This window comes from Schistocerca cancellata, chromosome 1 (assembly GCF_023864275.1).
Source record: "Schistocerca cancellata isolate TAMUIC-IGC-003103 chromosome 1, iqSchCanc2.1, whole genome shotgun sequence".
Classification (NCBI taxonomy): domain Eukaryota; kingdom Metazoa; phylum Arthropoda; class Insecta; order Orthoptera; family Acrididae; genus Schistocerca; species Schistocerca cancellata.
Window position 1 is genome coordinate 642,145,607 of NC_064626.1, and position 72,089 is coordinate 642,217,695.

Below are 72,089 nucleotides of genomic sequence, written 5' to 3' on the forward strand. Positions count from 1 at the left end.
GAGAAAGCGTATGTCGTGCTTGAAATGCACTCACATCAATCAGTCATAACAGTGCAACGACACTTCAGGACGAAGTTCAACAAAGATCCACGAACTGCTAACTCCATTCGGCGATGGTATGCACAGTTTAAAGCTTCTGGATGCCTCTGTAAGGGGAAATCAACGGGTCGGCCTGCAGCGAGCGAAGAAACGGTTGAACGCGTGCGGGCAAGTTTCACGCGTAGCCCGCGGTAAATTGGCTCATGCCACAACTGGAGACCGACAGCGCCGACTTCATCTTTCAACAGGATGGTGCTCCACCGCACTTCCATCATGATGTTCGGCATTTCTTAAACAGGAGATTGGAAAACCAATGGATCGGTCGTGGTGGAGATCATGATCAGCAATTCATGTCATGGCCTCCACGCTCTCCCGACTTAACCCCATGCGATTTCTTTCTGTGGGGTTATGTGAAAGATTCAGTGTTTAAACCTCCTCTACCAAGAAACGTGCCAGAACTGCGAGCTCGCATCAACGATGCTTTCGAACTCATTGATGGGGACATGCTGCTCCGAGTGTGGGAGGAACTTGATTATCGGCTTGATGTGTGCCGAATCACTAAAGGGGCACATATCGAACATTTGTGAATGCCTAAAAAAACTTTTTGAGTTTTTGTATGTGTGTGCAAAGCATTGTGAAAATATCTCAAATAATAAAGTTATTGTAGAGCTGTGAAATCGCTTCAATCATTTGTAATAACCCTGTATATTCATTACTGTCATCTACTAACTTACTTTTTAAAAGACGAGCTACTGTATATTTCCTGAAAACCTTACCTCACGTTACAATACCTGGTTATTATCTATTGGTTCTTGTTTAACACATCTTGCAACTCCCTTTTTCTTCTTTGCGTGAAACCTTATTTCCGTCACCATTTGGTCTGATTATTGCTGCATTTATGAATATCTGATGCTGCATATTACGTGCCATTTCTTCTTCGTAAGTCAAGTCTCTTATTAATCTCTTATCCGCTACTTTTCCTCCATAACGGACCTCAGTCTTCTACTATTAACAGAAAAAACAAAATATTGAGTCAATACGGGTATTACGTGTCTAGTCTCCTGATTGGCATGAGTCCAAACTACAAGGACTCCCCCCGCTCATCTATGAGCCTGGTCGTTGTCACTCCTCTCCTACCGTCATCTCACCGCTCCAGCAATAGATTACAAGTAACGCTAACCGAAAAGAAAGGCACCTCCCTTGGAGCATGCCAAATCGACTCATCTAAAAACTAAACTGCAAAAGGGCTTAAACCATGGTGGGATCGCTGGCGCCGCCTTTCCGAATTCCTGGCGTCACAAGCTCGATCTGTCGTGTGATGTCCCTCAGGTTTGAGGCCACTAAGATCTTCGCTCGAGGTTGTTGATCGGGATGGGGAGTGTTGTGGGGTGGCGAGTTGGGGACTGGTAACGGAGCGAGAAGACAGTGTGAGAGGTCCGCCCGACGAATAAGGCGAGCCCTTTTGCAAGCGTCTTGGCAACGGAGTCTGGCAAGTGGCTGACTTCGAGTGCCGTCTTGGCTTGTAGCCTGGCCAGCCAGCTCTGGGACGTGGCACACTGATGAGAGAGTGGAAGCCATTTTCACTGTGCTGAATTCTGCGCTCCCTTCGGAACTGGCACGCTTCGGCTTCGATTGGATTTTGAGGTCTTAACAGTTATTTTCTTATTGATACCTATAGGTATGTTGCGATCAATGCGATTTCTTAGGTGATCTAGTTCACCACCGTTGGTTCCTTGAATTGTGGCTGTTATTTGCTTTTCCTGATGTGATACAGGCTTTGGTTGTTTGTTAACAGGATATCTTAAACTGTGTGTGCCCATGGTGATTCCTGAGCTGGAGTGATAACGTGTTTCTTCTATGCTGTGGCTTGACCCGACCTCTTCCGCACCCCGCAGCCCCCCCCCCCCCTCCCACCCCACTACCCCACCGTCCCCTGTCATCACGCAATACCTAGATGGTTGGGTTTTAGCCGACTTTCCTCCCATACGTCCTGAAACACCAAATAAGTACCTTTCTCTTGCCTTATGGCCGAGTGCTGGTTTCAACATACCTTAGGGCACTGCAGACGTCATTGCTCTGTTAATTATATTGGCTTAAGAGGTGCCTGGATCTCAAAATTTGTTATTGCTGATGCTATGTAATTGGTTTGGTAGCCTAGTTTTATTCTGGGCGTTTGTCGCCGTTGTAGAGGCGGTGTCTTGCAGTGACGTGGGTATACCGTTTGTCTAGTTACTGTTGCTTTTACGTAATTAACCTTGTTCTGTTAATATTTCTTTTGCCGGTCTGTACCTAACGGAAAGGGACTTGGAAGACGGATCCTCGCGTTGTAATCTTTCTTGGCCTTCCTATTTGATGTATTCTTGGGCTCCTTGCGAATAAGCCTTCTGGTGCATCCCTTGTGAGGAGTCAGTTCAAACTCTTGGTTACTTAAGTGAAGCAGTTATTCATGAAGGCCTACCTGTTTTCTATTTGGCAGTTTTACTTAGCTGAACTGTTATTAAAGAAGGCCTGCTTGTTTTGTATTTGGTAATTTCAGTTAACTGAAGCTGTTATCATTCATGCCTCTTTTATATTTGGTAATTTTAATTAACTGAAGATGTTGTTACTGAAGACCGGCCTGTTTCAATTCGGTAATTTTACTTAACTGAAGTTTTTACTAAAGAACGCCTGTCTGTTTTCTATTTGCTAATTTTACTGTTGTCATTGAAGGCCTGCCTGTTCCCTTTTAATTAAATTAAGAGCTATTTCATAATTTGAGTCAGACAATTACCTGTTTTTATTTTCCTATTATTGAGATCTGATATCTTACTCAATCCATGTTGTAATTAACTGAAATGGTGATTGCCAAAGGCCTACTGTTTCAGAGTTATTTATGTCAGTAAGGTAGTAACAGGGAATGACACATAACAGTACTTAGCCCAACCTTTCGCCTTACATCCCTTTATCCATAATTAGACGTTGGAACTGAGTGGAAGCGTACTGGGACCATAACCCAGGTCCATGGATCGTAACCACGCTCTGCTACCAGTTGAAACCTACAATTATGGACAAAGGGATGTAAGGCGAAATATTAGGGCCCATGTACCATCATGTGACATTTCCATTTTATTGACATAAATACCTCTGAAACAGATAGGCTTTTGGCAATCAAAATTTCAATTAATTACAACACAGACTGACTAAGATATCAGATCTCAATAATAGGTCAATAAAAACTGTTAGGCCTTGACAAATAAGAGTTTCAGCTAACCCAAATTATGAAATATCTCTTAATTTAATTGAAAGAGAACAGGTAGACCTTCAAGGACAACAGCTACAGTTAAGTAAAATTGCCAAATAAAAAACAGGCATGCCTTCAACTTCACTGATGTAAAATTACCAAATAGAAAACAAGCAGGCCTACGTTAATAACAGCTTCAGTTAAGTAAAATTATCAAATAGAAAACAGGCTGGCCTTCAATAACAACAGCTTCAGTTAAGTAAAATTACCAAACAGAAAACAGGCATGTCTTCAGTGATAACAGCTTCAGTTAGCTGAAATTACCAAATAGAAAACAAGAGGGAACGACGGCGAAACGCTCAGAAGAAAATTAGGCTCCCAAACCCAATTACATAGCGTTAACAATTGCAAATTTTGAGATCCAGGCACCTCCTAAGCCAATAAAATTAACACAGCGATGACGTCTGCAGTGCCCTAAGGTATCTTGAAACCAGCACTCGGCCATATTGCAAGCGAAAGGTACTTATTTGGTGTTTGAGGACGTTTGGGAGGGAGATCGGCTAAAACCCAACCACCTAGGAAGAGGGCGGGTCCAGCCACAGCATAGAAGAAACACGTTATCGCTCCGACTCAGAAAATGTGAGGCCCGACAAGACGCCTCCTGAGACGCGGCAAGGTAGGAGAGGCAAAATGCAACAGGGAATAACAATATTAATGTGCTAATAGTAAACTGCAGGAGCGTCTATAGAAAGGTCCCAGAACTGCTCTCATTAATCAACGGTCACAACGCCCATATAGTACTAGGGACAGAAAGTTGGCTGAAACCAGACGTAAACAGTAATGAAATCCTAAACTCAGATTGGAATGTATACCGCAGAGACAGGCTGAACAGTGAAGGGGGAGGCGTGTTTATAGCGATAAGAAGTGCAATAGTATCGAAGGAAATTGACGGAGATCCGAAATGTGAAACGATTTGGGTGAAGGTCACGGTTAAAGCAGGCTCAGACATGGTAACTGGATGTCTCTATAGGCCCCCTGGCTCAGCAGCTGTTGTGGCTGAGCACCTGAAGGATAATTTGGAAAATATTTCGAGTAGATTTCCCCACCAAGTTATAGTTCTGGGTGGAGATTTTAATTTGCCGGATATAGACTGGGAGACTCAAACGTTCATAACGGGTGGCAGGGACAAAGAATCCAGTTAAATTTTTTTAAGTGCTTTATCTGAAAACTACCTTAAGCAGTTAAACAGAGAACCGACTCGTGGCGATAACATATTAGACCTTCTGGTGACAAACAGACCCGAACTATTTGAAAAAGTTAACGCAGAACAGGGAATCAGCGATCATAAAGCGGTTACGGCATCGATGATTTCAGCCGTAAATAGGAATATTAAAAAGGGTAGGAAGATTTTTCTGTTTAGAAAAAGTGACAAAAAGCAGATTTCAGAGGACCTGTTGGCTCAACACAAAAGTTTTGTCTCAAGTAAAGATAGTGTTGAGGATCAGTGGACAAAGTTCAAAACCGTCGTACATTATGCGTTAGATGAGTATGTGCCAAGCAAGATCGTAAGAGATGGAAAAGAGCCACCGAGGTACAACAACCGAGTTAGAAAACTGCTGCGGAAGCAAAGGGAACTTCACAGCAAACATAAACATAGCCAAAGCCTTGCAGACAAACAAAAATTACGCGAAGCGAAATGTAGTGTGAGGAGGGCTATGCGAGAGGCGTTCAATGAATTCGAAAGTAAAGTTCTATGTACTGACTTGGCAGAAAATCCCTAGAAATTTTGGTCTTATGTCAAAACAAAATGTCCAGACACTCTGTGACCAAAATGGTACTGAAACAGAGGATGACAGACTAAAGGCCGAAATACTAAATGTCTTTTTCCAAAGTTGTTTCACAGAGGAAGATTGCACTGTAGTTCCTTCTCTAGATTGTCGCACAGATGACAAAATGGTAAATATAGAAATAGACGACAGAGGGATAGAGAAACAATTAAAATCGCTCAAAAGAGGAAAGGCCTCTGGACCTGATGGGATACCAGTTCAATTTTACACAGAGTACGCGAAGGAACTTGCCCCCCTTCTTGAAGCGGTGTACCGTAGGTCTCTAGAAGAGCGTAGCGTTCCAAAGGATTGGAAAAGGGCACAGGTCACCCCCGTTTTCAAGAAGGGACGTCGATCAGATGTGCAGAACTATAGACCTATATCTCTAACGTCTATCAGTTGTAGAATTTTGGAACACGTATTGTGTTCGAGTATAATGACTTTTCTGGAGACTAGAAATCTACTCTGTAGGAATCAGCATGGGTTTCGAAAAAGACGGTCATGTGAAACCCAGCTCGCGCTATTCGTCCACGAGACTCAGAGGGCCATTGACACGGGTTCACAGGTAGATGCCGTGTTTCTTGACTTCCGCAAGGCGTTCGATACAGTTCCCCACAGTCGTTTAATGAACAAAGTAAGAGCATATGGACTATCAGACCAATTGTGTGATTGGATTGAGGAGTTCCTAGATAACAGGACGCAGCATGTTATTCTCAATGGAGAGAAGTCTTCCGAAGTAAGAGTGATTTCAGGTGTGCCACAGGGGAGTGTCATAGGACCGTTGCTATTCACAATATACATAAATGACCTTGTGGATGACATCGGAAGTTCACTGAGGCTTTTTGCAGATGATGCTGTGGTGTATCGAGAGGTTGTAACAATGGAAAGTTGTACTGAAATGCAGGAGGATCTGCAGCGAATTGACGCATGGTGCAGGGAATGGCAATTGAATCTCAATGTAGACAAGTGTAATGTGCTGCGAATACACAGAAAGATAGATCCTTTATCATTTAGCTACAAAATAGCAGGTCAGCAACTGGAAGCAGTTAATACCATAAATTATCTTGGAGTACGCATTAGGACTGATTTAAAATGGAATGATCATATAATGTTGATCGTCGGTAAAGCAGATGCCAGACTGAGATTCATTGGAAGAATCCTAAGGAAATGCAATCCGAAAACAAAGGAAGTAGGTTACAGTACGCTTGTTCGCCCACTGCTTGAATACTGCTCAGCAGTGTGGGATCCGTACCAGATAGGGTTGTTACAAGACATAGAGAAGATCCAACGGAGAGCAGCGCGCTTCGTTACAGGATCATTTAGTAATCGCGAAAGCGTTACGGAGATGATAGATAAACTCCAGTGGAAGACTCTGCAGGAGAGACGCTCAGTAGCTCGGTACGGGCTTTTGTCAAAGTTTCGAGAACATACCTTCACCGAAGAGTCAAGCAGTATATTGCTCCCTCCTACGTATATCTCGCGAAGAGACCATGAGGATAAAATCAGAGAGATTAGAGCCCACACAGAGGCATACCGACAATCCTTCTTTCCACGAACAATACGAGACTGGAATAGAAGGGAGAACCGATAGAGGTACTGAAGGTACCCTCCGCCACACACCGTCAGGTGGCTTGCGGAGTATGGATGTAGATGTAGATGTAGAAAACACCATGGGCTTACACAGTTTAAGATATCCTGTTAACAAACAACCAAAGCCAGCATCGACTCAGGAGAAGCAAACAACAGCAACAAGTCAAGGAACCAACTGGTGGTGAAATAGATCAGCTAAGAAATCGCAATTATCGCAGCAGACCTATAGGTAACAAAAAGAAAATAACTGTTAAGACCTCAAAATCCAATCGAAGCTGAAGCTTGCCAGTTCAAAAGGGAGGTCAGAATTCAGCACAGTGAAAATGGCTTCAACTCTCTCATCAGTGTGCCACGTCCCAGACCTGGCTAGCCGGGCTACACTCGAAGACGGCACTCAAAGTCAGCCAGGGATTTAAATCGGCCCACAAATGTGCCCAACAACCACTCGCCGGACTCCATCCCCAAGAGGCTTGCGTAAGTGCTCGCCTTACTCGCCAAGGGACCTCTCACACCGTCCTCCTCGCTCCGTTGCCACTCCCCAACTCGCCACGCCACAACACTCCCCATCCGCATCAACAACCTCGAGTAAAGATCTTAGTGCCCTCATACCAGAGGTACATCACACGACAGATCAAGTGTCGCCAGGAATTCGAAAGGCTGAGAGATTGCAGGACACTCTCACTTCTGATTTGGTGTCATACCACATAATGTTCTTAGGGAATATGATCTTTATTACGATCTGATTTCATACATAATGATGAAATGGTGGGACAGTAGTTAACGCTCTTGCTTGTGTGCTCTATCGAAGGAATAGCGGTAAGCTTTACCTGCGTTCAAAGGCATAGAGTGCCGATTTAAACGACTGCAGTAAAAACGTACGACGACTGAGGGCCGAGAGAAGTGTTCTTTCTGCAGAACCTGGGTGAAACCATTTCCGGACTGCCGAGTTCTGCGGTCTCGTTGTGCAGACGCGTTGGGTGGCGCCGGTCGGTCGGGGGCCGCATCCAGGTAAGTTGATCAGAGCTGAGGAGATGCCGCTGCAATGGACAGAGGGTTGAAGACCGGCAATAAAGCAGAGGATGAGCCCTTGTTAGCCGGCAGGAAGCTGACGAGACAACTGCGAGCCTTCTGCGAATTTCCGTGGCACAGGTCACTGGCGCCCAGACGTCTAGACTCTGTTACAAAACATATTTGTGAAAAAAAATGGTTCAAATGGCTCTGAGCACTATGGGACTCAACTGCTGAGGTCATTAGTCCCCTAGAACTTAGAACTAGTTAAACCTACCTAACCTAAGGACATCACAAACATCCATGCCCGAGGCAGGATTCGAACCTGCGACCGTAGCGGTCTTGCGGTTCCAGACTGCAGCGCCTTTAACCGCACGGCCACTTCGGCCGGCCCATATTTGTGAAGGCGCGAGGCTTTTAGCGAGTTTATGGCCGTTCTTTGGAAACTTCGAAATGGACGCAACAGGCGAAATAACAATCTTTTTATGGAGAGCTGTGGTTGTATCCTTGTCCTGTTGTTAGCAAATGACACAGCGTAAACGCATGAGAAAGAGGCAGCCAAGCTGAATCTTTTTTTTCTTTTCTCGCAATTACTTTAAAGTCTCTGTTTGGTCAAATCTGTGTATGCAGAGTAAGGGGAAGTCTCCCATCTTCGAATACCGCGCTCCAGCTCGTGATTGCCTTCTGCTAAAGTGGGAGTAGTCTAAGATGTAAAAGTGCTTTGCTACCGAGCTGGCGAGGAAAGAGGAGAGCAAGAGAAGTGGACACTCTTGTACTGGCGCTTCGCTAGTAGAGAACTGCAGGTCTCTACCTAAACGGTGAGACTTGTGTCCTTTGCTAGTGTGCCACTTAGAGCCCGTGCCAGTCACCTTCTGAGCCGTCAGAGGTACTGCTTCTAGCATGAGGCACACAATGAGTGATCTGTGGGTGTACTTATTTGTCCTGAGTCGGCTGTCTAAACATTTGACATATTCTGTCACGCATAGCCATGGGACAGAGTCAAATTGGTTTGGCAGACCGGCAAACGGGTCCACCTGCACACTGGAATCCACCGGGGTTTCAGAGGCTCGTAGGGAACTACCTGCGTTCCGAATTAGCCGAACGCGAAGACCGCGTAATTGCGTTTTTCGGGCGCCCACCATTAATAACAGACTGATGCCGTCCATGACTTCAGTCACCGAACGCATGGTGGTGTGCCGCCCTGACCAGCAGAAGGGTAAAGTATTCGCTGCTACAGCGTAGAGCTCCAATATATGTTTCTCAGAACCCTGTTCTATCGAACCATATTTTTCTTTTTGGAACAGTAGAGTACAGATACTTGATGGTGGCATAGTTTTTGTGCCATACCCCAGATTCACGTGTATGAAGTCAGATAAACAAATTAGTGTTCTGGTTAGTGTCGTGTATCGATCCCCAGCTGATCACTTTGTCCACCATAGATACCATATTAGTGAAAGCGTTTGTCAAATAAAAATGTTTGTGTGACGTTTCTTTAACCATTTTTTTTTGTCTTGTGATGTTGAGAATGAATAAATCTATTGTTGTTTAGATCAAAACTCCTCCTTATTAACATTACCTTTGCCATTTTTACTAAAGTCCTGATTACAAAAGCAAGTAGGAAGCTTGCAAGGCGACGCCAGCAACCTCGCCACAGCTCAGGGCTGCAACTCACTTGAAATGCACCAATGCAACATCACCTCATGGATCACCTCTATTGCTCTCTTGCAGGGGAGCAACAACTCATTCTTCCAGTTACTAAACTAAAACAGTAGCAACTTCCAGACAATATAAGGAAGATTTCTTCAGACACCAGCTACCACGCTCGCTGTACATCCTGCTTACGTTGCATCAAATATACTTCTGGACTATCACATGCAAAACTACTTCACCACTTCCGCCAAACAATATTTCGACCGCACCTAGTGCTTTATGAACAGTATCTCATTTTCATCATATATGTACAACTGCATTTACAATAAAAGTAAAAAACTAAATCATTACCGTAGAGTGAATATCAATAACTTTGCCCTACACAACTTCAGCAATCAGCAGACTCAAACAAAATTCCCCATCTTCGTAGCACAGCTTCACTTCTGCATCCTACAAAATTCACTGCTCATAACACCTATGAAGTTCATAAGCCAAGTGTTACAAACGTACATAAAATAATCCCTTGCTGCTCCGCAGAATTAATTTTAAAAACGCTCATCACTTAAACCTATAGCATTTTCAAGTGTTTCACGTTGCGTAAATGGTGTGCACTGCGGTATTTACGTGATTTGATGGATTCAGCTTCAGTAACATTGTTGTGAACAATACCTTCCAATTTCAGCGTAAGTAATGGGAAAGACAGGGGTTCTCGAGAATAAAGAGAACGAATAAGGAAAGGACTAAACTACATAATGGACGTCATGTACATACTAAGTTACACACTACACACTAGGACAAACACAGGTTTACTATCTGTTAACTTACAACTACAATATCATACTCCTACATCAATAATACTCTGGACGAATCTTTTCTCACCACATTTTTCTCGTCATCTCCACAAACACAATTTCAATGCAGCTCCCCTCCATTGTGTCGACTCTGTTGGGGCGCGAGAATTCGGGCCGCGCGTAGCTGCTACACGTTCCAGTCTTTTTCTTATTACTATGGGTCGAATTCGTGTCACCATCATCACATACTTGCCCTCTGCTAGTTTTGCCCTTTGCCGTAGGTGTAATAACGCAGCCTAGTTGCCTTGACGCCGTTTCTAGTACCGTCTACACCCTTCTATTGAAGGATGCATATACTTTCGTTCAATGTTTCTACCTTCCCTGTGACCCTAGATGACTCACACCTCGTTCGTTATTTCCCGAAAGGTTTCCAATTCGCCTTCACATTGCCCGACCAAGACTTATTGATATACTCTAGGTAATTTTGCTTAACAAACCTGGAGGAGATCGGAGGTACCCAAAGGAGCATCAAGGAATAATTGATTGCCCCTCAGAATCTCATCCCGACTCACTAAACATGGGTCTCGTAATGATTTTATGTTTCACTCGCTCCTGTATTTCCCGTGACCAGTACCAGGCCACGAACGATCTTTCGAATTCCGAGGAAAACGCACCGATTAGTTTCGCCCCAAGGGTGTTCGATGCCGGATCAGCATCAATACAATCACAGACAAGATCCAAATAACGCCTCACAGGCCAAGTAGGGAGAAGTGCATAATGGAACTGGCAAATCCAGGCGACTGGATGTAATCCCCTGCCATTGTTCCGAAATGTTTGGACCTTGTGGTAAGGTTGTTTTTATGCTGTTACTTTATACAACGAAAAAATAGATTTGAAACGTAAAAAATGCCTCGAAAATTTTACTGACATTATAAAAGAAAATCGTGATAAACACCATAGCTTCTTTCGCGCACCTCCTGAATTACTTCTGTTGTCATTTCACGCTTCCTTTTTTCCAGTAGTTCTACCGCCTCGGATATTCGCCTTTCTGTATTCCAGGATCATTGGTCCATACTCGCTTCTAATGTTTGAAGACTAGTGGCTAAGACTTCAGCTTGTGCCTTTCACGTGGCTTGTGACTTTTCAGCCTTGTCAATCTGTTGTTGCAATAAGGGAACTTGCCACAAGACTAGGACCGCGACTGCTGATTGTTCCTCCATGTCTACCGAAGTTTTCTGCGTCTCACTACGCAGATCTTTAACCATTGCCCAGTTTTTTGTCTTCCATGATCCATTTTCCTCGCCGAAGTGTCTACTCTTTCCACCATACTCTCTGTCATTTTCTTTTTGCGTCCCTTGACGCTCTCTTCATCATGTTTTGAAGCTGGCTCCTCATATTCGTTAGCCGTTCATTCGCTACTTGTGCCACTCTCATGTCCTCCTACATTACATTTAGCTACCACATTCTCAGAGAGGACGAACGTCGCACTGGTTACGTCCAATGCGCCTCTGGCAGGTTCCAGTTTCAAATAATCTATCTCACACCTCTCGCAACGAACATAGCCTCCGCCTCCACATTCGCTTTCTCGCACATTCGCTATCTTCGCTATCTCGTTCTCGTGTTCACCCACCAAAACCACTTCGAACTCCGTTGCGCCTACTGACATTATGGAATTTACTGATAGCGCTACAGTAACGCTCTCAGTAACTGATTCTATTAATAACGTCCTATCATTGGCACACAGCACATTCAGAGAGCACCCGAGGCTCGACTAATTCATTCTGTTCGACCATGTATTTTTTTGTGTCTGTGTCTTCGTTGGCCCATTTCGAATCATCGAAATCTCTGAATCTAATTCGCATCATAACGTGGATCGACGGACACCTGTCTTAACGTACTCATGTCACCGCGTTACCTATACCGCATAACTCCCTTAACGTATGTCCACATTATGCCTCTTTCGTCGTGAGCAATCGCAGTCGCACGGGAATAGAAGGGCATACACAAAAATTTTTGGAAAGAACGCATTAAAGCATGGGTGTTCTCGTGTCCACACGTTGCCTCATTGCGTAAGCAGTTTGCTATGGATCCCCTACTTTGCTTGGGAGATTGTTCTATGTTGATTGTGATGAAAAGGATACAGAAAAAGAAAGCTACAAAAGCGACTGTAGTTAAAAAAGTATAGAACGAACAGAGTTACGAAAAATACAAAATGATGACAACGTTTTGTATGCAAATTTCAGGAGGTCACAATGAGGTTTGAGCTTACTACTTGGTAAACTGCAGCGATAAGGTTGGCAATAAAAGTTTGTTAGCTATTAACTGGCGACTTATATATTCGTTTGAAATATTTATTCCTCATTTCAAAACAAATCATTTCTGTTCTATCAAATTTGTAGCTTGTAATGTGGAACAATTATCATTTATTATTTGATTGTTTTATCCCTCCGTTCAGTGTATAGCAAAATGCCTAAGCTTGTAATTACTAGCATATTTTGCTCCTACACGCGTATTACAATTTGAATCTATTAGCTCCTACAAGTACTGTTTTCAAGTATAATTATGACTCGTTCCATATCCACGCAATTCTATTATATACTGGATCAACGGAACACGAATAAATAATATAAATAAAAGTAATTATTGGAGGGACTGAGAAATACTTAGGGGAGTTTCTAAGCCGTTATGTTAAGGTTAATTAACTTTCAATACATCATTTGCACTTAATCGTGATATACGATATACAGATTAACATCCTCGGTCTCGACAAATTTGAGCTTTTCATAGACGTCAGAAACCACTAGAACAGAGATTGCATTTTCCAATTTCGTTTTCCTTTTTTTTTTCATCATCACTGTGCTTCATTTCTATATTTAGCGATTTGTTGAGGAGCTACGTATACCTCATCACTTCTTTTGTTAAGGTGTCAGGCTCCTCAATTGCACTTTTATGTCGCCATACACTTTTATAAATTTTTGGCTTATTTTTCCATGTTTTCCTCTTTCGAAACTTGCGGTATTTTATTCTTAACAGAAATATGATCGGAGACCTGTTACCTAATACGTTATGCTCAGGGAAATACGTATCGAATATTTATTCAAATAATCTTCAGAAGTGGTGTTACATACGACTTTTTTCTTTATCTGTAATCGTCTATAAATCTGAGAGCGATTCCGTTGGAGTCAGCAGACATTATTGTAGATAAATCACTTCACAGCATAACCTCAACACTACTACACGATCAAACTAATATCGGCCCCAACTGTCTGGCGTCTGCTAAAAAGCGCAAAGATTCCCGCCTAAAGTGGGTGGCAGTGCGCATTATGCACAGCGTCCATTTCGAGGAAATTACGCATGCACAAATGCGCATGCGTAGTTGCGCCGTTGGAAATTTATGCGCATATACAAAGTTGAACACAAAAAAGGCATCGTGTGGACTCCCCTTAAGATTGCCAGGGAGCACCTTCCATCCATTGAGCACTTAGCCAAGGATTAGCATAAGATAACCCTTAGTAGTCACACCCAGAAAGTTGTTGCAAGAATGATAAAATGAGTCGCCAAAACTATCTGAAAATGCGTTAACTATACCTAAATTAATTTTTACGAAATTAATTAGAAACCTAAAACTGCTTACTAAATGAGCTGTCCTGTGAAATTCTGTATTGTTATGAAATAGAGAATGGCGAAAGAAAAGGAAGGGGTGGGTGGAAATTCGTAACTTCCAGTCGCACTGTGCATTACGGTAGTACAATGGCGAAAGTTGAAAATTGGTGCTGGACTCGAATCCTGATTTACCGTTTCTCGTGATAGGTTGGCTTAACTCATTTTTTAAATCTTTTTTGTTCCGTATTTTTTCGTTCCGTATTACTTCACTCACTTTTTTCAGGGACCAGCCGAACACACTGAGCTCCCGTGCCGGCTGCCGATTCGGCTACCCGGACACGATCCCTGACAGATTCCAATCTCCAACAACTTAACGCATGCTGCAATGCAGCATCCCTCGTCCATTAATCCGTTACTCGGGAATTACTGATTCCCGTAAGGGAATACATTCCAGAAATGTATGTATTTGAGTTGTCCGACAGAACAGACACCGCATATGAACATAAAACTTTACGACCATCCCTCGTATACGCCTTGAAAATGGAGACAGGGGGAGAGACTTTTCCTGCAGACCAGGGAACAGCATATGGGATTTTGCCAGAAAACTGCCAAGGCGGAGACAGAGCGACGTGTTCATTTTCTCCGGAGCAGGCGGCGATGTGCTCCGGAGACAAACTTCCGCCGCCGTACTTCGGCTGATACGGACTGGGTCGCATTACTTATTGCCGGCAGCTCGGTCCGCGGAGCCCGCCGCGCCCCACTTCGTCCCTGTTTTAAACTGCAGGGAGGCCGCGCTAAGTACGCGGGCATTCCGCCCGGGAAATCAGCGGGATTTATGCGTGCGCTGGGACGGGCACGCAGCGCGGATGGATGCCCCGCGCGCCGCATTGTTTATTAGGCAGCGCGGTTCGCGCTTTGATTAAATTTCCGCGGGCCGCCGTCTTGCGGCGCGGCGCCAGGTCCCGCGGCGCGGCGGCAGTCGGGGGCGGGCGGGGGCAGCGCCCCCTGCCCCTCGCAGAAAAGCGTTTGGCCTCGCACGAACCATATGTGAGCAGCGTCCCACTGTCCAAGCACACAGCTACGACTATAAACTCTAGCAGTAATCCAAGAACTATCGGCCGTTTGTTGGTTGGTTGTCTGTGGGAGGGGACCAAACAGCGAAGTCATCGATCCCATGGCCGTTTGCCTTCAGTAAATTCAAGAAAAAACGTTTTACTAGCAGAAGCAAGACAAGCAAGACTTAAAAAAAAACGAAGACATTTTTGTAAGACATTCCGACTTACAAGAAGCCTACGACTATGCAAAACGGTACAATGTTGTGGTGTACTGAGATACCACACAAGAAGAGTTTCCGCCAGTACCAGAAGTACTGTGGACGTCCGTCCACAGCAGCAACATGGCCTCGCGCGAACCAATCACGCTGCCTGCGAGAATCACGTCCCTAGAGCGGCAGCGCCACCAGGAGAGACGCGCGCTTAAGTAACCGTGCACGGGCACAAGTTGCCACTTGCAAGTTTTAAGTCAGTCCGAATCTTGTTAGTGAGTTCCGCAGAACGTTCGTCGTGTCTTCAAGTCGTCGAGTGAGATAAAAACAGTCGTTAGTCTACAGTAGAAACAGAAGAGTGAATAGAATCATCGTTTGTGGACAGAGACCGTCTGCCTGGAGATTTAACTGAGTACTGTTAGTTTAAAACTGTTCTTCGTAGCCGGCCGGTGTGGCCCAGCGGTTCTAGGCGCTTCAGTCTGGAACCGCGCGACTGCTGCAGTCGCAGGTTCGAATCCTGCCTCGGGCATGGATGTGGGTGATGTCCTTAGGTTAGTTAGGTTTAAGTAGTTCTAAGTTATAGGGGACTCATGACCCCAGATGTTAAGTCCCAGATTGTTCTTCGAATATTACATCAAGACAGAAGATTACTTTTCTTCCGATTGCAGTACAGAGAACATTATTTAGTCTGTGTTTATGGAACTTTAGTTAACGCGGGACAGATAGGCTAAACCTGCTTTCTGCAACTGCTTTAATCAGTGTCAGCAAAGTTGAGTAATATATTTTGTTATTCACTACTCTGTGTTACTTTCATAGTGTATGTACTACCCTAGAATCCAAGCATGTGTACCACAAGGACACTTGTATCAGTTTTTTTCAGCGCAGCGAGATTTTCAGCAAAGTGAACGCCCCCAGTCCAGAACACAGGTGTTTGAATTCATTACAAAAATGCAGGGTATTCGGGATAGAGATATACAAAAACTTTTGTTTACACTTCAATACCTATTAAGATATTTACTTCAATAGCTATTAAACTATTTGTTCAACACTGTACACAGGAGATGAAACGTTTTCATGCATATGAAGATAGTATCTGTTCCCGAAAGTACAGCTACCGTTGATGACCATGCAGCTTTCGTTAGAATGAAATGATAATTAAATGGACACCCAAGCTGCAAAAACTGTAGTGAATAACGTCAGAAGCTCTATGAGACCCACTGCATAGGATGCTATTGTCTGCAGGAAATTTGAAATGCCAGAAGATGTAGCGAAATGCAGAATGACTTGCAGAGGAAGAATGACCGGTGCAGTGCCTTGCAATTGATCCTGAAAATAAATAAATGTAACGTACTGAGAGTAAACAGTGAATATATACATTACTGTTCGATTACACTAATCACAGGAAACATAAACAGCCGTAACATACATAGGAGTAAACGTCTAGAGCGAACTAAAGTGTAATGACCACTCCAAACATATAGCAGCAGAAGCAGATTCACTGAGGTAATCTTAAAGAAATGTAATTCACTCACGAAAGTGGCTTACAAAACATTTGTTAGATCCACCTTTGAGTATTCTCCATCAGTCTAAGACCCTTGCCAGTTAACATTAGCTCAAGAGATAGAGAAGATCCAAGAAGAGCAGCGTTTCGTAACGGGGCCGCATTGTAAGCATGAGGACGCTACGAAGACGTTCAACAAACTCCAGTGGCAATCGACACAAGAGAGGCGTTGTGTTTCACGGAGAAGGCTGCTGCTAAAATTTGGAGAGTGCACTTCGAAGTGGGCAACAGATTAATTACTTCCTCCCACATATATCTCACGAAACGATCACGGCGAAAAGATCAGTGAAACTGCAGCTCATATTTAAGTTCATGAACACTCATTCTCCCCATGCACCACTCGCGAATGGAACGGAGAAGGGAGGATTGACTGGTTGTCTGATTTGCGGAGGAGACCACACAGCTAGGTCATCGGTCCCACGGATTAGGGGAGGATGGGGGAGGAAGTCGGGTGTCTCCTTTCAAAGGAATCATCCTGGTATTTGCCTGAAGAGATTTAGAGAAATCACGGAAAACCTAAAACACAATGGCTGGACGCGGGTTTGAACCGTCATCCCAAATGTAAGTGTGCGGACCACTGCCCCACCTCGCTCGGTGAAAAATGGCTCTGAGCACTATGGGACTTAACATCTGAGGTCATCAGTCCCCTAGAACTTACAACTACTTAAACCTTACTAACCTAAGGACATCACACACATCCATGCCCGAGGCAGAATTCGAACCTGCGACCGCAGCGGTCGCGCGGTTCCAGACTGTAGCGCCTAGAACCGCTCGGCCACACCGGCCGGCCGCTCGGTGAAGAAGGGAGGAAATGACAATGGTGCCACCGGTACTCTCCGCCACACACACCGTAAGGTGCCTTGCGGGATGTCGACGTAGATATAGATATATGACTATATGCTTTCTTTAGGTGACCCTGTTCCCCTCTCTCGGCATGGTGGGGGAGGGGGGGGGGGGAATCCAGTTTGCTAACATGCTTGTTTTCATCGTCCAAGGGTTACGGTCTGGGGAGGCATGATGATGCATGGGCGTATTGACCTCCAGAACTCTGGACACGGTACACTCACTGCTCAACGTTACTGTGACTCTGAACTCCTTCTTTTCAGTGTTGCATTCGGCTCTGACTGCATTTTTATGGATGACAGTGCGCGATAGAGTCGAACACAGAAGGTGGAAGAGCTCGAAACGGGAGCATATTCAGCGAATGGACAAGCCTGCCCGTTTCCACGACTTAAATCCTATCCATCACGCGTGGCACGCGCTGGGGAGACATACCGCAGCACTTCCACACGCATTGATGACCATGCAACAGTTATCAACAGCGCTAGTGGAGCAAATGGAACGCCCTACCACAAGATTTCATCACTAGCCTTGTGGTCAGCATGGGAACACGTTGCAGAACATACACTACTGACAATTAAAATTGCTACACCAAGAAGAAATGCAGATGATAAACGGGTATTCATTGGACAGATATATTATACTAGAACTGACATGTGATTACATTTTCACGCAATTTGGGTACATAGATCCTGAGAAATCAGTACCCAGAACAACCACATCTGGCCGTAATAACGGCATTGATACGCCTGGGGATTGAGTCAAACAGAGCTTGCGTGGCGTGTACACGTACAGCTGCCCGTGCAACTTCAACACGACACCACAATTCATCAAGAGTAGTGTCTGGCGTATTGTGACGAGCCAGTTGCTCGGCCACCATTGACCAGACGTTTTCAATTTGTGAGAGATCTGGCGAATGTGCTGGCCAGGGCAGCAGTTGAACATTTTCTGTATCCAGAAAGGCCCGTACAGGACCTACAACATGCGGTCGTGGATTATCCTGCTGAAATGTAGGGTTTCGCAGGGATCGAATGAAGGGTAGAGCCACGGGTCGTAACACATCTGAAATGTAACGTCCACTGTTCAAAGTGCCGTCAATGCGAACAAGAGGTGACCGACACGTGTAACCAATGGCACCCCGTACCATCACCCGGGTCATACGCCAGTATGGCGATGACGAAAACACGCTTCACGCACGGCGTTCCGTATTACCCTCCTGAACCCTCCGATTCCATATTCTGCAAACAGTCATTTGATCTCGACCAACGCGAACAGCAATGTCGCGATATGATAAACCGCAATTGCGATAGGCTAGAATCCGAACTTTGAGTTGGAAACGTGATGGTACGCATTTCTCCTCCTTACACGAGGCATCATAACAACGTTTCACCAGACAACGCCGGTCAACTGCTGTTTGTGTATGAGAAATCGGTTGGAAACTTTCCTCATGTCAGCACATTGTAGGTGTCGCTACAGGCGCCAACCTCGTGTGAATGCTCTGAAAAGCTAATCATTTTCATATCACAGCATCTTCTTCCTGTCGGCTAAACTTCGCGTCTGTAGCACTTCATCTTCGTGGTGTAGCAATTTTAATGGCGTCCGCGGAGATCAGACGCCATATTAACAACCATGTCCAGCCTACTACAATACTCAGGGGATCATTATACATCGCGGCTACTTCAGTGTAGTTATTGTCTTTGAACAAAAGGGTCATTTCTGTTCATGTTTATTGCATGTTTCTTTCAGTTGCCTTCTGTACTATACTGCACTGTACTGTAGCAGTTCTTTTTAAGTATGGTCCAAGTTTCATCGAGCTATGTTACTTGGCAATGACACATCATGTGACAGTTACTTTCGTCCTTAAGTCTTCCACATCGGTGTGGTTTACATCAGCAACAGTATGTAAATATGTCAGTGCTACCAGTACTTCACATATAAAATGAATCAGTATTATTAAACAGTAAAAGCAGAAGTTCGTCAACTGCAGATAAAACCCAGTATGTAATCTAGAGGCCAAATGACTCACATACAAAAAGAATTCAGTTGCCACCGTCGTCAGGGGTAGAAAGTAACTACCAATAAGCTTCACCAATGTTGCTGAGTGGAACGATAATAGCCGGACTGTAGTACATAACCGCCCCCTTGACAATGGCGCAGCCAACAGAGGCTAGAACGTTGGTCAGATTTGATAATATGTGGCTCTTCTCCACGAGCAGACTTCAGCTGCTAAATTTTCTGTTTATGTTTTAAGAAGAATATAAGGTCTTAATCCTCATCCACCATTACATAAATTTCATAACTTGAAATAATTTAGGTCCCGGCGGAGGTTCGCGTCCTCCCTCGGGCATGGGTGTGTGTGTTTTTCCTTAGGATAATTTAGGTTAAGTAGTAAGCTTAGGGACCGATGACCTTAGCAGTTAAGTCCCATAAGATTCCACACACATATTTTAAATAATTTTAATATACTAAATGATAACACTACTTCCAAAAAATGAAAAGCAAGCAATCCAAAATTAAATACACTTATTACAAGAATCCTGAACTCGTGAAATTTATAGTTCGACATGCTTTTTGAATTTATGCTTAAGTTCGATGTTTTGTTATTAGAAATCATGAAAATAAAAAAATACGGTTGTGCAACAGATACCGTACGTAACGACGGTGCAAAAAACCATAGAGTGTCACCTGGTGTCATCTACTACTAAATAAAGAATCGTAACGAACCAGTCAAATTTCGTTGTTTCGCTAAAATAGAAATGCAAATTTGGAAATCTCGGGGGTATTACGAGCGGTAGCGCGGGCGTTCAGAATTTAATAATGTCTGCTAAGTAAAGCTTTCTACACGAGACAAACTATGAGGGCGAGGGGATTATGGAAGCGACTCATCGCTTGCCTCAGCGCGCTCCGGAATGGCGGCTTGACACACGCGCGAGTCTCATCAGCGCGTCGCATGTCGCGAACTAATGTTGTAACAGCCTCATTATAAAAGACTGCCTTTGTTTCTGTATCGGAGTCGCCCCTACGCCCCTTCCTACCCTTTTTCTCCCGTTCGCCCCGGTCCTTTTACTCTGGTTTTTTTTTTTTCTGCCTTGGTCCGGGCGGAGTACAATTAATCACAGAGCTTGCTTCGGCAAAGTGTCGGCTGCAGCGGCGGCCATTAGTCTGGAAGAGAATGAGCGGGCGATGGTGGTGTCGGAGCGAAAGCGCGCGCCGCCACCGGGCGAGCGACGCGGGACGGCGCTGTCGCCATCCTCTATACCCGTGATGCAAAGCCCGGGGAATCACCTCACCCCCCCCCCCCCCCCAGCAGTTCTCCGGCGTTGCGCGAAAACTGAAGCGACCGCTCCGCTTTCCCACTGCCCTGTGACTCTCCGTAGCAGATTACCCAACCCCTACTGGCGTAAAGTGTCAAAGTGATACATTCTCTTTTTCATAATTAGTCTTCAAAATAGTTCGTTGCCCTCCTTCCCTTCAGCTTGTACAAAATGTCTTACTCTGCCTGTCTGCTATATCCGCGCTTATCAATAAGAATGTTCCAATTACAATCGCCTCCTGTTCTTGTCCTAGATTAACTAGGCAAGGCGGTGTTTTCACGTCACTTCCTCTAGTAAATGTTTGTGGACCCTTCCTCCCACTTATTCTGTTTAGTATTTCTTTCATCTGTCGATTTAATTTTTAATATCACATTGTAAATACCCTCCAATACAAAAAAAAGTTACGCACCGAGAAGGAGTTATTCGAATAGAATAGAAATCGGTAGATGTGATGGGCTTGTACAGACAAACAAATGATTCACAAAAATTGGATGATTTATTCAAGAAAGAGAGTTTCATAAATTAAGCAATTGAATAATGCGTTGGTTCACCTCTGGCTCCTACGCAAGCCGTTATTCGGCTTGTCACTGTTTGATAGAGTTGTTGGATGTCCTACTGCCAAATTCCGTCCAATGGGCGCGTCAGATTGTCAAAATTCCGAGCTGGTTGGAGGGCCCTGCCCACAATGCTCCAAACGTCCTCAACTGGAGAGAGACCCGGCGACCTTGCTGTCCAAAGTAGGGTTTAGCAACCATGACGACAAGCAGTAGAAACTCTAGCCGTGTGCGAAGGGCATTATCTTGCTGAAATGTAAGCCCATGACGGCTTGCCATGAATAGCAACAAAATATGGCGTAGAATGTCGTCGATGCAGCGGTGTGCTGTAGAGGTGCCGCGGATGACAACCAAAAGGGTCCTGCTATGAAATGAAACGGCACCCCACGCCATCACTCCGCCGGCCGGAGTAGCCGAGCCGTTCTAGGCGCTGCAGTGCGGAAATGCGCGACCGCTACGGTCGCAGGTTCGAGTCCTGCCTCGGGCATGGATGTGTGTGATGTCCTTAGGTTAGTTAGGTTTAAATAGTTCTAAGTTCTAGAGGACTGATGACCTCAGAAGTTGAGTCCCTTAGTGCTCAGAGCCATTTGAGCCATTTTGAGCCATCACTCCTGGTTGTCAGACCGTACGGCGGGCGGCAGTCAAGTTAAAAAGCCACCGTGCCCAGCACTAATCAGCATCTCCAGAATCATTTGCACCCTGGCCTACAGCCCACCATCCCTGGAACCGCATCCACCTCAATTTTGCAGGCCTGTTTTTGGCATCAATGTCATTGCTCATCATGGACGGCTTCTCCAAGTACCCATATGGGGTATACCTGGCATCCAACATGACCAGTGACACTCTCACTGCCTTGGTCCAGGTAATGGTCGTTGAAGATTTACCTCCCACTTTGGTCTCTGACAATTGGTCTCAGTTCATGACGTCTGCGATTGAAGAGTTCTGTGTGGCCAGTGGCATAAAACATAGTCTCTGCCCTCCAACCTATCCTTCCTCCCATGGTGAAGTGAAACGTCTCATTCAGACATTTAAGCAGCAGACGAAGAAAGTTGTCGAATCCTCTGCCACTACATTGGCCATCACCATGTTTTTGAGCACCTATCACACTGTGCCAAAAGCCAGTCATAGCCCCACTGAGCTGCTCCACAGGAGACAACTATGGACCCTGCTTCATTTTCTGATACCACCCTCTTCGGCAACCTGTTCCCAGCCATCCCAGCATTATGCTCCTGTGAGGGTACTGTGCCTTATGCAGGCAATGGTAGTAGAGACCCATGGGCAATGAGATGCATCTGTCTAGAACCAGAACGGGCTCAAGCACCGTCACAACAGCTAGCTCCAGCCTCAAGCACAGGCGTCACACATTCCACTGCCTTCCGCCACTCCAATTTCTGTAACCGTGAGACCCCAGGGCCGACAAAATTAGTGATGGCTGATAGATCCCCCACATGCAGACTTGCACTACCTTGAGTACAGACACGTCTTCGCCGGTCATATGTGCTTAATTCGAAGCGGGACGCATCACTGAAGACAGTTCTGCTCCAATCAATGAGATTCCAGGCCGAGAGACCCCGGACAGCGTTGGGATATCAACTTGTCGCCCACTATACTACCTGACAACCAAGAGTGATAGTGTGGGCTGCCATTTCTTTTCATAGCTGGACCACTTTGGTTGTCATCCGCTGCGCCCTTACATCACAGCGGTAGGTCAACGATATTCTACGCCCTATTTTGTTGCCCCTCGTGTCAAGCCATCCCTGGCTTACATTTCAGCAAGATAGAGTCGTCCACAGCGGCGAGAGTTTCTACTGCTTGTCTTCGTGCTTGACAAACCCTGCCTTGGCCAGCAAGGTCGTCAGACGTCTCTCCAGTTGAGAAAGTTGGAGCATGGACCTCCATCCAACTCGGGATTCTGACAATCTAAAGCGCTAATTGGGCAGAATTTGGTACGGTATGCCTTAGGAGGACTTCCAACAACTCTATCAATGTATGCCAAGCCGAATAACTGCTTGCATAGGGACCAGTGGTGGATCAATACATTATTACCTTTCTTCTCTTGAATAAATAATCGAATCTTTTCTGAAATTGTAATAATTTGTTTGAAACTTCCTGGCAGATTAAAACTGGGTGCCGGGCCGAGACTCGAACTCGGGACCTTTGCCTTTCGCGAGCAAGTGCTCTGCAGGAGAGCTTCTGTGAAGTTTGGAAGGTAGGAGACGGGCTAATGGCGGAATTAAAGCTGTGAGGACGGATTCTGAGTGGTACCTGGGTAGCTCACTTGGTAGAGCACGTGACCGCGAAAGGTAAAGATCCCGAGTTCGGGTCTCGTTTCGGCACACAGTTTTGATCTGGCAGGATGTTGCATATCAGTGCACACTCCGCTGCAGAGTGAAAATTTTACTGTGGAATAATTTGTTTGTTTGTACCTGTACATCACATCTACCGATTTCCGTCAAATGCGAATAATTCATTTCTGGTGTGCTTTAAAAAAAATGCTTCTAGACTGTTCTTCTCCGGCTCCTCTTTTGTCCATATGCCGATTCTGGTAGGTGTCCCAAAACTTAATGTTACAATTATACAGACAGCAGAGGACGGTAAACTGAGTATAAATATAAGGAACTAATTATCTGTAATGAATATGTACTCGTAGTTTTGATGGCATTAAGACACTTAACGGCAAAAACTTAACTTCGTCGTAAACGCTCAGATTGAAGCCATCCAGACTCAATACGTGCACTGTGCAAGATTATCTGTTGCCAGATCCGACCCTTGTCCGTCTCCTGAGCTCAGTGGTCAGCAACTGTTACGCAGAGGACCCATGTTCGGTTCCTCGTTCTACCAGATGTTTTTTCCTTGGGGGCGGAACTTGAATGGGACGCTCTCAGAGTTGTGATTCCAATTAAGGAGTACTTGATTGATAAATAACGGCGCCCACGGTAGGGAGTGCCGTGCTGACGCATGCTCCCGCCCCATGCTGCATCGAATGACGTCATTCCCAGAGCGACATGGCGGTCGTCGGTACTGAATGACACGACCGTGCATAAACGGAGCTTTAAACATTAGGGTGCGACTTCTAGGTTCAAAATTATTTGATAGCATTTTTTGCACAAATTGTATCTGATAGGGGCGTAACGGCTGCTCCCCAGCAGTCTCTCCACACATTACGGTTCGAAGAGTGCATTTCACGGACAATTTGATGGGTGCTTATTGATGAACTTTCTCCAACACGAACCAGCTCCATCTTCCCAGATTCTACTATGCGAAATGTTATTTCTCAAGCAACTTAGTCAGATTTTTGTGGCGTGAATGGCACTGCTAAGTACTGCTAAGTTTCCAAAGACGTAGATAAATTTCTTCCGATATGGATAAAGCCTGCGGGATAAACTTTTTCTCTCTGCATTCATTCGGCGTTCTGGGCACTCATTCCTGCTCCATCACGCAGTAAATGCATATCTCAAAGTCCCTGTAACTATTAGTAATCTATCTTCTACAAACAGCCTCCTCCATAGGCGGATCGCTGAAACACAAGTAGTCTGCCAGAAACCTGATGGTGCAAGGAATTTTCATTGCCAAGATTTGGACAGAAAGGAAAAGAGAGGTGGTGTAATAAAGTTCCTGATCACCAGCCTTTGTTCCAGTGTCCTGGATTTAATTCTAAATTTTCTGCAGTGTCTCGTAAGGTGAGAGCATGTGACATTATACACACACCTGGCTCTAATTATCAGCTAAACTTAAGAGACACTTGCATTGTTATATTTCCAGTCTTGGACCATAATGTTCATTTTTAATCGGGTGATTAATTTCGGTTGAGAATGACCATCTTCAGACCTAAAAAATATAAGCACATACAGGTAGTGTAATTTACAGGTGCGCTCCTTTAACGAACGTAAAGCAGAAAACACTATCAACAGCTAGCTGTACAATCTAACAACAGATACATTTGAGACAAAACCATCACATATTAGTATGAAAAGAGGCCATTATTTGTGGAGGAGAAAAAGCTTTCCGACTAGACGACCAAACAACCCCTCTCTATCTGCCGGCAAACAACGCTACATTAGTTTTTCTTCCTTTTGACAACCATTCGTGATTTGTTAACAGTGTTAACATCACAGACAACAGCAGAAAGCCGACGTTTTTTTTACGACATATAAATAAGCCACAAACAAGTGTGTCACGCTCATTGCTAATTCAAGGTTTCGTACAGCCTGAAATATTTGTTTCCGATTGTTAGTTTCTTAACTAACAGCATTCAGTTACGATGCTCTAGCGCCTGTGTAGTTTTGGCGCCAAGGAATTGGGACACAGTTTATAGTAGGCATTTCAGACGTGCATTTCTGAACGAGACGAGGCGGAGCTCGTACTTGGGAGGGGTGGGGTTCAAATCGCATTCGGCAATTCTGACCTAAGTTTGAGGTTTAGACGAGAACTGGAGGATTCCTCGTGTAGATCACAGGTGATTTCGTCGATTTCCTTTTCTACATTTCCCCAGTCTGGGTTAGTGCTTCCGTTTTAATGAATTCACTGTCGAGGGGAATTTCTGACTATCCTTCGTTTCTCACCTTTGGCTAAAAACATATTGTTGACTTCTTTACCTTTGTTTACTTGATGAGACTACATGTATATTTCTATAATATCAGCACATAGTCTCTGTAGACACTCTTGAGGAAGCATCTGATTTTGAAGGTAGTGTCCATTCTAAAGATCAGTTGTTCATGATACCACCATTCACCTTCTTGCATTTCCAGCGTGTTTAAGAAAAGAAGCGGATAATTCCCTTCCTTTGTTTTGTTATATGGAACACTCTTCGTCACCTTAAATTCTTGTAACTAGCTTTTTCAATGTATACACAATATACTCTGTTCCAGTTGCCTATCCCCAAATACTCCGAGGATCGCTTGCAGAGAACAACGGAGGGTATTTCATAAATAACTTGTTCACATTCTACACAATCCAAGAAAAATGTAACTGTAGTGATGTAACAGTACACCTTGAGCGGTAGCTACCAGACAATATAAGATAAACAGTGTAATTTTACAACTGGAAATCGTCGTCCTAGATCCGGCTTTGCTTGCACCATAAGACTGGCACATCAAAGAGACGCTTTGTACGGCAGATGGACGATCCGACAACGCCAGAAATTAGCACGCAAAGTTGTTGGTCTCTTCACCAGTGTGTGGGGTCACTTCTTTGGAGGAAACTGCAGTTAACATCAGGAGAAGCAAAAGCAGTACTTGCACTCACAGAGCATTTGCAACACTCTCTACTAACCTTACAGCCATTGTCACCAATTGACCACGGCTGTCAGAAAGAGATAACATTTCAGTTCATTTAGTTGAAGATTGGATACTATCGCTTTTTTGACCAGACGAAACTATCGTCGTCTCACCATAACTGTGGACTCTTTGATTGCACAGGGAGAAGGCTCATCAACAGAAGGCTACAACACATGAAATATTAGTACACTACATTATATAAATGAAAAGGGATTTAGTGAACTTTACGCAGTTCTTTGTCACAGGAGTGCTTGATAATTTACAACTGTTATTGATCAGCAAAGCATTACTTGATGCATTTATTAACTAACTGTTCTGTTGCAGTACAAAATGTAACATTTAAGAAAGTACATTTCATCAAAAATGTCAACTGTCACTGTCCTAAACGATGATGTAGACTGCTGTAGCTGGGGCCACGACCTAGGTGAGCTCATGCATACTCGACCCTATAATGATCCAGCGTGAGGGAGCTTCTACGCTAAGAGGCAGGGTGATCTTCTGGAGGGCCTCCCATTGTTGTTAAGGATTGCAGCGAGCCCTCGCTAATGTCTATGGTATCGATTCGTGTTACCAACTTTGGTGTAGCACCGCGACTCTGAACAACTCTCGCTCCCCCCCCCCCCCCCCCGCCCCCCCACATAGCCAGACTGAAGAGGAGGTGAATGCGGATGGCGATGAGGAGGTTGGGGAGGGGGGTAACTGTGGCTGATGGCGTCTCTCTCCCTGCACCCCAGTATCCACCGCGCGGGAAACACCAGCCAGAAAACCAGACGCACGATGCACGCCCGCGTCCAGAGACGCAGATGCTGTAATCGGCTGGACGCCGAGGGAATCTTCCGAAGCGGTGTGATGACCTTCCAGGGGGTGGGGGTGGGGAGGAGGTGGGGTGTCCACAGACCTGGCTTCGGCCAGGTGGGCGGGAGCTGGCGGCGGCGAAGTAAGGGCAGCGAGATGCCCACCGCCATGTGGAAACCCCAGTGGACGATGCCGGATGCTACTGGCGGAGAGACGGCTGCGACTGCAGGTGTGGACTCCAGCGACTTACTGGCACTATGGACAAACGTTCACTGACATACTCGTACGGGCGGAGCAGTAATGACTTCGCGCTCCCAGCGCTGTTGCTTGTCAAAGACATTGTAAAAGACTTCATCCTGCGGCTGGAACTTTGACCGACCTTGCGGAAAGAATTATTTCCGTGGCAGCTGCAGAAGTACAGTGTCTTCAACCGGGTAAAAATTCTGCAGGTGACTTGCCGTCACGTGGCAAGGTGCGGTGGAAGGATAGAAAAATTGTCAGTGCCTGGTCCCGTGTTTGGGAGGGACTGAGTGTCTCCATGTGACTTTTAAACATTCGAACGAACTATTGAGCTTCACCGTTAGACTGTAGGTGAAAAGGTACAGTGGTCACGTGATGTATGTCAGGAACATCTTCCTGTTGCTCACCGCACTGCGAACTGTCGTTTTCAGCTACAGAGTGAGTGGGAACCAACCCCACAGGGAAGTGGTAGTTTCATTGACGCGCTTTATGCCGCCACATGAGGCCTTTTCGTCTCGACTCCGAGCGCCAGAGTGTCTTAAACGTTTTCATCGGCCATCCATTAGAAAACCAAGTGATTTCAACGCTTGGTGGCGCGTTTCTGACCTCCGTCATGGAGACGTCAAAAGAAGAGCTGAATTGTGGATAGGAAGGGCTGTGATGACCTTCTCATCGCGTGACATATCCACGGTGGCTTTGCGCAGAATTGTGGTACCTTTGTTGCCGCCCACCTTACAGCTTAAATGAACTTCTGAGCTCGACACCTTGTTGTTTGAAGTGTCGCCGAGCCCAAGGGCGACGTCGCAGGGCGCCATGCTTTTGCTTCAGTACAGAGGAAGGCTGCAGGCACCATCGAACCAAACTGATAACATATGCGTCGCAATGGAGGGCAATTAAGAGGTTTAGGAAAACTGACGCTTTAATTTTGTTGTGCAGTTTATGTACTACTAAACCAATATACTACGATACAACAAAGTAATGAAAAATTCCTAGTCTTATCATTGAATCAAAAAATCGAAAGCATGATTAAGACGAAAGAAATAATTTTGAGAAATATATTGAAAGTGCAGAAAGCAAACTCTAAGAAGTTATAAGCCTGAGACAGAGACAGCAGTCACATGAATTACATTTTTGTTTTGTTGTCTTGGAATATCTTTTGCAAAAATATGAGACAACTCTCAGCTTGATATGGTGAACAGCTTTGTTTATACTACGCTTTATTCGTGTTGTGTTTTTTTTTCCCAGCCATCGGTCTTCTGACTGGTTTGATGCGGCCCGCCACGAATTCATCTCCTGCGCCAACCTCTTGCAACCTACGCCCTCTATCATCCTGTCCCGTCTCCTTGACAGTGTTTTCCACATATTCCTTTCCTCTCCAATTCTGCACAGAACCTCCTCAATCCTCACTTTATTAATCCACCTAATTCTCGACATTCGCCTGTAGCACCACATCTCAAATGCTTCTATCCTCTTCTGTTCCGGTTTTCCCACAGTTCATGTTTCACTGCCATACAATTCTGTGCTCCAAACGTATATTGTCAGAAATTTCTTCCTCAAATTAAGGCTCATGTTTGATGCTAGTAGACTTCTGTTCCCCAGGAATGCTCTTTTTGCCAGTGCTAGTCTGCTTTTGATGTCCTCCTTGCTCCGTCCGTCATTGGGTGTTTTGCTTCATAGGTGGCAGAATTCCATAACTTCACCTACTTCGTGGCCGTCAATCCTGGTGTTAAGTTTCTCGCTTTTCTCTTTTCTGCTACTTTTTATTATTTTCGCCTTTTTTAGATTTACTCTCAATCCATATTCACTACTGAGTAGATTGTTTACAACATTCAGCATATCATGTAATTCTTCTTCATTTTCGTTATGTGTGTTTAATGCAGTGGTTTCCATTGCCTTCTGCATCCTCATGCCGTTGATAATTGCTGATTCTTCCGCCTTTAGGGGCAGTTTCCCACCTTAAGAACAAGAGAGTGCCCTGACCTCTGCCCGCTCCTTCGCCCCTTTGACAAAGCCGTTGTCAGAATGAGTGTGACTTCTTAAGCCGGAGGTCTTCGGCCTCGAAAGCCAATTATTAATCAAAATTTAAGCGGTGTCCGCTTTCGAATCCGGGACCGAGGGCGTTTTGATTATTAATCAAAGATTTTCTGAAAACGGCTAAACTAAAACATAGAACAAGACACTCAGTGTTTCTTATGATCTGTCGTTAACGGATATTCTTCCTAACTTCGAGAAGATTTATAAGATGTCTCATTGCCTCCTTACTGGTGAAGTATAACATATATTACTACGTAACATACTAGTTCGAATAGTATTTGAGCCGTCTCGCAAATAGACATATTGTGCCAGGTTTTCGTCCACGTTTATCTTTCTCTAAGCGGTCTCTGGCGAGCTCGCTCTCTCGTAGATAGTCCGCCCAGGAGGTGGGTGGTGCCTAGCTGGGGCGTGCGGAGCACCTGGCGGTCCGTAGTTGGCGGCTGTGACGACGGGTGTGTGAGCGACGTTCAGCCGTAGCTGGTGGTATCGCAGGAAGTGTGGCCTTTTCCACCGCTGCCTAGTGGCTGGTGTTGCAAACCGCCGTCCGTGTCAGAGTTCTACTCTATGTGCCGCCACGCGACCGCAAGCTGAATGTTTACGTCTCTCCATTAGTAACCGGCGAGGAGCTTTGAAGTTGTTGCTTATATTGAGCATTGCAGCAGCGCTGTCGTAACTGCAATAAATTACGATTCGTTGTCCAACCGAGTGTCTTGTGAGGTGCGCTAACTTGGGTAATGCTCATTAACTGGGCGGATACCTGCTAATTATCATCTTGCTATTAAAATCACTCGATTTGTTTGGCGAGGTTCAACCTGCCCCTGTAAGACTTCCCCCTAATTACATGCTTGCTGTTTATTGCGTCAGTATTTTGGTAAGGCAAGTGGATAAGGACATGCGATCTTAACACTAAATTATTCCGTTGTGAACAGCGTCAAGTTTAGATGTGACTTTTAACGCTCCACCTGTGTTCCCGCGGCCATCCATATGGGGTAGGCGCAGTCTGGGCTCTCTAAGTGTTAATAGTACTGTTGATTTAAGAACGGTAGTGCAACCAAAAATTTTCTATTTCTTGTAAACGAAGCAAAATTGTATTAACTTATTGTAGCTTTGTTATATCACCTGGTATCACAAATTTTTTCACTTGCTCTTTCTTATTTTGTAAAACAGGGTGGTATTGAAGGAAGGGGTGCAGCTAATACTTAAATCTAAGCCTAAAATGTGAGATTCAGCTATTTGTTGCCACGCAACATTGTGCGTGTTAATTTAATCGTGTTTGTAATAATAGTTTCGTGTGTGCTTTAGAACCAGTTAATTTGGACTACTTGGCCGCGTTCTTGTCGGATGTTACAGGTTCTACCCCGGTGCGAACCGCTTGCAGTACCAGATGTTGCTCAGAATATGTTGTAAAAGTTTCACCTTCAAATTTTTTATTACAATTGTTGTATACGGTTTTTCTTAAAACATTCTTGAAATCGATTTAAATTTCACTGGATGGCCCCAGATAAGATTCAGTTCTGTGTTACTGTGAGTTTGTGTACATTGTTTCACGCACAGCTGAAAGCTTTTAAGGGCTGTTTGATTTTATGTAAAACCTATACCGTTCAAATTATGTAATTTTACTCTCACATGCTCATTGATGTAAAGAGTAATTTTAATCGTACCTAAATCTTTCCCTTGCAGCGCTTTCAGTTTAGATATCGGTAACTACACCCTTTGGTTTTGGGGCCATCTTTTAAGCTTTCTGAATTATCTGGAATCTTGTAATCTTAATAACTCATAACTCAAATGTGCGTTCATAAATGATGATGTTCAGTCCTCATTTGAGCAGGCCTTCCTTGTCCTTCCTAGTAGAGGCGTACTGAGGCGTCTCAGTTTTATTGTAATGATAATAATAATAATAATTATTATTATTATTATCGTGTCCAGGACAGTACAATACATTTACTTACAGATTAAAAACATATCTACAACACATACGCACGACTTAGTACATGTATAGTATTACTGCGTAATGAATGTCGTTCACCGTCGTACAGTTACGAAGAAGTGATTTAAACGCTACTGCAAAGAACAGGAAATGGAGAGAAAAGAGACTGAATTACAAAATCTATCACTTAGGTAGAGGAGAACAAGTTCCAACATTCTCAGACGTTTATTGGCTTATAAAAGTACAATGTTTCCGGTGTAGAGCACTCTAACGGAACAAAGAAACAATTCAGTGAGTCCTCTGGCATTTTACATTCCCCATCCGGGCAAGCCAGTACCATGGGAAATTAATTGACTGACGCTCGTTTGGACACAATAAATGCTACTCAAAACACATGCCTTCAAAAGAAATAATTTGACAAAGACCATTTTAATCCACCATTTCTTAAATGCAAAAAAAATACAGATGAATCTGATGGGAACCAATTACGGCCAGTCTCGTGAAAGGAAACTATTCTACCACTTTTTTGCACTAAAGTTGATGTTTTCCATAATAATAATAAATAGCAATAATAACAATAATAATAAAATATATTTCGCGACAGTCTTCATTCTCTTACCATTTCTGCATTCATTTCTGCGACATCGACGGGCCGCCGCGTCATTCCCTTTAATGAGGTCACTCGGATGCAGCTTAGGAGGGTCATATGATAGCTTTCAGCTTTCGAGACCTTGTAACCGCTACTTCTAACTCAAAAAAGACACCTTCCGAACAGGCCTTCAAGGCCCAACGGTACCGATCCGACCGCCGTGTCATCTTCAGCCCTTAGACGTCACCAGATGCAGATATGGAGGGGCATGTGGTCAGCACACCGCCATACCATCCGTTGTCAGTTTCCGTGACAAGTATCGCCATTTCACAGTCAAGTGATACTCGGTTGGTATCACAAGGGCTGAGTGTACCCCGCTCGCCAGCGGTACTCGGCAGACCCGGACGGTGGCCCATCCATGTGTGAGCCAAGGCCGACAGCACTTAACTTCCGTGACCTGACAGGATCCGGTGTTATCACTGCAGCAAGGCCATTGGCGCATCTCACTCAAGTGGCTCCTCAACTGGCATCAGGAGGCTGAACATACCGTTCCAGTAATCCCATCAAGAAAAATCCCCTGGCAGTACAGGGAATTGAAGCCGCGTCGTCTGCTTAGTAGTCAAACCGCTTAACAATGGCGGCGAACTTGTCCGGTCCCTGGCCAAACCGTAAAGCATATTGCAAGAAAGACAATTCGAAAACAAGTGGTTACAATAACCCTTTTTTTATATCATGCGACCTCCCTCCTCCCCTTATAGTCGTCCTCTCGCCAGTTAAGTTTTTTCACCATTTCTTGCCTACAATTTCTATCACAATTCTTTTCTTTCTCGTCTCTGAAAATCTTTGGCTATCTCCCTGGGGAGGTGAGGCCTATTCTCCGCTCCACTGATACTTTGCAGCATGTTACATATTCTTACAGCGAACTAAAAAAGTGAACCAGTTGTTAAATAACTATTTAAAAACTAATTAAATTAATTTATTTGTTTGTGACCAAAAATCTTTTCTTTTCTTAATATAAACTGGGCGTCCCAGAAGGAATGGCAATATTCATGGATATGACTGGAACGATCATTCGAAGCAAAAACGTCCAGTAAACATTGGCTCTAAAATGCATACCCTAAGAGCTATAAGCACTTGTTCATCTTCGATACTGTGAAACAAATCTCTCCTTTTGCAAGATCTTTGCTGTCCATCTTTTCGGAGGAGGCAGTGTGGACCGAAACAAGAAAAAATTGTCTGGTAAACATCGTCTCTAAAAATGTATACCTTAAGAACTATGAGCACCAGTTCAGTAGGAAGGATATGTCTAAAAAAAAAATCAAATCCTCTGAGCACTATGGGACTTAACATCTGAGGTCATCAGTCCCCTAGAACTTAGAGCTACTTAAACCTAACTAACCTAAGGACATCACACACAGCCATGACCGAGGCGGGATTCGAACCTGCGACCGTAGCGGTCGCGCGATTCCAGACTGAAGCACCTAGAACCGCTCGGCCACAACGGCTGGAGATATGCCTCACGTTAGCGAAGATGAACCAGTATTCATAGCTCTTAAGGTAAGCACGTTAGAGCCCATGTTTACTCGATATTTTTTTCCTGTTTTGGTTCGTACTACCACTTCACAAGATATGGAAAGCAAGGAGCTTGCAGTAGAAGATATTTGTTTCACAGTATCGAAGATGAAGTATTCATAGCTCTTAAGGTATGCATTTTAGAGCCCATGTTTACTGGACGGTACTGCTTCGAATGATCGTTCCTGTTATAACTCCGAATAATGACCACTCCTCCCGGGACACCCTGTATAAAGCGTGATGCTTGAAAGACGTGCATTTCATTCTCATTCACTATGCACGCATTTTATATTTTATGTGTTTTGCAATTCTTTCATCATTTTACAATTGCAGTGGGATGCCAACATCGCTAGACAATTTTTTTCAGCAATATCACCCTGGTCAGTGAGAGAGGATGGGTGCAGAATATTTTTCGATATTTCTGAACCCAGTTTAGCAGTCTCCCTGGAATGGCCATGATGGCTTTCCTTTTACCTCGTTGATCGTTAGTGTCGGGAGTATGTGGGACCAGTTTGTAGGTTGTGTAGTGGCCAAAGTTGTCCCCCTTCCTAGTCTCAAGAGTTGTGCCACCAACCCTGAAGCTTAACTTCTCACTCCCTTCTATCGCTGCAAAGTTGCCTCCCTGGCGAAACTCTGACCGTCTTGTGACGAATCACGGGCCATCATCCGGTGTAACGGCGTCGTGTTTCGCGGCAGTCCTGTGGCGCCTGAGTGGCCGGGTTAGGAGGGCGCCAAAACTCGCGACCCAACTCTCCCAGCTTACCTTTGGAGGAGTGAAACCTCGATCTGTTCTGTCCTGTTCCAGCTCGCTGCTAGAGGCTTGAGGTGGCGATTCTGATATCGGTAAGGATGTGTGTACTCAGTGAATGCCAACTTAGTTGGTTATAACGCACTTAGAACACTAGGAATTCGTTAGTGAGAGAGCACTGTTTTCTTTCGGCTTATTATAAATTTTGATTCGTAAATTCGATGATTCGTGAGTAATGTTGGACTTGGCGTCTGATCTTCGTGTGTTACGAACGCGAGGTCAGCTGTGGGCCATATGGGGATAAAGATTCTGGTCCTCAAGGTTGCCATATCGCCTTCAGTATCTCTTCTTTAGTCCTTTTCTTGTTATCCGCGTATGGGTATAAGTTTCTAGTTGTAACTTCGCGAAATGGACTAATGTTCCTTTGTGCTAGAAAACGCGACCACGTGGGGGGTGGTCTTGCGTACTGCTAATTCCATAGCAACTTCTTAGCCCTGCAGTGATTTTGTTTTCTTCGCTTAAAAGAGCTTTACTGTGTCGAATATTCGCGGGACTTACCTGGCTTTCTTTGGGGAGACCACTTTGGCAATTTCTTATTCTCTGTTTAGTCTACGGTAGTGGCGAGTTCATAATGGCAATTCCACTCTCTTGTGAAAAATGGTAGTGTATTATTTTAGTCACGACGATCAGAACCCTTATTCCTATTCCTGCCGTTCCTCTTTCTTTGTCATTGTGGAAAGGGCAGACTGCTGAATGTATCTAGGCAAGTTCTCGTTTACACTCTTTTCGTAATAAAGATGTCATACTAATGTCCATCTGCGTTCACCAACTCAATGAAACTCCTCTCCCACATAACAACAGCTTGAAACCCCCCATTAATCCCTACGATCAGCAAATTAACTAATCATAAACGTTTTGCTTAGTCGGTCTCCAAAAGGTCGTACGGATCTCGCGTTTTTCTTTGTATGGGCCGAGTTTGTACTCGCAGACCCGTTGCGACCATTGCACTTACGGAAGCGCTGATAATGAAACCAAATTTTTCTCTGCCGTATAAGGGGAAAGTCATGGCTCACTGCGAGTCATGAACAAAAATTCCACTTGATATGGTGAAAGTTGGTTGCCTTATCCTGAATAGCCGATAGAGAGTTTGAATTAAATAACCATCGCCTATTCACTAAATTTATTTGTTGAGGAATCTTTCCACAATTCCCACAGAAAAGTGTTTAAATCAAACAAGGCAGCGCTTTTATGCTTCTTACTTACACAGATTCATAACAACTAAACAGATCTCTCATCAGGTCCGTGATGAAAGACTGAAAGTACGGTTTCCTTGAGACATTATGAGAGAAGTTTTCTCAGTATTTCGTTCCTTTAACCAAGATTCTAGACCTTCAACTTGACGTACTACCAATTCTTGTTATTGACAATAATGCGTATAATACATTTCCGTATGTTTCCTTGTGATTTCCTTGTTATTGACAATAATGCGTATAATACATTTCCGTATGTTTCCTTGTGATTGAAGTGTCTTGCACTTTTCCTGCACTCGGTAACTGTGTAGATGATAAAATCGTGAGTCATTGCCAAATTGTTTCGTGATAATTTATCATGTAAATTTTTTCATTAAGCTTATAAGTGAACTTTTTTTTCCTTTTCAGGATAGCGTTTTCCTTCTCGTCATATCAGAAATTTCAGATTGAAATCCTTTGTGTGTTTATGATGATCAATGCAACGTATTTTCTGTCCCATTTCGATTTTGCCACCACTTGCAAGCCTGTGGATTAGTGTGTCTTGTAGGTTGCATTTGTTGATGACGGTACTTCCACATCGCCCGACTGTGCGAAGTCTTTGTTTTGGTGGCCACTACGTTATTGCCTGTTCTGAATCACGCTGCCCTGACGTCTTATGTATTAGTTGGGCCGTTTATGTCTCTCCAGATTTGTGCCTGTTTACGCGAGCTGACCTTCTCTCAATGGTTTTTCGTCTCATTTCCGTGTTTCAATAATCAGTTCACCTGCTATTCTTTTCCTTTTCTAGGTAGTTTCTCTCATATAGTTGGTTTCCTTAAACAATTCTTTCACGTTTTTCAGTTTACTTTTTCTGTGTAAATGAGAGGGGGGGGGGGGGGGGGGAGGAATGATTGTAGATTTTCAAGTCTTGCGTCTTTGCAGAGTGTAGCAGTAATGACACTAGTGTTGTCTGACAATATTTTAAGTGGCCGTCTGACTTAGAGCTTTCATTAGCGATATGACGTAGGTTGAATCTAACCCATTATTTTAGATTTTTTTTGCTACTGTTGCTGGTCAAACTCTAAATCATCTTCCCTTAAGCATCCGTTTACTGTAGACATATGATATTTCGCTGTTATTTTGGGCGATGTGGTATACATTGTACAATATACACGTATTTATTAATCTAATTCTCTGGATTATAACACTGCTCCATTCATTCTCTATTAAAACTCCTTTAACTTTTGTCGCGATTTTCCTCAGGTTTTAATAGGCAAGCATTAAAAATAAGTCCTAACATGATGGAACTTTGCGTAAGTATGTCTGTTCCTACCAGTCGCCTAAGACTCAATACGATTCTTTTATTCATATTTATCTTCACTCGTGCTGCAAATTTATATGTTGTTAAGAGATTGATTGGACAGGGATTTGAACTGCCTACTCCCTAAGGGGAGTCGGTGCCTTACCATCGCACTTCCTCGCCCACTATTTAGTCACGATCCACGACCCGTCCTCACAATCTTTCCAGTGACTTTCCCATACATTCCAAACCTCACAGAATGTCTCCTGCACTGCCTTGTTGGACTTCCAGTCATGGAAACAAGGATACCGTGGTGAAACGGCTGAAACGCAGTCTACGGAATTGTTTTCAGAATACACACTTCATTGTGCAGTGTGGTGAGGGTTCCTCTGGCAGATTAAAACTGTCGGCCGGACTGGGCCTCGAAACTGGAACCTTGCCATTCGCGGGGAATGTTCTTGCCAACTGAGCTATCCAAATGTGAGATTAGGTCTTTTTTTCTTTCTCTTGCTGTCTGTCTTTTCAGTAATGTTGTTAATGTAACACGGTTGTCATCTGTAGTTTTATTATGATGATGGTGATTTTAACGTGTATGTAGTTGCTTCAAACTGAAATCCACTGCAACCAACAACAACTTTGGAAATGATAGACTGGGTAAAGAATTTTTGGCATTATGCTGGAACGTCGCTGTTTTACATTCCTAAAAAGGCCACCTGTCATCACTCAGTGGACGTCCAGTTGCGGTATAGGCGTGCAAATTTCACCTTTCGTCGCCGACGAACAGCAGTCAGCACGGCTGCATGCTGCGCATTGTTCGCTGACCAGTTGTTGAGGAGACGCTGTTGGTAGCCCCTCGGTTCATCTGGTTAGTCAGATCCTCAGCAGTTGCATGTCTATTCTTACGTGCACATCTCCGCAGCCGCCTTTCACCCCTATCATGTAAGGCCGTGGTTCAAGACAACTACCTCGGCTCCAGTTTTGGATGGTGCCATTTTGTCGTGCACGGTATACTTTAACCATGGCGGCAAGTGAGAGGTTTACAATCTTAGCCGTTTCGGAAATGCTTCCACCTTTGGCTCGAAAACCAATGATCATGCCCTTTTCGACGTTAAGCCGGCCGGTGTGGCCGAGCGGTTCTAGGCGCTTCAGTCTGGAACCGCGCGACCGCTACGGTCGCAGGTTCCAATCTTGCCTCGGGCATGGATGTGTGTGATGTCCTTAGGTTAGTTAGGTTTAAGTAGTTCTAAGTTCTAGGGGACTGATGACCTGAGAAGTTAAGTCCCATAGTGCTCAGAGCCATTTGAACCTTTTTTTTTTTTTTTCGACGTCAGACGACACCAATGTTTTCCTCGTCCTCCCCGACACGTTTTATACACACATCAAAAAAGTTTTGCATCACTCCGGTTCCCAAAACTCCTGAAGACCGACGTCGAATGTGGATATTGTATCAGAGACACAGTCCCTCTGATTGTTCAGAGATGTCACTAAACCCTGCCAAAAATGTAAACAACGATACATGAGCCGCGCCTATTAGACGGAGGGGTTCCGACAGCCGACCAGTTCCAGGCATTCCACGGGAAGGAGGTACAAGGTTCGTGTTGTCTGTAGTTCAACCAAGCCTAGACGGTCAATACCGCTGTTCGATCGCATCCGCATTGTTACTTTGTACCAGGAAGGGCTCTCACCAAGGGAAGTGTCCAGGGGTCTCGGAGCGAACCAAAGCGATGTTGTTCGGACATGGAGGAAATACAGAGAGACAGTAAAAGTCGATGACATGCCTCGCTCAAGCCGCCCAAGGGCTACTACTGCAGTGGATGACCGCTACCTAAGGATCATGGCTCGGAGGAACTCTGACGCGCAACTTCACTCCCGACGTCCATGGCGAGGTCCATCTTTGCAAACACACCATGCAGCGCGGTACAGATGGGCCTAACAACATGCCGAATGGACCGCTCAGTATTGACATCGCCTTCTCTTCACCGATGAGCGTCGCATATGCCTTCAACCAGACAATCGTCGGAGACGTGTTTGGAGGCAACCCGGTTAGGCTGAACGCCTTAGACACACTGTGCAGCAAGTGCAGTAAGGTGGAGATTCCCTGCTTTTTTGGGGTGGAATTATGTGGGGCCGGCATACGCCGCTGGTGGTCATGGAAGGCACCGTAAAGGCTGTACGATACTTGAATCGCATCCTCCGACCGATAATGCAATAATATCGGCAGCATATTATCGAGGCATTCGTCTTTATGGACGACAATTCACGCCCCCATCGTGCACATCTAGCGAAGGTCTTCCTTCAGGATAACGACATCGCTCGACTAGAGTGGCCAGCATGTTCTCTAGACTTAAACCCTTTTGAACATGCGTGGGATAGATTGAAAAGGGCTGTCTATGGACGACGTGACCCACCAACCACTCTAAGGGATTTACGCCGAATCGCCGTTGAGGAGTGGGACAATCTGGACCAACAGTGCCTTGATGAACTTGTGGATAGTATGCCAAGATGAACACAGGCATGCATCAATGCAAGAGGACGTGCTACTGGATATTAGAAGTACCGGTGTGTATAGCAATCTGGACCATCACATGCCCGCATCTCGTGGTCGTGCGGTAGCGTTCTCGCTTCCCACGCCCGGGTTCCCGGGTTCGATTCCCGGCGGGGTCAGGGATTTTCTCTGCCTCGTGATGGCTGGGTGCTATGTGCTGTCCTTAGGTTAGTTAGGGTTAAGTAGTTCTAAGTTCTAGGGGACTGATGACCATAGATGTTAAGTCCCATAGTGCTCAGAGCCATTTGAACCATTTGGACCACCACCTCTGAAGGTCTCGCTCTATGGTGGTACAACATGCAATGTGTGGTTTTCATGAGCAATAAAAAGGGCGGAAATGATTATGTTGATCTCTATTCCAATTTTCTGTACAGGTTCCGGAACTCTCGGAACCGAGTTACTGCAAAACCTTTTTTGATGTGTGTATTACGTCCACTGCTAGTGCTGCCACCTGCCATCTGCGCGTGGTTATTCCACGTTGACTACGAACTTAGGCGATGGTGATATGTTGACATTAAGGTCACTGAACCGTGTGTAATAGCGGATGTGACATGGCTGTCAACATCTAACAGTCTGGTAGCTCTACAAGATTTAGTCATCAATGTGTGGCTTCAGCTGAATGTCGCATACCTCAAGAAACTTGTGGACTCTCTTACTCGCCGACTTGAGACCATCCTCACGGCTAGAGGCTGCCTTACATGGTTTCAGCTCTGTGTCTCCCGGATTGTGTCCACTGTGCTCAAATAATTTACGTAAAAGCATAAAATAACGTCAGGACTGGATTATTTGGTGGCCTCGCTATTAGCTTCTCTTTTGTCAGTTCTTAATGAATGAAGACACTAAAAATAGCAGTTTGCAATCAAGATTCTTTTATTCTTTTGGAAACTAATGTGATGTTTTTATATACTGCACAAATTATTTGTAGTTTTAAACGTTTATGTTAGATCACGCGGGGAAGAGAAGGTGGAGCCCCTCCCTTATAACTGCTAGCCTTCTACATCTACATCTACATTTATACTCCGCAAGCCACCCAACGGTGTGTGGCGGAGGGCACTTTACGTGCCACTGTCATTACCTCCCTTTCCTGTTCCAGTCGCGTATGGTTCGCGGGAAAAACGACTGTCTGAAAGCCTCCGTACGCGCTCTAATCTCTCTAATTTTACATTCGTGATCTCCTCGGGAGGTATAAGTAGGGGGAAGCAATATATTCGATACCTCATCCAGAAACGCACCCTCTGCTACATCGCGATGCAGAGCGCCTCTCTTGCAGAGTCTGCCACTTGAGCTTTGTTAAACATCTCCGTAACGCTATCACGGTTACCAAATAACCCTGTGACGAAACGCGCCGCTCTTCTTTGGATCTTCTCTATCTCCTCCGTCAACCCGATCTGGTACGGATCCCACACTGATGAGCAATACTCAAGTATAGGTCGAACGAGTGTTTTGTAAGCCACCTCCTTTGTTGATGGACTACATTTTCTAAGGACTCTCCCAATGAATCTCAACCTGGTATCCGCCTTACCAACAATTAATTTTATATGATCATTCCACTTCAAATCGTTCCACACGCATACTCCCAGATATTTTACAGAAGTAACTGCTACCAGTGTTTGTTCCGCTATCATATAATCATACAATAAAGGATCCTTCTTTCTATGTATTCGCAATACATTACATTTGTCTTTGTTAAGGATCAGTTGCCACTCCCTGCACCAAGTGCCTATCCGCTGCAGATCTTCCTGCATTTCGCTACAATTTTCTAATGCTGCAACTTCTCTGTATACTACAGCATCATCCGCGAAAAGCCGCATGGAACTTCCGACACTATCTACTAGGTCATTTATATATATTGTGAAAAGCAATGGTCCCATAACACTCCCCTGTGGCACGCCAGAGGTTACTTTAACGTCTGTAGACGTCTCTCCGTTGATAACAACATGCTGTGTTCTGTTTGCTAAAAACTCTTCAATCCAGCCACACAGCTGGTCTGATATTCCGTAGGCTCTTACTTTGTTTATCAGGCGACAGTGCGGAACTGTATCCAACGCCTTCCGGAAGTCAAGAAAAATAGCATCTACCTGGGAGCCTGGCTAGTCAGCAGTCGGGGACGGACACCACAGCGACTCCCTGTACTCGCTCTCCATATGGAAGTAGGATAGCTGCTTTACGTTTTTACAAATGTTATTTTATTATGATTTTGCTGTTACAGTCCCTTTTGTGTTATTTATTTCATAAATTGATCTATTACATTTGCTATAAAGCAAAACCTGACATGTGATATGATAGCAGAACCAAAAACCTTCCAATGAACATGATTCCACACGCTAGTGGTTTGCAAGATTATTGCCAATGTGTGCTTATGAACCACACTGACTTCAGTATGAAACATTATCCTAGTTAGTACAACCCTATTTGAAATGCAATTTTTTTTATTAATTACTCTCTAATTGGGCTCGAATTTCACCCCTGGCCCATGATTGGAAGATCTGAAATATGCACGCTGGGGCACAGGCTCATTTTTCTACCGAGTCGATGTGGACCAAGATGGTTAGGTTAGATGGGACTGGGACTTGTCCCTCAAGATCGCCTGACTTTAACTCTCCAGATTTTTCTATGTGGGGCATGCCTGAAGTGAAATGTGCAGCACTCTCACTGATATGGTTGAAAACTGAAGTGTTATCTGAAAGAATTCGTAACTCACTGCAGAGACGAGTGGAGTGTTATATCTAAACTCGAGGATGGCACTTGGAACATCTTCAACAGGTAAGAGTGTACAGAAGATTGTAACCCATGACGTGCTCGAGTAATATTGTTTTCCTTGTTAAGATAGACCATGGATGAAATATTCTATTGAAAAGCTAGACACTTAATCGATAAATTTATATTTTATGGACATTTACAGTAACTAAGCCTATATTTGATAGTGAAATAAGTGGCGGCTCGTAATCACACATTTATCATCATTCTGTAAATAACATGTTTGCGGACCCATCAGTGTAGTATTACTAAAGAGGGGAACACGGTAAATGCCACCACCCGATTTCCCAGGAACTTCGCTCGGTGCAAGAGGAGTCAAAACAAGTGAACATGTGTCTTGGCTTATCCGTAGATACCCCACCGTTTCTGAAAAACGACGGTCAAAGATTTTGAGATATTTTCAGATATTTTATGTGCCTCTTACCTCGCGATATCCTCATACAAAATGGTGGCTTCTTAATTTTGCGCCTTTGTTCGGAATCCGATTATTGTTTTATTTATATTGTTTTATTTTATTTTCGTTGTTTTTTACATTTATCTGGCCATCTCCGTAGGTTACAGCACGAATGTTTCTTCTCAAACTAGGGGATAAAGGGGCGTTACGTTATGGTAAAATTACAAGTGGATTACATAATAAGCATCGTACATTTATTGTACAATACACATGTGTACGGTACGTTGAAGTGTTACAATATTTTGAAATTCTCTTATTCTAATAGTTCATTCTCATATAAATTCTTACATTAATTCTTACGTTTTATTCATATGTTTATACTTCAGCAAGGTCTGGTGGATTCCCTTGGATGATTCCGACTGTAGAAACATTCGAAACGCAGATATTCATAACCACGACCATCACGCGAAGGCAGGTTCGCCACAGTGGCATTCTTCGTGTGAATCTCATTCGGGATAGGAATGTCGTTAACATTCGTGAAGACTTCGCGCGTCGGCTATAATTTCGCCGCAAACCTTGCATAATGGATCACTTTTCCACCGAAAAGAATTTCAAATAATTTTCTCATTTTTTTCAATTCATTCATTTGACATACAATTGTTGACGAAATAGGACAACGTTATATCATCATACACAGGAAAACAAACGTATAGTGTTCTTCTCCAGACATGGCTATATAAATAAAAAACAAAAATGAAAGCGATAATCTGGTTCCGAACACGGAGTGCAAAATTAAAAATCCGTGAAGCTAACCACCATGCCACCAATTGGTATGAGGATGTTGCGCCGTAGGAAGCACATAAAGTACCTGGAAGCGGTCGAGTATCTATGGATAGCCAAGTTTGACTTCTCTTCCACTGACCAAAGTCTGTGGGAAATTAGGTTGTGGCATTTGCCGTGTTCTTCTCGTAAGCGACTATCCCGGGAAGCGGAACCCAATATTGTTTGCAGGTTGCCTATAGAACACTTCCAGGGGTATCAATGCTTTTGTCTTCAATATTTCGCCTAGTTATTGACTTAATTTATAAATTTAAAATGCTGTCATAATCCGCTCATTAAGAGTTGTAATCTAGTATTAAACGTTTAATACAATAATACAAGTATTATAATTAGAAACTGTATGTTTGCCTCAAGGGAAATGCCTGGAATTTATTAATCCAGTGTTTGAGAACGACAGCAATTTGCTGCTTCCAATAAACTTTACACATAATTTCAAATCTTTACGAAACTTTTTCTCGCTGACAGTCCCCACAAAATGACGAAAATTCATGCAGTAAAACTTCAGCACCAAACATAAAGTTTTAATTTGTTACTTCTTTACTACTGAGTCTATTCACAACAATTTCCAGACGGTCTCCACATAAATCACTGAAAGCACCTGCAAAATTATATCACTGTACGACACATAGCTTAGGTGACATGATGTCGTAAATACTGAGATGCATGAAAAACTTACTTCGCTTAAAATGGAGCGTAAATTACTCGCACTATGTTCATCCAGTACTTCAAAAATGACAGCATTTAACGACTACCAACGAACTGTAAACTTACTTTCAGATGTCGTCCAAAAGAAATTATCGCTCAGAGCCTTACATACTTAAATACTTAACATATTAACTCATTTGCAAAATAATCAGACGTTTGAAGTTGTTAGATACATGGGAGTTCGATTTTTTAAAGAATCCGGGGTACTGCGATCACTTTTCGTTATTAATTATGATATTCGAAACTGGTAAACACGAGTGTAATTGAAATGTATGCGATTCGGATGATACTTTTTATTTCAACTGCGTTAAAATTACAGAAGTACTGAAAAAAACAGCAACATGAACAATCAGATTTGCTGTTGAGTAGAATGAAGGAAACCCACTGATGGTGGTGTAACATCACCGAAAGGTATAAAGGTGAAGAGAGAAAAACAAGAAATAGTGTTTTCCTCAAAGTGACAGTCACAAAACATATTTAATGAAAAATACATGATTTTACAGTTTGGGCACCAACAGCCTAGATAAATGATAGAATTTTTTTTATTTTTTTTTAAACCAATAATATCTAAAAAGCTTTTTGGAAGATTTTAGTGATTTAATTTCTAAATATTTCTATACTGAAAAATGAAACTGTCCACACGATCGCAAGCAACAATCTAACTGAATGGCAGAGTATCGGAAAAGTCGCAAAGCAGATGACAAATGAGCATCCTCGTGGCGCACGGAAGGCCTAAATCGTGACACTTAGCGGGGTAGTCGGGATGCCGGTACTTGTGCTCGAGAGCAGGAGGATCAGAGAGTAAGCGCAGGCCGGCGGACGCCTGGCCGAACCAACACTAGACTAGAGGAGGCGGCGCACCTGCTGCTCCCGCCCCCGCCGCCCCCGCCACCTCCGCCGCCACTGGCACTAATGGCCTTCCCGTGTCTCGCCTCTTCTGCGGTTGGAGCCACTGCTGCTGCTGCTGCTGCTGCTCGCCGACCGCGCTCAAGCGGACGCTCCTGGCCGCGCTCAAGTTACGCGCAGGTACTCGCCTCCTGCAAAGAAACTTGTTTGCACTCAACGGAGTATTTTGCTCCTGGTCTTGGCGGCTGATTTAAATTGTAGTCTTGCAAAATTACACTGCCTGCAGTGAAGCATCCTGAAGATATGTCCGGATGTCAGTGGCGTTTCATACACGCACATACCACGGGCGAGTATGTACGAGGGTGACTCCAAAAGAAATGCACACTATTTTTTTTAATCCATCTTTTATTCTACATATTTGAAAGTCTTACAGTGTGTAGATACATCCTTTAGGAACAATACTTTCATTTCTCCACATAAATTCCATCCCTCTCAACTGCCTTACGCCATCTTGGAACCAGCGCCTGTATACCCGCACGGTAAAATTCTGGACCAACCTGTTGGAGCCACTTTTTGGCAGCTTGCACAAGGGAGTCATCATCTTCAAACCTTGTTCCACAAAGAGAGTCTTTCAGTTTCCCAAAGAGATGATAGTCACATGGAGCCAGGTCAGGACTGTAAGGCGGGTATTTCAGTGTTGTCCATCCTAGTTTTGTGATCGCTTCCATGGTTTTTTGACTGACATGCAACAGAAAAACATCCTGCTTTTGCCGATGTGGTCGAACATGACTTAGTCGAGCTTGAAGTTTCTTCAGTGTCGTCACATATGCATCAGAATTTATGGTGGTTCCACTTGGCATGACGTCCACAAGCAAGAGTCCTTCGGAATCGAAAAACACCGTAGCCATAACTTTTCCAGCAGTAGGTGTGGTTTTGAATTTTTTTTTTTTTCTTGGGTGAATTTGCATGATGCCACTCCATTGATTGTCTCTTCATCTCTGGTGAAAAATGATGGATCCATGTTTCATCACCTGTCACAATTCTTCCAGGAAATTCATCTCCACCATTCTCGTACTGTTCCAAACTTTCGCTGCATACCCTTTTTCTTGTTTCTTTGTGAGCCACTGTCAACATCCTGGAAACCCACCTGCCTCAGACCTTTTTTTTAACGCAAACACTTTCAGTATTCTGCAAACACTTGCTTCCCCTATCCCAACGTAGCATGACAATTCGTTCACTGTGATGCGTCTGTCAGCAGTTACCAATTCGTTAACTCTCTGTACATTGTCTGGAGTGTGTGCAGTACAAGGCCGGCCGCTGCGAGGACAATCCTCAATATTGCCGTGACCGCTTTCATCACGTAACCTGCTTGCCCACCGACTAACTGTACTGCGATCGACAGCAGAATCTCCATACACCTTTTTCAACCTCTTGTGGATGTTTCCCACTGTCTCGTTTTCACAGCACAGGAATTCTATGACAGCACGTTGCTTCTGACGAACGTCAAGTGCAGAAGCCATCTTGAAGACATGCTATGACCGCGCCACTCACGGGAACAGGTTGAACTAAGTTTGAAAACAAGCGGGAAGGATGTATCTACACACTGTAAAACGTTTACACATACACAATGAAAACTGTATTTTTACAAAAATAGTGTGCATTTCTTCTGGAGTGACCCTCGTAAATGATTAGAGTTGCACTTCTCTACGATAGGTATAAAGGCCACTAGAGTACATTAGAGTTTTTCGTCTTTAATATTAATCAGTGCGGCAGAGTATATAAAGCACGTGAACAGCGTCAGATGTTCTGTGTTGACTGTGATGGCAACGGAGATACTGGATACGCCATTGGGACGGCGTTATCAGCAACTGCATGAGTTTAAACCCATTTGGCCGGCTGGTCGAATCGTTCAATATCTAGCTTTGTGCGGCATTCGTACGTCACATGTGTGACCACGATAAGGGAGGATATTCGTATTGCACACGAAGCACGCAACCGCTGCACATCTGCATCTGCCACCATTGAACAAGAAATGGACACTCTGCAACACCCGTACCAGCGATCGGAGACTGGCACCAACCAGACTAGGAAATTACCGGCCTTTGGGTAGGCTACAGTTAATACCGCAACATAAACGGTTGCATTTGTAGTGGTGACGTGACAGGGACACGTGGATTCCTGAATAATGGTGTCGCGTTATATTTAATGATGAATCGCACTTCCGCACTACCCAGGGCGACCACCGTCGACGAGTACTCTAGCGACCTGCGGAGAGGTGCCATTCTTCCAATGTTTTGGAGGTGTCGTGCTGTGGGGAGCCACCAGGTCTGACTTCAGTTTATAACAGGTAGTGACTGAGGAAACTTCGACGACACAACATACTGTGTTCTGCTACGCTATCTCTCAAGTGACAGTATTGTGGTGCCATTTGTAACACCTCAAATATAGAACCCACAATGATCACCTTTTTGTTGCAAAAGAAACAGCAAAATTAGTCATCCTGACAGTGACGGCAGCTTCTTTACTCTCTTGTCAATTTGGTTAACAGGGATGTTATATAAATACTAATGATTATCATAAAGAAAAGACTGAATGAAAGAATACCATGTGATACAAAACAAAAATTTTAAAGAAAGAATTCAAAAATTATTATTTACGAAGGTTAAAGCCCAGACCATAAATCGACCACAGATCACATTTATCTTAGAAGAGAGTTGTAGCCGCATCGATCTGTAAGTTCGCTGTGACTACAATGTAACTCGGCAATGGAGATGTTCACTTCTCTCTTGTATTCCGCAACAGTAGAACGCGTGTTAAGCGCTGCTAGATTGTTTTAAAACTGACTTGAAGTTTAAAGTTTTACGCTATAGCCCGGAAATATTTGCCAGAAGTCAGACTAACGGGATTTTGATGTATGTGACTGAAAAGTGAATCGTGTGATTACCGATTTGTGGTACTTAACAGTCACGAACATCAAAGGACACAGAAAGAGACTGATCGCCGACATAAACTCGATTATTAGACTTGAGTAGGCCACAACTAAACGCACTCACGCAGAGATTACAATTTCGCCGTATTGTCAGAAGTTATCGTCAAAGTCAGGATTACTGATGTTAACGGACATAATTCGCTAAATGACATATCGGTGTGTGCGCTCAGCGTAGGGACAGACAATAATTACGAAGAACAATAAACCTTAATTCAACATTAATTCTCCGTATCACCCACATCATTTCATGGACATTTAAAGTGTATTTGTGAAATTAACTGATTATTCTGTTAACATAAAAGTGCCAAGTGAATTAGTGATAATTTAAAGGTGAATAGCAGTAACTTTACACCAAAATTACGACGTATTCTGAACATTGCTCAATGGTATGTTATCTCTGGAGTTACGTCGTGCTGTTGTTGAATACGCGACGTAGCGACGCCTTGACAACGGAATAATAATTGACAACTTAATATCCTCGCAAAATTCATAATGTGGCCTCGGCTTGGGTGATGGAATGATGATTCAAGACACTATCTGTTAACGTTTGAATAACCATTCTCAAACTGGGCATAAGAACTATAGTCCGCAAGAACGGGTAAACTGAAGGGTCTGTCGCGAACACGCAAGGGACTTTTGGCTATTTCAGGTCAGTGGGGGCAACGCGTTGCCGAGTGGTGCAGTCGCTACATTTATAAGTGGAGAATATCGATAGATATCGAACACCATTGCTCTAATTACAAGCAAGGGCGGTGCACACACTCCGGCGTGCTGCTCCATCGAGACAGTGATATTATTTTTGGGATACAGTATCTGAAAGTAACCAAACCACGCGAGGTTTTTTTTTTTTTTAATAGTTACAGACTGGCGTTGTCGTGATCGACGGACGCCGTTCCACGCCATCTCGACTCGGACATCCATCACCATCGAGCCGAGAGAGAACAGCGCCACACATTTTTCAACAGGATGGCGTTCGACCACACATGGCTCGTGTCTCTATGCACTGTCTGCTGATAGTGACGTACTCCTGGAGTCAGCAAGATCCCTATACCTGATCCTGGTAGAAGATGTGAGGGACCAGCTCGCACGTCCACTCCATCGCAGTGCCAACATCCAGGATATCTAGTGCCACTGCCAACAGTTGTGAGACAGCTTGCCTCAGGAGAGGACGCAACGACAGTTGTCACCCTACTTTATGACACACACCCTAACAGAATCAGTGCAGCAATCAGGCCAAAGCGGGTGCAACATCATACTGATAAGTGGTCTTGTACTGCGAAGTTCTTGGTAAATTTGACTCGATTTCAATTCGATATTTACACAGTGTAAAACGTGACGTGCACAAGTTGATGTCACGCACGTGCCTGAAAATGATCCAATTTCAAAATTAGCTAACTGCACAAAGTAAATAAAGAACATTAATGTACAATCTACAACGGACCATGTTATCATTTGTTAAATATTTGGAGGTTATGGACCCAGAGAGAAACAAAATTTAACTGTGTTATCATCACATACCCTCTCAACCTTTTGGGTACTTCACTCTTTCTGTCAGGCAATGTTCTTCAGGACAAAGAGCTAAGAAGGAGTGAGGTGTGAATCGCGAGGAAGGCACGGCACACATACCGCCAATCTTATGAGACCTGTAGCCGCAGCGACACCCCTTAGTAGCCAGACTTGCGCCCCGACCACTGCAGTACTTTGCCGTCTCAACTACGCTGGTTTCTCAGACTGTTTGCTATTCTATAGGATTGTCAGTTGCGCCCTGAGATTTTGTTTGTTTTCATTTTCTACAGTTCTAAGCAAAGAAGGGAAAGCAGAAAGGTGGAAGGAGTATATAGAGGGTCTATACAAGGGCGATGTACTTGAGGGCAATGTTATAGTAATGGAAGAGGATGTAGCTGAAGATGAAATGGGAGATATGATACTGCGTGAAGAGCTTGACAGAGCACTGTAAGACCTAAGTCGAAACAAGGCCCCGGGAGTAGAAAACATTCCATTAGAACTACTGATAGCCTTGGGAGAGCCAGTCCTGACAAAATTCTACATCCGGTGAGCAAAATGTATGAGACAGGCGAAATACCCTCAGACTTCAAGAAGAATATAATAATTCCAGTCCCAAAGAAAGCAGGCTTTGACAGATGTGAAAATTACCGAACTATCAGTTTAATAAGTCACGGATGCAAAATACTAACGCGAATTCTTTACAGACGAATGGGAAAACTGGTAGAAGCCGACCTCGAGGAAGATCAATTTGGATTCCGTTGAAATATGGCAACACGTGAGGTAATACTGACCCTACGACTTATTTTAGAAGCTAGATTAAGAAAAGGCAAACCTACGTTTCTAGCATTTGTAGACTTAGAGAAAGCTTTTGACAGTGTTGACTGGAATACTCTCTTTCAAAATCTGAAGGAGGCAGGGGTAAAATACAGGGAGCGAAAGGCTATTTACAATTTGTACAGAAACCGGATGGCAGTTATAAGAATCGAGGGACATGAAAGGGAAGCAGTGGTTGGGAAGGGAGTGAGACAGGATTGTAGCCTCTCCCCGATGTTGTTCAATCTGTATATTGAGCAAGCAGTAAAGGAAACAAAAGAAAAATTCGTAGTAGGTATTAAAATTCATGGAGAAGAAATAAAAACTTTAAGGTTCGCCGATGACATTGTAATTCTGTCAGAGACAGCAAAGGACTTGGAAGACCAGTTGAACGGAATGGACAGTGTCTTGAAAGGAGGGTATAAGATGAACATCAACAAAAGCAAAACGAGTATAATGGAATGTAGTCGAATTAAGACGGGTGTTGCTGAGGGAATTAGATTAGGAAATGAGACACTTAAAGTAGTAAAGGAGTTTTGCTATTTGGGGAGCAAAATAACTGATGATGGTCGAAGTAGAGAGGATATAAAATGTAGACTGGCAATGGCAAGGAAAGCGTTTCTGAAGAAGAGAAATTTGTTAACATCGAGTATAGATTTAATTGTCAGGAAGTCGTTTCTGAAAGTATTTGTATGGAGTGTAGCCATGTATGGAAGTGAAACATGGACGATAAATAGTTTGGACAAGAAGAGAATAGAAGCTTTCGAAATGTGGTGCTACAGAAGAATGCTGAAGATTAGATGGGTAGATGATGTTCAAATGTTCAATTGTGTGGGACTTAACTGCTAAGGTCATCAGTCCCTAAGCTTACACACTACTTAACCTAAATTATCCTAAGGACAAACACACACACACCCATGCCCGAGGGAGGACTCGAACCTCCACCGGGACCAGCCGTACAGCCCATGACTGCAGCGCCTAGACCGCTCGGTTAATGGGTAGATGACATAACTAATGAGGAGGTGTTGAATAGGATTGGGGAGAAGAGAAGTTTGTGGCACAACTTGACTAGAAGAAGGGATCGGTTGGTAGGACATGTTCTGAGGCATCAAGGGATCACCAATTTAGTATTGGAGGGCAGTGTGGAGGGTAAAAATCGTAGGGGGAGACCAAGAGATGAATACACTAAGCAGATTCAGAAGGATGTAGGTTGCAGTAGGTACTGGGAGATGAAGAAGCTTGCACAGGATAGAGTAGCATGGAGAGCTGCATCAAACCAGTCTCAGGACTGAAGACCACAACAACAACAAACAACAGTTATTATTTTATCTGTTATTTCTATTGGTTGTTAAGTTCTTGTGGCACTGAATATTTCGAAGCAAGTCGTCTACTGTTGTTAAGTGGAAATATTCGACTTCGCTCTGCTTGGCAGGCCATTGCCGTACGAGGTCAGTAGAGAGAATTGCTTTGTGCCTTACGTGCCTACTTGATACTGATCCTAACGATTCTGCTGTTTTTGGCAAGATGTCTATCATGGCAAAGTGAAAGCAGGATGTGAGTGGATTCAGCTTCCAAGCGTTAGAGTAAGTGATAAACTCAAAAAAACTTATGGATCTGCGAGGGCTTGCTGAGAAGTAATGGCTCCGAATCTTTTAATGTGAAAATCCCCAAAGCTTTTAACTAAAACAAACGTTATTAACATTCTATATCTTTATTCTTCAAGTCTACATACAGCGCACTGTAATAGAGTTTATAATTCGAAGAGTTCGTCCACACTTGACGCACACTCTCCTTCAGCATGATAACGCCAGACCACACACGAGCCTGCGATATCTGCAAGAATCAGACGCCTTGAGTTCCTTGTCATGGATCACCCTCCACTCAGTCCCGGCTTGGCCGCATACGATCTTCATCTGTTTCCAACTTTCGAGGGCTTCACTCTGATAGTGATGAAGCGGTGGAAGCAGTGGCGAGGTTGTGGGTCCATCACGAAAGTCAAACATTCTACTGTGACGCTGACAACAAACTGGCCTCTCGTTGGGAATATTAATATGTTCCTCACCAGGGTGACTATGTTGCAGACGTCAAGAATTAAGATGTAGAATATAATAACGTTTGTTTTATTTTAAAAGCTTTAAGAATGCTCACATAGAAAATTTGGAGGCATTTCTGTTCAACACACATTCTGATCTCTCTATGAAACACAAAATTCCCTATATACGAAATCGGCGATCTGGGAAAACATACTATCATAGAGTCATTAGGCTGTCACTTAATCAGTATCATTTCAAATAGATATGGAATAGATATGCACCCAAATTAAACGTTTGGTTCTCAGCAATAATAATAAAAAGTCAGCTGAGGCTGAATCTTTTAGTGAAGTCACCTCTGAATCTAGACGAGAGCCGTCAGTCGCTCGCAGCACATCATGGAAAAATGATGGTAGAATGAAGCTGTGAAAAATCTTTATCGTGAAGTACCTGCTGAGCATAATTATATTTCCGTAGGTTTTGTCTATTAATAAAAAGGCTCTTATCAGCAACTGAGTCCGAATGAAGTTCATCTCTGCAGGTCAGTCTTGATCGCATATCTCACTCACTGCTTGCATTAGAACGACTGCAGTTCTGGAGATAATGTATTATGTCATTTTCTCACCTCGATTAACACGCATAATGTAGTTTTATATTACAAATAAGTAAGAAGTATAATCAGAAAACGTAATAGCAAGTTATAGATAAACCTACCGTCCAATTTCTCTCAGTGAAATCAAAGGGGCGACCGCTGAGGTTTTGTTGGCTAATGCTGCATCCCAAGGTACATTTTACTCAAATTATCTCGTGCTTCACATCTCCCAAAGAGTTTCGGTTAGGAGTATGGTATCAACGTTCGATACCACACTTGTTAGGGGTTGCGGTTATCGACCGCAGTCCATATTAGTATCGTTGGACCCGCGAGTCGCCTCCAGCGCCGCTCCGCGGCTTGTATCAAGTTTCTAGCGAGCTCTCGTCCACCCTTGCTCGGGACGTTAAGCAGTAAAGTAGCTTAGCCTTCAGCTGATAGGAAGCAACCTCTAACAAGGCGCTTAGTAATGTATGGCCTACGTGAGGCCTCAATAGCTATCTGTTTATAATTATATGTATGCAGCCAAGAAGAATCCTGTACAACCAGTTAAGTACAATATATATTTTTTTTTTACCAACGACTTCTAAACATTTTAGTCGTTGCAGATCCAGACAATGCAGCCAGCGCCTTATCGACGTTACTGACAAACCTGCTGTGATTTATCGGTTTCTATTTAGCATTGGCCACCAGTCAACATTGGCGACGACTCATTCGTCGTCATCATAACAACTGGCGACGAGGTTAAAGGTACAGATTTTTTGGAAAGCAGAGCAGAGAAAGCAGGGCTATTTATATGTATTTATAGACTATATAACCGGCTGCGCCACCCATCCTCTAAATGGCTCTGAGCACTACGGGACTTAACATCTGAGGTCATCAGTCCCTTAGAACTTAGAGCTACTTAAACCTAACTAACCTAAGGACATCACACACATCCATGCCCGAGGCAGGATTCGAACCTGCTACCGTAGCAGTCACGCGGTTCCGGACCGAAGCGCCTAGAACCGCTCGGCCACCGCGGCCGGCCACACTTCCTCTCCGCGTGGTGTGATTGACGAGTGCATGAAGTTTTTTCCTACTCCTATTTGTGATTATTTGATTTAGTTGTGATGGCAAATCCAGAGGAACAAAATGTACTGGCAGAAATGTTACGATTACAGAATCAGCAGTCCAATGCACTACTGCACGCCTTGGGACAGCTCGTCCAGGGACAACAACTAGCTGTGCCACAAGTACCGGCTGCACATGAGCCGGCCGTACAGCGGGCCACAGCCCCGCTGTTCCGCGCGTTCGACGCCACCGCGGAAAGCTGGTAGGAGTGGCACGTGCAGTTTTGTTCAAAAATGTTCAAATGTGTGTGAAATCTTAAGCGACTTAACTGCTAAGTTCATCAGTCCCAAAGCTTACACACTACTTAACCTAAATTATCCTAAGGACAAACACACACACCCATGCCCGAGGGAGGACACGAACCTCCGCCGGGACCAGCCGCACAGTCTATGACTGCAGCGCCCTCAGACCGCTCGGCTAATCCCGCGCGGTGTGCAGTTTCACACCACCTTGTTTCATATGACATCCGAGGTAAAACACGGCTGCATGGGCTTTTTCCTTGTGTCGGCGTGGCATCGTACTGCATTCTCCTCAAACTCTTCCCGAGAAGTTCTCCAGATCAGCACAGTTTCGAAGAACTGGTTCAGGCATTAACTGATTATTACAAGGAAAGTGTGAATGTTGTCGCTCAGCGGTACAATTTTTTCCGCACAAAACGTGCACCTCTGCAGAATTACCGTGAGTGTGTAGCCACTTTGCAAGGCCTCACTCGCGACTGAATTTTCATGTTCTTGTGGCATATCATATTCTGACATAAGCGTACGGGACGCTATTGCGCAAAACGTGTCAGACATACACATTAAAGAGCAAATTCTTCAATCATCCAACCCCACTTTAGAAAATATGTTGGACATTTTGGACAGACAGGACATTTTGGACTTTGCTGCAAATTCTTTTGAATCGCCTCCCGCTGTCAGGTTGGCAAGTTGCACGCGCATCACACATCATGATGCTGTACCGGCTCGACGCGCGCCTGCCCAATTCACTTCCAGGAAACACACACCTGTTATACGCCGGCATAAGTCGCCTGCTTTGCGCTCATGCCCGCAATGTCATTCAAAGCAATCGCGGCAGAACTGCCCATCGCGCAAGGCCGTGTTCCATTTTTGCAACAAGGAGGGATATGTCCAGGCAGTGTGCCTCAAAAGACAAAAATCTGACAATCTGACACTCCATATCACGTTTCCGGGCAAAGTAGCTTCCGCCGGAACGGTTTCCGAAATAAGACTTCCTATCACAACGAGCCACAAGCAATGGAAATAAATGTAAATTCGCCTCCAGTACCTGTGACATTGCCCAAGTGTGACAATTTTGCTTATGATGCCAGTGCACGCCGGTGTAAGAAGTCTCGCCACGCACGATCTGCCCGTCAACATTTGCCAGGGAACACTGCTTCTCAGAATTACATTTTTCGCCGACGGCACAAGAAACTTTTTTGTAGACTTGACCATCCAGAATCATACGATTCCATTTCAGATGAACACTGGAGCGCCTATTTCACTCGTGAATCGTCAAACTTACTAATTGCTTGGGTCACCTCCATTGCGTAAAGCAAATGTTACGTTAGCTACCTACAGTGGTCAAAGGATCCAGCAAATGCCGCTGCTCTCGGTCGTTAAGTGAAGGCCGTCGGCCACTGCGTTGTCCGTGGTGAGACGTAATGCCTGAAATTTGGTATTCTCAGCATTCTCCTGACGCTGAATCTCGGAATACTGAATTCCCTAATGGTTTCCGAAATAGAATGTCCCATGCGTCTAACGCCAAGTACCAATCCGCCTTCAGTCTGTTAATTCCCGTCGTACGAATGACAGCTCAGCCAAAGCACTGCCCTTTTATTCCTTGTACACGTGATACTCCCGCCATCTGTATATGTGCACGTCACATCCCCGTTACTTTTTGTCACCTCAGTGTGTGTTGTATGGCAATTCGCGCTCCAGGAAATTGGATCGGTCCCTTTTTACGGCTCTAAAAGGGCTGTGCGAGGAAACAACAGAGAAAAGGATAGCGGCACTCTGCGACGTGCCGGGGCAAGCAGTGTATTTAACACTAAATTCTTCTAGAATCTCCATATGTAAATGATGCTCTAAGCCCCCCCTATTCTAACTCCGACTTTTGCTGTTGCACATGGATTAAAAAATATACGCGAACTGACTGTAATCAACCCTGCAAGTGGAGTAGAAAAGAGTTTGGCACCTGCAATAATTTAATTTGATAAATAAGTTAAATAAAGGAAGGTTTCATTAACGTAGTGAGAAATGATGGGTTGCTCTACCGATTAACAGAATGAAAGTTCTGTCCAAAATAACAATATGATTTATTAAGACTAAACACAAAATAATAAACAAAAACACATGAAACATTTATAATACATCAAATTGGCTCAAATTGGATACTCAAACAAACACTATGAAGGTGAAGTTGTCCCTAAACTAGATTGTGAGGTTTAAGACGAAGTGGTATGTGGAGCCAATTCCTTGCCACTCAAATCTTAAGAGAGACACACAGCTAACCCAACATTAATTGCTGTTACTCAACACAGAACAAAGTTAGAAAAAGACGAACTGGCGCGCTCTGCTGAGCTCTGATTATCACCTAGGAAAATCCCTATCTGCTGGTACTGCGGACATACATTACCAAACTGTCTTCTTAACTGCCAGAACACGATCTGGCGTACTGGAGGCGATGGCTGGTTGCATCGACGTCCTCGACTGAAAGGCGAGAGCCGACTACCTAGAGCACCCGTACAGGCCGAACACACAACATTCCCGCCCCCACGACAGTGGCTGTGGTTAAACGTTCCAATCAGCGACTCGAAAACCGGCGGAAAATTAGACTCTATTGCCGGAGCACTACCATTCCACCAATGGAGATTCTTGGCGCCAATTTCTGCGCTGATTCTGCTACGTCACGGAGCTATGCCCTGAGCAAGCCAATCACAGTTACTATTTTGCAGAAAGCGTGGGAATTTTCCCGCCACAACTGCCTGGGTACACAAGTCATTCCCACGCCTCGCTGGTAGCCCGCCAGAAAGTGTTTTCGCTAAGTTTCTGCGAAGTAACGGGACCTCTAGCCCAGCCAGCTTCAGACCCCTCCGGGCGTGTCTTTTGACAATGTCGGCGTCTGCAAAGCATTCACTCGACTTCCTCACACCCGCCGGCTTAACGCTTTCCAGATCAGCAGAGCCCGCCTGCCACCGGAACACCTGGGTGACGAGAGACGCTGCGTGGGAAGTCCGCGTGTGAAGGAATAGCGACTTTTCACTGCATGCAATTAGAGAGGAAAATCGTAAGATAGAAATATGAGAGGGGGCTCATGCCACCTCTCATAGCCCCTACGCCATTTTAGATTGTAATTGGTGAGTGGTTGGCTCACTTAGGAGCAAGGTAGTGAGTCAATCGCCCAAGAACAATCTCGCAAACTGGCTGCACATGCCGCACTCTATAAAGAAAATCACTGCAACTGAAAAATGCAGCTCATAGAGGGAGGATTATTTATGATGTAGCCAACTTCACCTTCTTAATATGGAACACTAACACTCCCGTCACACATCCATACCCAGGGAGCCCCTTCCAAACACCGATTCACACAGACATTCACTCTCTAAATATGGCCCGGGCATGTGAGCCAAATATGGAGCAATTTATTCTTTACAATCAGAGTTGGAGTGCTCCGCAATTAAATGCCCAAGATGTTACAACAATTTTAATCATTAAACTAACCTGAACTCACTCACACATGATACTATTTAAGTTAACAATCTCTTTGTGAGCTTTCAGAATCTAATTACAACCTCCGATTCATTCTGTCTCCCTGCAGCAAGAATAACCTTTACAAAATGTTCCCTGAACTGATGGTCCATTCACAATGACAGTGGTGGTATCTGCTTCGGTTTATGGGGACTTCAGGCACACTGTTTGCATACACACAACAATAAATACAAAATACAAAAAAAACATGGTGTGGAGAACAATACAGTAATTTGTAATAATAATTACAGTGTAAAACACAAAGACATACAAGGTATAACATACATTACAAAAACAACACTAGAGAAAGAAATTTAAGAAAAAAAACAAGGTTCATGGGGCATCAAGTTGTGCATGCACATTGCACAAAGTTCACGACTGTGCTGAGAATGAAGCACTAAATCACATTGTTAGAAATATTCGAAGCACTTCACAAATTCCACAGTACTGACATCACATAGGGCTGAACGTCGGGTGTTGTTGCTACGTTGTTGCAACGGCAATAGGGTGTGCTGGAGCATTTGCAGTACTCTGTTGAGATTGCACCAAGATCTACGCATATGATCACGGCAGTACGGTAGGAAGACACAGTGACAGGCTCTCCTCAAGTCGATTAATTGTCTCTGAGGTCTACTTGTTGGGATACATCACTAGTCTAGGTCTCTTCTCTCGCTGGACAGTACTTTACGTTTCCCAATAATGCAGTTCGACGAGGGATGATGGCACGTGGAGTGACTCCACAAGTGTGTGAGGTCATCCATACAGGATCGAACTAGGAGCGACGATTGCTAAAACTGCTCTCTAATAGAGAGGAGAAGTTAGAAATGAGACCATACATTTGTTAGTGTGGCACGATACTGCTTTGTGTATGCAGATTGGCCAATGCTAGTGAGTTGTAAAAACCCAAACAGGTGAGTATATAGCGTCCCTTTCTGTCCTGAGGCACATGAGGTGCAGGTTCTGACACAATATGTGATCTTCTTCGTGTACTCACGACAACGTAGTCTGCCGTAGGGAATCCCTCCAAACGACTGCCGCGTCCGGAGAGCTAGCAGGCTGTCGCGTGTGGGTCATGTGTCAGTGTCAACGGCCAGCCTCACTTTCGCTTGTGGCCCGGCGAGGATCCCGCCTAATCCCTCAGGTATACGGCCCGGTGACTGTCAGCTTGCAGGACCGGACGCTCGCCTTCTTTCAGGTAGCCGAAGACCTCTTGTTTTGCGCTGGCTGGCCTCTGTATTGCCACGATACCCGTCATCTGCACAGTTCTGACAAAAATCTTATGCCTAACTTTTTCCCATGACCTTCTATGTTATAATAAATTTACATAATGATACATTGATGGTCTGTCATTTCAGACACTCTTATTTTACTTTTATAGTTATTAATCTATGGCTATCATTATAACAAAATAGAGACCGGTCTCACTACTGTACATGGTGTGTGACGCTACACTGGATGAACAGCTAAATGTGCGGGCCCGCGCTAATATTACCATTAATTATATAGATCGACAGTAGACATGCTCAAGAATTAACTACCATTTGCCAACGATCTACATTCTATGTCTTTTAATTAAATTATGTTGTTATGCAGGCCTAAGTTTTACTGTGCTATAAAGAACATGCAACTATGCTACTTTCGCTCGCCCGTCGTCCCTCCATCTCGGGTCTGTGGTTTGGTGACCTGAAAAATAGCATCTCAACAGGCGCGCTCTGCTGAACACTTGTGGTAGAAAACCGCCACACTATTAAGGATCTAGTTATTGTAAAATCCTAAAGTTTAATTTATCCTAGTATATGGTACTCTCTCTATTATTTTTTTTTACCTTGTACAACACTCTTACATAATTCCTGTTACGCTGAGATGTCTCGCTGCTCGCCGCTATTGACGACAGTGATGTGCGCGCCGTACGACATGGCCTCCGAGTTCTCACTACGCCTCACTGAAACTCCAGAGACTGGGTTAGCCATGGCTATACAAGACAATAAATTTATAGTTGCAACTTCTTTTTCTATGTTATGCAGTATTCGCGATCAAAGCACACCTTTCCAGAGGCAATGTACTATGACCAAGCCGGGACTGGTTCCTGTTGAGGATTCCGTCGCCCACCACACATCAGCTACACAGTATGTCACGAATTTCCAAGTATAATTCCTTGGTTATTCATCTGTGACAGTCACAAGCAGCACGCTAAATCCCAAACCAGCACATTGGCATGGTAGGCTTTATGCCCGTATTTCTACCGTCTAGGCCCTAGGGCACCATTGGAGTCAACCGCTCACAGGTTCACCCCGACTTGCAAGACAACGATGCTGGCGTATCACTGTAAAAACTATACTGCACATGTTCATCCTCGAAATCACGCAATATACCACAATCTTGCAGTGCACTGACGCGTGCCTGCAAGCATTGGTATGAACGTCTCACGAGCTGGTTGTGGCCGCTATGGAGCGTATCACGACTTCTCAGAACGCTTCTAAGAGCACGTTCTTGTATGCGCCCGTTTGTGCGACATCTCCTCACTCATCATTATCCCTCAACATGGACACCAGACAGGAAAGGACAAAAACATTGCTCATGGAAAGGTAGTGCCTCTTATCGCATCGACAGTGGAGATTGCGAACATAAACAGAAAAAAGTTAGCAGCAGTAAATTCTTATGCGAGAAAACGCAGCGTGTTAATACTTTAACAATCTTAATCTATTAATGCAACGATTATTGTTCCCCGAAGAAAGGTTCATATATTTGCCTAGTCTACTATGTACACCACTTAAACTACTATTATTCCACGAACTTCTTTGTGTGAGAGATGTGGTGGAGTCCTATGGACTAGCGCCAATCCCTTGTCAAACTCCCCCTCCTCTGACGTGCATTAGGATTTGCGGGTCTAATTTGAATCTCCTGGTTCTCCTGTTGTCCTTGGTTTCGCTCTCTCCAATTACGGTCACTTTGCCGTTCGTTATTCCTCATGTTCCAGATTCCTTGTCTAGATTCACCATGTTCCCTGACGTTCTGGTTTCCGTGTCTCTGGTTTCCATAACCTGGAATAGCGTAACCTTGATTTCCGTAACCCTGGTTTCCTAACTGACCAGTGCGATTATGCGATCTGTTGTCGTCTTCCCTTGCTGGCCAGTGGTATTTGTTATTTTGCGCCTTCTTCCTGTCATTTGCGTCTTGTTTATCAAAAACTACTTCGAGTTCGCGCAATAGACTCTTGAATGCTTCTATGTCAGATCCACACTTCCCGACAAGTGTCTGTTGATACCTAACAGGCAATTTGGAAAAGCAAAATTTGATGATTTCTCCATTGCTATATGAACTATCTAAAAACTGATTCTTCTTGAGTAAATCATCAAATAAGTTGGTTGCGCTCCTATCTCCGGACACTTCCAGTTCAGGACAAAATATTATTTCCTCTTTAATCCTGTCTTGCGTTTCCCTTGACCAGTAGGTCCGCAGGAATGCACCAACAAATTCCTCATGAGTCCGACACGTTGCTGCCACACCCCGCATCTTTTCCGCAGCTTGGCCTTCGATGTGTCCACACATGAATTCTAATTTTGCCTGGGTTGGCCATGACGACGGTAATGAATTTGTAAACTGCATCACACAGCTCTTCGGATGCATCGACCCTCCATTATCTTTGAACTTCTGGAATTTTAGTATCGACAGGAAGTGATTCTGATCAAAATCCTGACCGATCCTCGCACTGGTGTTGTCACTCGTTTCCGATACCTGCACGTCTGCTGAGTGTCCTGATCTATCTTGCTGATAACTGTGATGTGCTACCTCTGTATCACAGTGGAAGTGGCACTCCGAATTCACTCTCCTAAGTGGGCTACAATTATTGGAGCTATTACTAGGTGTTTCTGCGTGTGCCTTGTTAGTTCCGCACTCTGTCACTGGGCTAGAGCACGGCGGGCTTTTCCTCGGAGACACAATTCTGTGTACTCCATCATTGGTATCCGAACGCGCAGTGCTCGTGTGCCTGTTTCGCTCTAGTTTTGCTATCCGACTCTCTACTTCTTTCATTCGTTTCGTGATGTTCGTAACCGCAATATTACCTTGGGTTTTTAAGAACGCTAGGGATTTTGAGTGGGCTTGTGTCGCACGTCGCAAGCGACCTGCAAGTTGAGAAGTTACTTTTGCGATTTTCATTGCCCCTGTTGCTGCCGTTTTGGCTAGGCCTGCTACTTTTTGTGCTACCATTGACATTTGTTTTGCTTCTCCACATTCTTTCTTTATTGTTAGTAATTCCCCACGAATTTCCCCTATATGCGAAATTATTGCCTCTGTGTCCTTCTTACACTGTTCGTCAGCTTCTTCCTTCTCCTTCTTACGTTGTTTCTCCTCTTCTTCCTTCTCCCTCTTACGCTGTTCGTCAGCTTCTTCCTTCTCCTTCTTACGTTGTTTCTCCTCTTCTTCCTTCTCCCTCTTACGCTGTTCGTCAGCTTCTTCCTTCTCCTTCTTACGTTGTTTCTCCTCTTCTTCCTTCTCCCTCTTACGCTGTTCATCAGCTTCTTCTTTCATTGATCGTAGGAAGCTCAGTATTGGGTTTACGTCATCTTTTTGATCCTCTTCAAACGTGGGAGATGTAACTCTGGACACCTGGGCGCTAGAGCTCTGACGTGGCCGAGCTAGCCCCTGTCTGCTCTCGTTCGTTTGATTATAAACTTCTGATACCGTCTCGACCTGAGTGCCTGTCTCTGTTTCATCCTCTAAATCACTATCATAATCACGGCCGCAACGCTGCTCTGAGATCGCGTCCAAATCACCTTCCTCATCAATGACCCTGGCGTCCTGTCCTGCTAAAAATGTGCCCATCTCATCTCTGAACCTATTCCCGTCAGTAAACTGCCCCTTATCCATTATGCTATCCTCTTTTGTTTTAGCTTCGCTCGATAATAGTCGTGCCTTACTTCTCGTTATCATTCATGAAAAACAAATTTATCTAAAATGCACAATAAAATTAACCTACTCCATATATTTTTTACACATAGACATAAAATTTCAACAACGCCTCTCCAACGCTGTAATTATACGCACGATTTGATGTGGTACAGAAATCGCACACAAACCCGACAAAGTGTGATGTGATACAGACACACCATCAAAGGAACACAAAAACAATGAACAAAAGAATATATACACTGAAAACAAAAACTGTAATCATGCGCCACTTCTTAAAACTAAACGCGGAACTACCAGAAAAAAATTGGGTATTAATCAATAAAAAAAATTAAGCAAAAAAAATTCTGAATGTCCCGACTACTAATAATACTTGCTTATCAGCGATTCACAGGAAAGATCCCAGGCTAAGGGTCAACATTTTATGCGAGGTGCCGGGGCAAGCAGTGTATTTAACACTAAATTCTTCTAGAATCTCCATATGTAAATGATGCTCTAAGCCCCCCCTATTCTAACTCCGACTTTTGCTGTTGCACATGGATTAAAAAATATACGTGAACTGACTGTAATCAACCCTGCAAGTGGAGTAGAAAAGAGTTTGGCACCTGCAATAATTTAATTTGATAAATAAGTTAAATAAAGGAAGGTTTCATTAACATAGTGAGAAATGATGGGTTGCTCTACCGATTAACAGAATGAAAGTTCTGTCCAAAATAACAATATGATTTATTAAGACTAAACACAAAATAATAAACAAAAACACATGAAACATTTATAATACATCAAATTGGCTCAAATTGGATACTCAAACAAACACTATGAAGGTGAAGTTGTCCCTAAACTAGATTGTGAGGTTTAAGACGAAGTGGTATGTGGAGCCAATTCCTTGCCACTCAAATCTTAAGAGAGACACACAGCTAACCCAACATTAATTGCTGTTACTCAACACAGAACAAAGTTAGAAAAAGACGAACAGGCGCGCTCTGCTGAGCTCTGATTATCACCTAGGAAAATCCCTATCTGCCGGTGCTGCGGACATACATTACCAAACTGTCTTCTTAACTGCCAGAACACGATCTGGCGTACCGGAGGCGATGGCTGGTTGCATCAACGTCCTCGACTGAAAGGCGAGAGCCGACTACCTAGAGCACCCGTACAGGCCGAACACACAACATTCCCGCCCCCACGACAGTGGCCGTGGTTAAACGTTCCAATCAGCGACTCGAAAACCGGCGGAAAATTCCACTCTATTGCCGGAGCACTACCATTCCACCAATGGAGATTCTTGGCGCCAATTTCTGCACTGATTTTGCTACGTCGAGGAGCTATGCCCTGAGCAAGCCAATCACAGTTACTATTTTGCAGAAAGCGCGGGAATTTTCCCGCCACAACTGCCTGGGTACACAAGTCATTCCCACGCCTCGCTGGTAGCCCGCCAGAAAGTGTTTTCGCGAAGTTTCTGTGAAGTAACGGGACCTCTAGCCCAGCCAGCTTCAGACCCCTCCGGGCGTGTCTTTTGACAATGTCGGCGTCTGCAAAGCATTCACTCGACTTCCTCACACCTGTTGGCTTAACGCTTTCCAGATCAGAAGAGCCCGCCTGTCACCGGACCACCCGGGTGACGAGATACGCTGCGTGGGAAGTCCGCGTGTGAAGGAATAGCGACTTTTCACTGCATGCAATTAGAGAGGAAAATCGTAAGATAGAAATATGAGAGGGGCTCATGCCACCTCTCAACTCTTTCAGCTCTGATCTGTAAAGATTCGCTTCCATCCCCAATGCAGAATACCGCTTGAAATTGCCACAGCGCCATGGAATCAGTACTATTTTTCGTGACGGCACGAAAACTAAAAAACTCCCAAGACAGGAAGCCATTTATAAGGTCACAGTATTTCCATCGCGCCAGACAATGTTAATCTGCAGTTTAGTTCCGTCGCAGACAATCGTTACTAGAAGTTCTAGAGAATTCTGTATTGAATAAAGAACCTAGATTGCAGTAGAGGCAGGTGCGTCCTGTTGCCCCCCGCCCCCCACTCACCACCCCCTTGCGAACGCCTATGAGCTCTACATATCTGCATAATTCCATCTAAACCTGCCGCTTTTCGACTTTTAAGTGGTTTTCAATTCTGCTGTGTGTTCTTTTGTTACGTCATCTCAGCACTTTACTTCAACTTGTCTATAATTTTCTTTCTCACTTTCCGTGTTTGTACTGGTTGGTGCGTTGGTAGAGATTTTCCACAAGTTCAATAAACAAAGCAATTACACACAACAGAGACTTTAGTCATCAATAACGCTTCATTATTACAACAGTCTGCCAACGCTGCGCTAACTTTTCGATTACCCGACTGTAGAAATCGAATGGTTTTGAGGCAAAGAACTCGTCGAACCATGTTCGGAGCGCATTTTCGTCAGGAAAGTAAGTTCCTTGATGGTTTCTCGCCAGAGAGCAGAAAAGGTTAAGATCTGTGAGCGCAAGATTTGGTCAGTAAGATGGGCGCGGAATGACTTCTCAGCCCAACTTTTGCATAGCGTTTTTTGTCAGTCTAGCAGGATGCCGGCGGTCGTTATCGTGGAATAGCGTCGCTTCACGCAGCCTTCCTGGTCGTTGTTCTTGCATTACGTCTCAGCTGTTGATACCAAATTTCAGCGGTGATGGTTACACCATGGGGAAGCAATTCGTAGTACACCACACTGGCCGGCCGCTGTGGAGGAGCAGTTCTAGGCGCTTCAGTCCGGAACCGCGCTGCTGCTACGGTCGCAGGTTCTAATCCTGCCTCAGGCATGGATGTGTGTGATGTCCGTAGGTTAGTTAGGTTTAAGTAGTTCTAAGTCTAGGGGACTGATGACCTCAGATGTTAAGTCCCTTAGTGCTTAGTCATTTGAATTTGAACACCACAACGTCGCTGTTCAACCACATGCACAACTTTCCCATTTGTGCAGCAGCAGCAGATTAGCGTTTAACTTCCCGTCGACAACGAGGTCATTAGAGACGGAGCGCAAGCTCGGGTTAGGGAAGGACGGGGAAGGAAATCGGCCGTGCCCTTTCAAAGGAACCATCCCGGCATGTGCCTGAAAGGATTTAGGGAAATCACGGAAAACCTAAATCAGGATGGGCGGAGACGGGATTGAACCGTCGTCCTCCCGAATGCGAGTCCAGTGTGCTAACCACTGCGCCACCTCGCTCGGTCCCCATTTGTGAATGCGCGCAGGTCTTTGTACGGGAAATTGCTGTTTTGTTTAGGTGTCACCCATTCCTTTCTTTGCCTTCCGTTAGCGTAAAGACACCACTTCTCGTCACCACTAACGATGCAAGATAGGAATGGTTGATGTTGTTCACGAGCCAAATGATGAGAAATAAGCAGAGATGGCCACCCGCTGATTTCTGTAACTTTAGGTTAGATCATGCGATACCAATGCACCAGATTTCTGATCATCCCCGTTTCAAGCAAATGTGGCACGATGGTGAATGATCATTTTTCATCAGATTTTCCTGTTCTCGCGTACACTGACTTGGGTCATTGTGGATTAATGCGTTTCAACGATCTTCATCAAACCCCGAAGGTCTTGCTGAAAGTGGAGTGTACTTATATCAAAACGATCGTCCTTAAAACGAGAAAACTATTTTCTTACTGTGTTTCGCCCATTGACATTACCCCCACACACGGCGCAAACGGCTTTACGTGCCTTCGCTGCTGTCACTCCTCTACTGAACTCAAGTAGAAGAATATCGTGGAAAAGTTCCGATTTCTCCACTTAGCGCTCCGTTTTCTAGCGTCCACAGCTCTACTCACCATGTCCAAATGACAAAACTACACTATGTAAATTCAAACAGCAATGCTGAATTACAAATAAAAAATAAAAATCCATAAATAAACCGATAACATCCGGAATACTAACTTGGAAAATAAAAACGCTACGAACTTAGGCATCAATTTAGAACGAGGGGGTATCCACAAAAAGACGGAATAACATTGCCGTGGACGAAGCTTGCGTAGTACGCATTTCCGCCTCAAGGCGTGTACAGCGCAACTCGTCGCCAGTTCAGTGCTGCTTCTGTTGTCGACCACCTGGCTTGTTCTGTTCGTCTGCAGTGATTGTTGTTGCGAGCGCTGTTGTGTTCTTGTTTCGTTTTTTGTGATGGCAAGTTAAAGTGAACAACGTGCAGCTGTGAAATTGTTTTCTAAACGGCAAAAATGCTGCTGAAACTGTTTTCAATTTGAAAACAGCTTACCAAGATGAGGCGCTATGGAAATAACTGAAGCAAGTGTACGAGTGCTTTGCTCGATTTGAAAATGAGACATGTCGACTGATACAAACCTTGTCCTGGACGTCCATTTAACTGCCCGAATCGCCAAAAATACTGAAAAAATTTGAGAACTTGTGCTCACAGACCGGTTTAAGAAATTTGAAAACTGCGCACGAGTGTTCGTCAAAAAAGACTGGATTTGTGGCAGACAGGAGACTGGTTCTCCCAACACGACAACGCACCTGCACACTAAGCCATCTCTGTTACAGTGTTTGGCTAAAAGTGGCATGGTCCCGCTGACCCACGCACCTTTTTCGCCTGACTTTTTCTTATTTCCACGCAGGAAAGGGGCTTGAAAGGACACCGATTTGACAACACTGAAAAAGTCGAGAGAAAACAAGTTAGGAGCTGTCAAACATTCCTAAAAAGACTATAAAAATGTTTCGAACAGTGGATGCACCGGTGGGCCAAATAAGAAAGTATTTTGAAAGGGATAAGGTTGTTTTGTAAAGAATTTGAAAATATATATCTTTTAAAAAATAAGAATTTTTTTTTAGGGGGGGGGATCCTCTCATATCATACACATGTTTTTATAGTAGTTGCGTTGAATGAACGCTATCTCAGTAGAGGCGCCTTTCTAGTTACTGGCCCGTGCACAGTGCACACTCGGCCGCTTGCAGTGCAGGCCACGGGGCGCACGGGAAGGTGTTTTCGGCACTCGGCAGCCGCCAGCGGTTGGTATGCCTGCGCGCGTTTTGCAGCCGCCGCGTCCCGGCTCGTGCATTATTCAGCGGCCCAGCCGCGGCCGCTTCATCGCGAAACAATTCAGAGCCGCACGTGTGAGGCCGGCCGGCCGCGCGCCGCTCCGGTCGTGATTGCGACACAGCGGGCACGTGCTCGCAGCCCGCCGCAAACCCAATCCCGCCAGCCTCACGTTTCTTTGACAGACGCGCTGTGTGTCCACTCTGCGAGAGATTCCAAAATATGGACCACCAGTCGCGCGTGTTCTTCTGGGCCTTCGATACCCTCTTCACCGAGAGTCGGCAAAGTTTTCGTAGCTGCTGACTACGTGTCCACCAATAAAAAATAAAACTGGATCAGAATTACGTACTGAGTAACAGCTAGAGTGGCCGTCACGAAGTTGACACCTCAAGATCACACCCGCTGCCTGCAGTCCGTGGGCGATAAGCTTTGCCGGCCGGAGTGGCCGAGCGGTTCTAGGCGCTACAGTCTGGAACCGCGCGACCGCTACGGTCGCAGGTTCGAATCCTGCCTCGGGCATGGATGTGTGTGATGTCCTTAGGTTGGTTAAGTTTAAGTAGTTCTAAGTTCTAGGGGACTGATGACCTCAGATGTTAAGTCCCATAGTGCTCAGAGCCATTTGAACCGTTTGATAAGCTTTGTTGCCGTACCGTGAGGTCAGCGCCAGCTGAATATTCTGTGTTTCCGTCTTATATCGTGTATTCACTTGCTGTTTCAGTCTTCCGTAAAACGGTTCATTAACATGTAAGCGACACACAGGAGCAAGAGCCTGAGTAGGGCATGAAAAAACAATATATAATTCTCGTACCGAAAGTACTAAAGTTTACATGTATGGGAAAGGGCTTGGTTTATTCATAAATTTTCAAAAAGGCTATTAGCAGTCCTACCACATCGGCCGCTCACAAATATTGACCTTCTTAAGTTTGTTAGAAAAACTTCAAAATTCCAAGACTCCGTGGTGTGTTAATGCGGGATACATTATCGAAGACTACATGGAAAACTCGTGAATGTGGTATTGTGAATTTAGATGTTGCTGGATGTGTCGACACCCACTGGATGTCATATGTTATGTAAAATGCAGATACCGTCTACTATTTCGTCTCATTTGGTGACCGCCAGACGAATTACGATATTTACTCGCAGAAGTCGTGTGTTCTACAATGTTCGCCGCTATCAGGACTTGAATACACACCTCTGTGGACACCTATGCATCATGTTTCCCTTAATGTTTACAAAGAAGAAGAAGAATAAGCAGAATATATAAGGAAGAGCTTTAAACATTTCTTCATCAGTGAGGTTCAGATGCAATGTCGTACTCTTTGACTTTAAAAGAACGATCATCTGTATTATGTGCAAATTACTTCCTGCCACTTGATTTGAGCATTGATGAATGGAGTATTGCATTGATTGAACTGGAGACTTACAATAGCATCCCAAATATTTCCGAGACTAGCAACAAACTGCATCTGAATATTAATGGTGAAAATAAACTTTGTGGAAATAGAACCTCGTGTGTACGATGTTGACGATTTAAACGAAGTCTTAAAACAGTCTGGAAAAGGTATTGAGCTACGTGCAAACATTAGTACACTTAAATCTGAAATAAAGACTGTGAATGCAACGACTGCCTTTAACCAGAAAGATTCAATAGGTCGCCTACTGGGTTTCACAAAAGGACAGGTTTTGAAGAAGGATCCTGGTAAATTTTACAGGTCAGATCAGACTGTGGACATACTGCTCGTCAACATAATCCCGAGTGGAGTGTAACATTGCAACGAACTCCTATCTCAACAAGTCTTATTCATACTATTTACGGATTCTTCCCTTCACAAGCAACAGGATGTAAGATAGTTGAGGCTCCCACCAACGCAATTTACCTTTCAATGACAGTTCAGGCATTGGACTATTTGGAGTTGCGTATTGTGGATCAGAATATTCAACTTGTTGACTTTCGTGGTGGGGAAATCATTGTACGATTACACCTAATGCAGGAAGAAAAAGCACTCCGTCTTCAGGCCACAAGTAGCCCACCGGGACCATCCGACCGCCGTGTCATCCTCAGATGAGGATGCGGATGGGAGGGGCGTGTGGTCAGCACACCTCTCCCCCGGTCGTTATGATGGTTTTCTTTGACCGGAGCCGCGACTATTCGGTCGAGTAGCTCCTCAATTGGCATCACGAGGCTGAGTGCACCGCAAAAAATGGCAACAGCACATGGCGGCTGGATGGTCACCCATCCAAGTGACGGCCACGCCCGACAGCGCTTAACTTCGGTCATCTCACGGGAACCGGTGTATCCACTGCGGCAAGGCCGTTGCCTAATGCAGGAAGAGCGTACGGTATAAAACCAGTGCACGCAATCCACAGCTCGTCACTACGCCACTGACCCACAAAGTTATTACACATGCAGACTATAAGTTTCTTAAATCAGTTTGCTTGAAACCTCGAAATGACATCCTCATTCAATATAACCAGTCAAGTAAAGTATGATGAGCGAATTATACGTCAGGAATACTTCTCGCATAAACCTTACGCTTCAACCACACTTAACAAGAATGATGAAATTAGGATTGTCATCCAGCGTCAAGATGCGCTGACGCTTCCATGCAAGAGTTTCACATATTTGGAGGGATCATTCAAGAAAAGCGACGGCAGCGCTGCAGTGGGATCTAAGCTTACAATTAATGTTTTAGCATTCCTGTTTCAAGAGATATGCTATGAAGTCAATAGGTCTGAGGTCGACCGCACACGCAATGTCGGCATAACGTCAACCCTTAAAACATACGTCTCTGTATCATCCAAGGATTTGAAAGTTTTAGAAAATGCGGGATGTTTCATAGACGATCCGGCAGATAGCGCAGTTGCAGAGTGCAAGAGATTTACTGCATGCATACCTCTAAAAATGATTTTGGGCTACTTTGAGGGCATGAGGCAGATCATTATGAGTACTAATCAGGGACGCATTCTGGTACGGAGTGCGATGGATAATAACTCATACATTCAAGGAGCTCAGGAGAAGAATATGATCACAGTCAGCAAGATAGTGTAGAAAATGCCTCACATCAGTGTATCAGACGAGGGGCGTTTGAAGCTTTTAAAATGTCTGAATTCCGGTACATTTCTATCACTAACATTTCGCTCTTGGAGGGTTTCAGAACACCCAGTGCTGCCAAATGCAAGCAGACAAACTTGGGCTATTAAAACTTCTTCACAGCTAGACACCTAGATTCATCATACTTGCGTTTCAGACTGAGAGAGGAGGGAACATAGTAAATGATTTCACTGTATTCGTCAACTGCAAGTTAACTAATGCCAGAGTCTACCTGAATTCAGAATTCTACCCATATGACAATTTACACCTGCAATGGAAAGAAAATGTACACAGACTAACATATGACATGTACTCGAGGTTTCGTGCTTCTTACTATGAAAGTGCTGAAGAAGGAGGAGGGTGTCTACTTAGTCCACGGAAATTCACGGAGATATCGCCGATCCACATAATAGACTGCTCTAAACAGAACGAGATAATTGAGTCTGGTCCTATAGATGTACGAACTGAATTTGAATCTTCAGCGAATTTGCAGAGCACACTGCCGCATATGCTCTTGTTCTACAAGACTGTGTGATCAACTACTGTCCGCTCACCGGTGTTGTGCAATAAGCTGTATAAATGAACAGGTGCTGCGACATACCTAGAGCATTCCACAATGGCATCTCAAGGTGTGTACATCATTGCAGATGCTCAGGGTTTCTACAATGGTGAGCATAGACAGTTCATATTTAAAGATGTTCCATTCGTAGTGTACACAGAAAAAGCAGGAATAATATACATTCTCAGCAAACACTGTATCACCAAGGTTTTTCAAGGATGTAAAATGTTCTAAAACATGGAAGAGTGCAAAGTGGTTAATACATGTCTACCATGGAATTCAGTGGGATGATCCCTATAAAGATATAGTGACGTCGCTTTGATTATTCGGCCACACGGATACCATCATCTATGTGAAGATGAAGGAGAAGACCTCATGGATGCGTCGAATCTTCAACTTTGCTGCTATTCAAGACTTGGAATTCTATGGGTGTCCTGCTCTCCATCGACTCAAGAAGATGATGTGTGAAAATAGTGTTGCTGTGTCTGCTTATGAAAACATAAAATTATTTTTAAGTTGATCAGGCTACCTTCCATTAGGACTGTAGGTGTACTCGGCAACTGTGATATGATTTATAAATTATAGAGCGCAGCAATTAGTCATCCTTTTATTTTTTTTTTTTGCAGGTTTTATTTGGCAAATCCAGATTTCGGCTAGTACCTACCCATTATCTATGCACT